Source organism: Pelophylax lessonae, assembly GCF_965119305.1.
Source record: "Pelophylax lessonae genome assembly, chromosome: 1".
Classification (NCBI taxonomy): Eukaryota; Metazoa; Chordata; class Amphibia; order Anura; family Ranidae; genus Pelophylax; species Pelophylax lessonae.
The window spans coordinates 253,270,773-253,342,861 of record NC_138768.1 but is presented as its reverse complement, the minus strand read 5'-3'; the positions used below and the strand labels follow the sequence as shown (position 1 = coordinate 253,342,861).

Below are 72,089 nucleotides of genomic sequence, written 5' to 3'. Positions count from 1 at the left end.
AGTAATCTGCTGGTTACCAGCCACCACCTGCCCCACATTCTGTAATGTAATGTTCACATTCTGACCGGCAACTGGATTACGGCTCATTATGAGTTGCTGTATTTGGTAGCTGGGTGACTGTGGTCCAGCAGAACTGACTGCTGGTGTAAAGGACTGTGCAGGAGATTGGGGTGTGGCCTTGTGAGACCTTTGCTGCTCTCCATCATTCCCTGAGCTGTTTTTAGGTGGTTGAGGTGTAGATTGAGTATCCTGGGGACTGCTACCATGGGGCATTATAACCCCAGCCCCCAAGCACGATTCAATCTATGTAATCCTGAAAAATTAAAAACAACATAATTAGCTTTGATATAAATCATAAGGAACACAAGAGCAAAAACAGAAAAGAATATGGTCGCAATCGTTTTTCACAGTCATACAAAATCCACTTGTGTTCAATAACATCTTTTATATACAAAAGAAAATAAAAACAAAGCAATTTTTTTCCAGGTTCAAAAAAAAAAAAAAAAGGATTACAACATATAAAAAAATTTAGCACAGCAGTGGAAAAATGAACACCATATATGAATCCAAATCTTCAAAATTCTCACAGCGATCTGTTCACAATCAAATGGGATAGGAAAGCTTGTCTTTCTAGAAATACACACAAATATTTTGGATAAAAAAAGGATTTCCATGCAATGTGATTATCGATACCATTTTTAACCACTTAAGCCCCGGAAGATTTTACCCCCATTCCGACCAGGGGGTATTTTGCGATTCGGCACTGCGTGACTTTAACGGACAATTGCGCGGTCGTGCGACGCTGTACCTAAACGAATTTGGCGTCCTTTTTTTCCCACAAACAGAGCTTTCTTTTGGTGGTATTTGATCACCTGTGCGATTTTTTGATCACGCGCTATAAACAAAAAAAGAGCGTCAATTTTGCAAAAATAGCAATATTTTTCACATTTTTTTATATGAAATTCCCCAAAAAAAAATTAAAAAATCAAAATTTTTTTACTTTTTCGGCCAATTTGTTTTATGCTACATATGTTTAGTAAAAAAAAAAAAAAAAAAAAAAAAAAAAAAAAACGCAAAAAGTGTATTTTGATTGGTTTGCGCAAAAGTTATCGCGTTTACTAACAAAGGGAAAGATTTCTGTCATTTTTGTTGTTTTTTTTTTTTAACGTGTAATGGCGGCGATCTGCGATTTTTTTTGCGGTACTGCGACATTGGGGCGGACAGATCGGACCCTTGACTGACATTTTTGACACTTTTGGGGTTACCAGTGACATTTCTACAGTAATCAGTGCTATATATATGCACTGTTACTGTAAAAATACACTGGTAGTGAAGGGGTTAACTTTATTTGGGAGGGAGGGGCTGTGTGTATCCCTAGGGGCATGCTTTCTACTGTGATTGGCTGGGGCTTGAGCTGTATGGACACTGATCAACGGATCTACATACTAGATCCGAGTGATCAGTATCCTAACAGCAAGGAGAATGACAGGTGGCTTGTTTACACAAGCTGCCTGACATTCTCCCTCTCCCCCGCCGATCGCCGAGTGACCGGCGGACATCGGGTCCGCCGGTCACACGCGCGGGGGGGGGGGGTCCGTGACCACGCGGGAGCGCGCCTCCGGGGGCGCGCGCTCGCTCCCTAGACCCTCACAAGCTAGTGACGTAGCCCTACGTCACTTTGCCTGTGAGGGGCTGACTGCCGACGTAGATCGGCGTTAGGCAGTCGGCAAGTGGTTAAAATAACTAAATATTAATAGTGTTCTGTTACTATGATCAATTTCCTTCTTTTTTAAAAGGGATTACAATTTCTAATCTAATTAGAATTTATTTGCAAAAAAAAAAAAAAGTCATATTACACATTACTTCACTTCCAATTCTATGCAGGAACGTAGCTATGTACATGGGAAGTTTCCCTGCAAATCCCTCCAAAGTGAGGGAATCCCTAGTTGTCACCAAAACTAGTGTCCTTATTGGAACACGATCACAGTTCTGAGAACAAGCCAAAATTTGGAATTTTCTTTTAACCACTTCCGGACCGGAAGGTTTTACCCCCGTAATGACCAGGCTATTTTTTGGGATACGGCACTTTAACTGACAAATGTGCAGTTGTGCAATGCTGTACTCAAAGAAAATGTATGTAATTTCTTTCCCACAAATAGAGCTTTCTTTTGGTGGTATTTGATCATCAAAAAAAAGAGTGACAATTCTGAAACTCTGCTATAAAACACAGCCAATAAAAAAAAAAATAATAAAAAAGCTAATTTTTTTTATATAATTTTAGGCCAATATGTATTCTGCTAAATATTATTGGTAAAAAAAAAAAAAATCCCAATAAGTGTATATTGATTGGTTTGGGAAAAAAGTTCTCACATCTAAAAACTAGGGGATAGATTTATGGCATTAGAATTTTTTTTTTTTTATAGTAATGGCGGCGATTAGCGATTTTTAGCAAGACTGTGACATTGCGGCAGACAGATCAAACACCTGACACTTTTGAGGGGACCAGTGACATTACTACAGTAGCCAGTGCTAAAAATATGCACTGATATTGTACTGACAATGGCAGGGAAGGGGTTAACACCAGGGGCGATCAAAGGGTTAAGTGTGTCCCTAGGCGGGTGCTTTCTAACTGTATGAGGGATGGACTCCCTAGATCAGGGGTCTACAAACTATGGCCCTCCAGTTGTTCAGGAACTACAATTCCCATCATGCCTAGCCACGTCTGTGAATGTCAGAGTTTTAAAATACCTAATGGGATGTGTAGTCCTGCAACAGCTGGAGGGCCGTAGTTTTGAGATCCCTGCACTAGATGAACACAGAGACCTGTGTTCCTGAATAGCAGGAACACAGGATCCCTGTGTTCATCTGTGACAGAACAGACACAAAAAAGCAACTCACGGCAAGCAAGAGCCAAGATAACATGTGGTTAATGTGTCAAGATGCGCAGTTAAGCTCCCGTTTACACTAGAACGTGGTGCGGGAAACCTGCAATCCGTGAACGTTTTCTGCACCACATTCAAAAATGCACTGCACCTGTGATCTGCACTGGAGGTCAGTGCAATGTTAACAACACCCAAAAACGCATGTCGCATGTGGATTGCACAGGAAAATTATGCGCATTTCTGTGTGTAGCAATATTTCCAGGCATTGCGCCTGATGTGGGTCTGCCATTGATACCGGTAACACTTCCAACACATTTAGGTTGAAAACCCAAGTGTGAAAACTGAGACAATGACCATTCCGGCATCTTTGGTTTGTTTTGTTTATTTTGTAATGGGGATGGGAGAAGGGAATGAGTGGGATACTCCTCTGGCTCAACTAGGCTCAACTGGGACACTGTACAGAAAAATGCCTATTAGCGCTGTCTTGACGCCAGCTGAATGCCAGCCAACGCTCCCTGGCGCTCGAAGAGCCTGTTCTGCTGAACTGTGCTGAAACTTCGACTTTAAAGAGGTTGTAAACTCGTTTGAAAGTTTTTTTTTTTTTTACAACCTGCAAGAGAAACGCATAATGAGCTAGTATGCATCGCATACTAGCTCATTATGAAATACTTACCTCAGAACGAGCCCCCGTCGTGCCGCTCACTCACCTGTATGACGGGCGACATGTTCAGTCGCCCGTCTTCCGGGATCGCGGCATCCGGCCATCTGATTGGCCGGAGCCGCGGTGACGTCACTCCCGCGCACGGGAGCCAACAGTCACGGCATGGGACTCTGGAGGAACGGCACGAGCGGCCGGTCCTTCAGAGCGCATGCGCCAGTGACGTCACTGGCTGCATGAAAGGTAAATATCTCCTAAACGGTGCATGTTTAGGAGATATTTACAGTACCTATAAATAAGCCTTAATATAGGCTTACCTATAGGTACAACTTTCCGAGGAGGGTTTACTTCCTCTTTAATACTCAGATTAACTCAGAAGATCCTGGACTATATGACACTTGACTCCTAACAATCTGTTTAGGTCAAAAGTCCGGTACAGCTCCCTCCAGCCCTTCACTGACTGAGGTATCTCCTTGTAACTGCTTGTGCTGCTGCAACTCCTAACACTGTACACTGCACTCTGTACACTTAACTCTTCAGGGCCCAACCGCTGGCACCCCCTCTGACACTTCAGGGCCCTCTCACTAGGCACCCCCTTAACACTAGCTGGCTCCTGGATCCCTGGGACCTTCACCAGCGGTGAGTACGAATACCGATACTTTCAGTCAAGTACACACCGATATTGAGTACTAATACTTTGCAGTGCAATTTGCGTCCATATAAAATTAATAGGTGCAAATCACACTACAAAGAATCACATGTGAGTTGAACAGCAATGCAGTGCGATTCCTGTTCCAAACGCATGCATTTTTCGCCACCGCTCAGGTGTGCATGAACCCAGTAAAGTAAATATCTAGTCAAATTCACATCTGCTGTGTCCCTGTCCTGCGGATGATAGCAAACCACGGCCGCTGGAGGTGCTCACAGGGCAGGAGGAGATTTCCACCCCCAAGCTAACATCACTTCTGCCTTATACCCACAGGAGTCCTGGAACTTCTCCAGCCCTGTCAGCATCTCCAGGGTCCATGGTTGGCTAAGTTCTGGAACTTCTGTGGGTATAAGACAAAAGTGATGTCAGCTTGGGGGCGGACCACCGGACATCTTCTCCAGCAGCAGTGGTTTGCAGGTCATCATCGGCAGGACGGGGACACTGCAGATATGGATTTGCCTGGATATTTACTTTGTGAGTTATAACATTTTAATAAACTGCCTATTGCTATTGCTGCACTACATGGCATTTTCCTTTCTTTACTGGGTTTACAAACACAGAAGCAGTGGTGTAAATAGCATGCGATTCGGACAGGAATCACACTGCATTCCTGTTCAAATCGCATGCGATTCCTTGCAGTGCGATTTGCGCCCATACATTTTATATGGACGCAAGTCGCACCGCAAAGTATTGGTATCGTGAGCATTTTCACGAGTACAAGCACTCCAGAAAATACTCGGTATTGGTGCATACCTACTACGGTATTTAGTAATCTTGATTCATAATCTATATACACACTTAGGCCCCTTTCAGACGGCGTGCCTCCGTCAAGCAGATCCGCCTGCTCAGTGGGAATCTGTCTGCTGATCCCCGCTGAGCATGCGGATAACAGGTCTGCATCTGCTCCGCTATCCAGAGCGGACACAGCCCACTGTTCTCTATAAGTGGATCTGATTCGCTAGGTGGATGGGAAACAGATCCCCATCCATCTGTTTTTGGTGGCCCAGGTCGGATTGGATGCCAGCGGGGGTAAGTGGACATGTCCGCCGCTCCATAGAGGACAATAGTTGGCCCGATTGGGTCCAACTGAAAAACGTCAGTGTGAAAGTGCCCTTGTAGAGCACTTAAAAACTCACAGTAGTGGGAATGGTGACTTAGAGTGTACACTGAGCTGTGCATGTACAACTCCATGTGCATTCTCCACACAGCTTGGTGCCAAAATGGATAAACTCTCTCGCACAAGAGTTACGTCATCTTATGCCAACTGAGAAGATGATGTTGGCGCAAAGCATGAGATCGTAAACGTCTTGAGCTGACTTAAAGCGGACTTCCAGCCTTTTCACTCACCTGTCCCACGGTCCAGCGATGCGGCTGCCCGTAGCCTCGATCCTCTTCCCCCTGGTCTCGGCGGCGCCGGCATCACTGGTGTGGGCACCCGGCTGTGACAGTTTGCGGCTTCACAGCCGGGTACGCACTGCGCGTCTTGATTGGCCGGCAATCTTCTGGGACCTCGGACATGTCCCAGAAGATTGCAGGGAGGGAGGGGGAGAGGAGAACTTCCGTTCAGGGCGCCGCGGCGCTGCGAGCGGAAGTGGGAGCAGGTACCTGTCAAAACTAGGTACCCGCTCCCCCCCCCCCCCCCCCCCCCAAAAAAAATGGCATGCCAAATATGGCATGTCAGGGGGTTATTACTACCTAAAACGGAAGTTCCACGTTTGGGTGGAACTCCGCTTTAAGATCTGACTGTTAGCTGCTCGTTTTGCAATTTGTTTTCCTTCATCTGTAAATTGGCGACATTATTTCCTCTCGCTTCCTGTTTTGCTATGGGACAGAAAGTGAAGGTAAATCTTCCATATGGGAAAATAAATCCTGACAGGGGCTATAACCCTCCCTTACTCTATCCAAAAAGTTCTACTTCAAAGTGGAACATTAAAGCAGAACTTTACCCATAACAACTTGATAAAAAAAAATTATGTTTTTTAGCAAGGAACATACATTCCACATTAATAATTATGCTATCTCCAGTATTGTACCTGCTTCTTCTTGCCGGAGGCTGCCATTTTCCTGAAGCCATGAGCAACTGAACCACAGTAAATCAAAAAGCGGAACTAAACCCATTGATTTAACAGTTTGAAAAAAACAGTTACATTCCTGGAATGCCGGCATCGCTAACTGTCACATTTGTGTCCTCAAACTGTCAAACCATCAAATGGCTGGTATCATAAGCGATCACATGTGCAGCACCATGGTAGTTGCAGATCAAACAGAAGCAGCTTACTTGGTTGTAAAGGATAGGAAGGTTTAATTCTACTTCAAGGCTGTCAGTGATCTAGCATGACTTAATTTTCCACTCCTGGTAGATTACTTCAGGCTGGCCCTTTTTGCAGGTATTGCTATTTAACCGCTTGCCGACCGCCGCACGACTATGTACTGCGGCGGTCAGCCCCTCACAGGCAGAGTGACGTATCGGTACGTCACTAGCCTGGGAGGGTCTGGGGAGCGAGCGGGCGCGCTCCCGCGCGGTCACGGACCCCCCCGCGCGTGTGACCGGCGGACCCGATGTCCGCCGGCCACTCTGCGATCGGCGGGGGAGAGGGAGAAAGTCAGGCAGCTTGTGTAAACAAGCTGCCTGTCATTCTCCTCGGTGTAAAGACACTGATCACACGGATCTACTATGTAGATCCGTTGATCAGTGTCCTTACAGCTCAAGCCACGGCCAATCACAGTAGAAAGCACGCCCCTAGGGACACACACAGCCCCTCCCTCCCAAATAAAGTTAACCCCTTCACTACCAGTGTATTCTTACAGTAACAGTGCATATGTATAGCACTGATTACTGTAGAAATGTCACTGGTAACCCCAAAAGTGTCAAAAATGTCAGTCAAGGGTCCGATCTGTCCGCCCCAATGTCGCAGTACCGCAAAAAAAAAAAAAAAAAAAAAAAAAAAAAAAAATCGCAGATCGCCACCATTACGCGTTAAAAAAAAAACAAAAATTACAAAAATCTTTCCCTTTGTTAGTAAACGCGATAACTTTTGCGCAAACCAATCAAAATACGCTTTTTGCGATTTTTTTTACCAAACATAGGTAGCATAAAACAAATTGGCCGAAAATGTTAAAAAAATTTTGATTTTTACATTTTTTTGGGGGGGAATTTCATATAAAAAAATGTGAAAAATATTGCTATTTTTGCAAAATTGACGCTCTTTTTTTGTTTATAGCGCATGATAAAAAAAAAAAAAAAAAAAAAAAAAAAAAAAAAAAATCGCACAGGTGATCAAATACCACCAAAAGAAAGCTCTGTTTGTGGGAAAAAAAGGACGCCAAATTCGTTTAGGTACAGCGTCGCACGACCGCGCAATTGTCCGTTAAAGTCACGCAGTGCCGAATCGCAAAATACCCCCTGGTCGTTTAGCAGCCAAATCCTCCGGGGCTTAAATGGTTAAACATTAAAAAATAAGGGTCTATACAGTTTAAAATGCAGTAATACAATGTCTCACCCTGCTCTGCACATGCTCAGTTGCTTTCCATTTTTAGGTACTACCAAGTTTGTAGAGGCTGATTAGCCGACAGCCTCCAAGCCAAAATAAACCCTTGTATCCTTTACAGCCAAGGCAGCTGCTTCTGTTTGAATTGCAACTGCCATGGTGCTGAACGTGATCAGTTAGGACACAAGACATTTGATGGTCTGGCAGTTTGGTTGAGGACACAAGCAAATGTGACAGTTATGGATTCCGGCATTCCAGGAATGTAATTGTTTTCTGAAACCGTTAAATCAATGTATTTGGTTCCTCTTTATGAGTTACTGCTGTTCAGAGGCTCTTGGCTTCAGCAAAATGGCAGCAAGAAGAAACAATGCCGGAGGCAATTAACAGCACACTAATTTTGGTAGCATAGTTATTAACCACTTCCTGCAAAATCACGTACCTGCATGTCATTATGAGGAAGTGGTTGTACGAGGGCAACGCCTGCAGCTAGAGGCATTGGTCTCCGGCCACTGGCTGGCCAGAGACCAGAGCAAAGCCAAAATCGGCTTTGATCAGGTTTCTGATGTAATAACCCGGCAGCAACGTCACTTACGGCAGCCATTGGCACCGATTTGAAAATAATCTAATATATTTAAAAACACCAATTTTGGTTTTTTGAATACTTTGAAGTGCAGAGGAGGGGTTTGGTGTCTTTTGGAACCCAAGATCCCTCCATTAGGAGTACCTTTCACAAGGAATGTTTACATTCCTTGAAACAGCAATAAAAGTAATTCGATTTTTTTAAAGACAGTGTAAAAAATACATAACAAGAAAAATGTTTTATTAATTTATTTTTTTTTTTTAAGCGCCCCTGTCCGCCAAAGAAAATGCATACGTAAGTCTCACCCGCAAATGAAAACGGTGTTCAAATCACACGTGAGGTATCGCTGCGATTGTTAGAGCGAGAGCAATAATTCTAGCACTAGACCTCCTCTAACTCCAAACTGGAATTTTATTTTTAAAGAAAGCGTCAAAAAAATAATTAAAATAAATAAGAAAAAAAAAATGTAAAGCGTCCCTGCGTGTTTGTGCACCAAAGAAAACGCATACGTAAGTTGCGCCCGCAAATGTAAACCGTGCCCAAATCACACATGTGGTATCGCCACGATCGTTAGAGTGAGAGCAATAATTTGTGCAAGATCTCCTCTGTAACTCTAAACTGGTAACAGTTAAAAATTTTAAAGCAATGCCTATGGAGATTTAAAAGTACCGTAGTTTGTCCCCATTACACAAGTGTGTGCAATTTTAAAGTGTAACATCATCTTTTACAATAGACAAAAAAATTGGGCTAACTTTACGGTTTCGTTTTTTGTTTTTAGATTCAGCAAAGTGTATTTTTTACCCCAAATAATTGCGTTTAAAAGACCGCTGTGCAAATACCATGTGACATAAAATATTGCGAAGACCGCCATTTTATGCTCCGGAGTCTCTGCTAAAAAAATAATAATAATATAATATATATCTCATATCTTTGGGGTTCTGAGTCATTTTCTAGCAAAAAAAAAATACTGATTTCAACTTGTAGGCAATCAAGGTCAGAAACAGGCCTGGTCTTTAATTGGTTAATATGGAATGTACGTACCTTGCTAAAGAACTTAATTTTTTTTAGGTTATGAGTAAAATTCCACATTAGGAACCTGTTTACAAAACAGAAAAGCGTTCTGGATCCTTTTTAGTCCCCGTTCACACTGGAGCGACCTGTGAGGCACGGGGCCTTAGCATGCGCATTTTTGATGCATATTTTTTTTTACCTTAAATGACACGTGCGTTTATGATGCGTTTTTCCGTGTTCAGTACAGTTCCATGCAGGAAAAAAAATGCAGCATTTTCTACTTTTTGTTCTGGAACTGGAATGCACTGGTGTGAACTATGCCATTGAAAACCATATAACCTACTTTCCATGCATTTTTTCCATGCATTTTTGATAAAAAAAAAATGCACTGGACCTTAAAGCGGAGTTCCGGCCACAAAAATCGGCATAATCGATTTTGTGGCCATCCGCTTGCTTTTCCCCACCTGAAAAGGAAATGGATAGTTAGGATTTTTTTTTTTACTTACCTTGTTATTGCAGAAAGATATACTCACCTTCCTTCCACTTCCTCCCTCGGCAGCTGCGGCCCGCGCCGTCACTTCCGGTTTGCAATGATTCCTGGGAGCTGAACGTCAGCGCTCCCAGGAATCAATGCGACGGCACCGGCCCCACTCATCACTTCTGGTGCGACGCCGCATTCCCCGCTAAACAGCTTCTGGGCATGCCCAGAAGCTGTGGAGGAATGCGGCGCCGCACCGGAAGTGACGAGTGGGGCTGGTGAAGGCGCATTCTGGGAGAAAAGGACACGGAAGAGGACACAGAGGATCGCGCTGGCTTCAGCTGCCCACAACAGAGATGGCAACGCTGGAGAAGAAATTTTAAAAGTGAGTATTTCTTCTTGCAGGTAAGTGCGAACCGGGACAAATCAGAGGCTAGCCATTGTGGAATGTACTAGCCCTGACTGTCCCGGGGTATTTTCATTGAAAATATTTTTGTGTGGCTGGAACTCCACTTTAAGCTTTCCATACACTCGACAATCTGATTGTATATTCCCATTAAAGTGGAGTTCCGGCCACAAAAAAATATTTTCAATGAAAATACCCCGGGACAGTCAGGGCTAGTACATTCCACAATGGCTAGCCTCTGATCTGTCCAGGTTCGCACTTACCTGCAAGAAGAAATACTCACTGTTAAAATTCCTTCTCCATCGTTGCCATCTCTGTTGTGGGCAGCTGAAGCCAGTGCGATCCCCTTTTGCGTCCTCTTCCGTGTCCTCTTCTCCCAGAATGCACCTGCACTGGCCCCTCTCGCCACTTCCTATGTGGCGCCGCATTCCTCCACAGCTTCTGGGCATGCCCAGAAGCTGTTTAGCGGGGAATGCGGCGTCGCCCCGGAAGTGACGAGCGGGGCCGGTGCCATCGCATTGATTCCTGGGAGCGATGACGTTCAGCTCCCAGGAATCATTGCAAACCGGAAGTGACGGCACGGGCCGCAGCTGCCGAGGGAGGAAGTGGAAGAAAGGTGAGTATATCTTTCTGCAATAACAAGGTAAGTAAAAAAAAAAAAAATCGTAACTATCCATTTCCTTTTCAGGTAGGGAAAAGCAAGCGGATGGCCACAAAATCGATTATGTCGATTTTGTGGCCGGAACTCCGCTTTAAAGTAAACTTTTTATTGGATAGAGTGGTTTTTAAAGCTATCTGTATCCCCATGTTGGGGCGATTCATCCTCTTTTTTTTTTTGTCCCATTTACCATTATCAAAAGAAAAATCACAATTTTGGGTTGTCCCCAGAATGATAATAGAGGGGAAATATCCCTGGGATTTCTTCACTTTGAAAGTTTTCCAATCACTTCCTGTTTTGGCTATGGAAAAGGAAGTGAAGGGAAATCTCCCTAATTGGACACAGATGGCAAAGGAATCCTGACAGGGGGTAAAATTCTCTCTTATTCTATCCAAAATGACAAGAAATAGGCATTGGTTGTAGTGCAGCTGAGAATGTACAATCAGATTGTATGGTGTATGTACATAGATAGGTGTATAGAGAAGGAAGAGTGAGTAGCTGCAGCTCAGGGTGGTCTGTCTCAGTATATACAATGCTGGTCAGTATATAACAATGCTGGTCAGTATATAACAATGCATAGTTACATAGTTAGTGAGGTTGAAAAAAGACATCAGTCCATCCAGTTCAACCTATGATGTGTGTGTTTTTGCTTTTAACCGTACATTGTATACCCCTGTATGTTGTGGTCTCTAAGGTGCCCATCTAATAGTTTTTTGAAACTATCAATGCTCCCTGCTGATACCACTGCTTGTGGAAGAGAATTCCACATCCTTACTGCTCTTACAGTGAAGAACCCCTTACGCATTTTAAGGTTAAACCGCCTTTCCTCTAGTTTTAGTGAGTGGCCACGTGTCTTATTGTATTCCCTTACTCTGAATAGTTTGTTCCTTATGCCAGGGTCACCAGTACAGTATTTGTACATTGATATCATATCCCCCCTCAATCGTCTCTTCTCCAGAGAGAATAGGTTCAGTGCTTGTAGTCTTTCCTCATAGCTGATGTCCTCCATTCCCCTAATTATTTTTGTTGCCCTTCTCTGGACTCTCTCCAGTTCCAGCACATCCTTCCTGAGGATCGGTGCCCAGAACTGGACAGCATACTCCAGATGTGGCCGGACCAGAGTCTTGTAGAGCGGGAGAATAATCTCTTTATTTCTGGAGTGAATCCCCTTTTTTTATACAACCCAGTATTCTGTTGGCTTTGCTTGCAGCTGCTTGGCATTGCATGTCACTGCCAAGCCTGTTGTCTACCAGTACCCCCAGGTCCTTTTCCATCCTAGACTCACCCAGAGGTTCCCCCCTAGTGAGTAGCTTGCTTTCGTGTTTCTGACACCCAAGTGCATTACTTTACATTTTTCAACATTAAACCTGAAATGCTGGTCAGTATATAACAATGCTGGTCAGTACATAACAATGCTGGTCAGTATATAACAATGCTGGTCAGTACATAACAATGCTGGTCAGTACATAACAATGCTGGTCAGTACATAACAATGCTGGTCAGTAGTAAAGTACATACAATGCTGGTCAGTATATACAATGCTGGTCAGTATATAACAATGCTGGTCAGTCCATAACAATGCTGGTCAGTACATACAATGCTGGTCAGTACATACAATGCTGGTCAGTACATACAATGCTGGTCAGTACATACAATGCTGGTCAGTACATACAATGCTGGTCAGTCAGTACCTCTTACACACTGCCACCAGCCAGACTCTGGAGGTTTATATCCCGCACAGCTCTCCCCCTTCCGGGTCTATGACCCCCCCCCCGCTCCCTCAGGCAGTCTGTTCAGGCCGAGACACACAATGGAGGAGTAGGAAGTTCCCTGTGTGGGCCTCGGTGTAGGCCTGAGCCATGTCTGCCTCTCTCCGGAGCTTCCACACACACTGAGAGAGAACACAGAGAGATAGAACAGGCCTCTCCGGGCCCGCACTGCCCCCCGCTGGGAGGAGGGGAGCACACACACTCACATAAGGAAGAAGAGGCGCCACTACACGTTGTTTGTGTGAGTGCGGAAAGTTCTCCTTATCACCAACCCGCCCGAACCTCCCTCCTCCCCGAGCCCAGCCACACTCCCCCAGCACCGCTCTGCTCCTCATACTCACCCCAAACACGCTCCAGCACCGCTCCTCCGCCCGCCACACTCACAAAAGGCAGTCCGGATCTCCGCCGGAGGATCCCTCACTGCGGTGGCCGGCACAGGACATAACTAAACAAAGACTTCCCTCGTCCGCCGCCAGAGGGCGCCGCTGGGCGTGTTCTCCTACACTGCTGTTCTCCCATCTATTTCTATGTACAGTCCAGAGATCACGAGGGACTATGTAAGAAAAGAGAAAACCAACAGTGTTTTAATAACCACTTGGGTCCATTCTGACACTTCTAACATACATAAAGACAATGAAAACAAGAGAAGGGCGCACCAACCTAGTGCAATTCCATTATAACATTTATTGAATCGATAAAACAAGGCATCACACATAATATAAATGCATGTGGTGAATACCCGTGTCAAATATAACCATATGACAAAAAGCCTTCAGGACTGTTGGACTGCTCCAATGCTGCAGGGAGACCAGATGGTGTCCGTGATGGCTAAGGTTGACGCGTTTCAAGAAGAACCCTCTTCCTCAGAGACAAAAAAACGATTTGTTTACACTTTGTTGAATTTTAGTTCGATTCAGTTTCTTGGCTCTGAGAAAGAGGGTCCCCCCCTTGAAACGCGTCAGCCTTAGCCATCAAGGACACCATCTGGTCTCCCTGCAGAATTGGAGCATTCCAATAGTCCTGAAGGCTTTTTGTCGATATTGTTACGTAACACGTGTATTCACCACATACATTTGTGAGTATTATGTGTGATACATTGTTATATTGATTCAATAAATGTTATGGAATTGCACTAGGTGGGTGCGCCCTTCTCTTGTTTTTGTTGTCTTTTAGTACATTTGGATGCCAATGGTCCTGAGAGGGCAGCAAGACCCCTAGGTCTGTCAACATAGTCTGAGACACACATCTTTTCCCTGAGCACAGCACCTGAGCGCAGGAGACGTTTTTTTACTTCTAACATACATGTAAAAACCTGCATGTTTTTTTTTTTTTTGCTAGAAAATTACTCAGAACCTCCAAATATTGTATATTTTCTGAAAATAAAGTCCCTAGAGCAGCCTTTTTTCAACCAGGGTGCCCTGCGGTTTCTCCAGGGGTGTCCTGGCAAAATGCCTAAGGCTCGATTCACACCTATGCTTGTTGCTTTTGAGCATTTCTGTGGTGCTTTTTGTTGTGCTTTCCACGTTTTTTTACAGCGATTTTACCACGATTTGCATTCGGCATTTTTTATTTTTTTTGGGAGAATTTGTTGTTGGGCAGATTTAAAAATGCAATTTTGCAGTAAAATCGCTGTAAAAATGCAATACTTACGTTTTGGATGCAGGCCCATTGAAGTTTATTACATGCAAAATGCTGCATTTTGCAGGAAAAAAATCCCCGACCCTTTCCAAAAATGCGGAGGCACAAAAATGCATTGATGTGAACATGTTCCATAGGAACCCATGTTAAAAAAAAAAGGAAATGCATTTCTGCAAAAAAGCATGAAAAAATGCATTGGTGTGAATCCACCCTAAAAATTGCCCAAACATTGTATACAATATGTGTTTGGGTGAAGCCTGACTTTTAGTTACACAAAGCCACAGGTTTTCATTGTACACCATTACAATCTTCTAGCTGCCAACCTCCTGAGGACCAATGACATCATCCGTTGGCATGGAGGATATCAGTTGCCTGCATAGCATCCTTGTATCCTCCTCTCCTGCCACAGGGTGATGGAAGGTTCAGATCTTTTATGCAAATCAGTTCATGTCAAACTACTCATTGATTCATGAATCGATTCTTCGGTTCACTTGCTGAGTCTGCCTCAACCTTAAACGGAGTTCCAGCCTTTTCACTCACCTGTCCAACGGTCCAGCGATGCGGCCGCCCGAAGCCTCGATCCTTTTCCCTCTGGTCTCGTCGGCGCCGGCATCACTGCTGTGGGCACCCGGCTGTGACAGTTTGCGGCTTCACAGCCGGGTACCCACTGCGCATGCGCGCTATGCACTGCGCGTCTTGATTGGCCGGCAATCTTCTGGGACCTCTGACATGTCCCAGAAGATTGCAGGGAGGGAGGGGGAGAGGAGAACTTCCGTTCAGGGCGCCGCGGCGCTCCGAGCGGAAGTGGGAGCGGGTACCTGTCAAAACTAGGTACCCGCTCCCCCCCCCAAAAAATGGCATGCCAAATGTGGCATGTCAGGGGGTTAGAACACTTTTGGGTGGAACTCCACTTTAATAAATGATGTGAATCAAAAAAAGAAGACTGTGATTTACAGAAGGTTGGCAGATCCTTGTTAAGTGAAAAAAAAATAAAAAAATGATAAAAAATTAAACCATCCCCACCTTCCCCAATATCTGCATGTGAATAAACGTTTGTAGGGCATACACATGTACATAAAGGATGATTGCTTCACACGTTACGTGTCACCACAAACTCCAGAGTAAGAGCAAAAATTCTAGAAACATAATTCATGGTTAATTCTAAACTGATGTCCTGTACAGGCTTTTAAATCGTCACCTATGGAATATTTAACCCTTTCCTTTTTTGATCAGTATGATCAGAGTTGTAATCAATCGGATGATAGGGTTCTGTGTTATAACTATTACAAAGGGGGGGCGTGACCTGGACAGTATGCGGAGCGGACATGCAGCCTAGAGCTCTCTGATTCCCGGGTTCCCAGCGGCAGATTGCAACCCACCTCCCTCACATTTACCATGCCCTCTCCTCGCCGCACCGCTTCCCAACTTCCCGGTGGTAGTAAAACGTCGTCGGGCAGCCTATGAGCCTTATGCTCTTAGCAATCTGCAGGCCCAGGACACTCTGGCAAAATGGCGCCGGCTCGAGACATACCACAGCGCGGCCCCCAGCTCCCAGCTCCCAGCAGCGGCTCGTCCAGTGCCAGAAGCACACAACAGGTGCAGTACCCTAGCCCTTCGGCCTCCACACACTCCATGGGTCAGTTCTCCCCTCACCCTGACTCTGATATCACTGACATGGATTGGGACATTAGGGAACACATTAAAGCCCTTCCTACTAAGGCTGACATTTAGCAATTGATAGCTGCTGTTGAACTGTCCTTCAAACAAGCTGTGGATGGGCATAGGGAGGACACAGTTGCACTGGGGCACAGGGTTGAAGCATTGAAAACTGGACAGGATGACATTATGCAGGCTGTTTCCTCAATTCAAGACACTACTAAATACCGTGAGGAGGTTTTGAATTCCCTCCTGGATCAACTTGATGATTATGAAAATATTGACAGACGCCAAAACATCTGCATTAGAGGTTTGCCTGAAGCTACTCATGCTCCTGACCTGCTCCCCATCATACAGGGCCTTTTTTGCCAAATTTTGGGGGACTCCGCACCCAACAACATTGCAGTGGACAGAGTTCACCGGGCTCTATTACCTATTCTAGATAATACCTTTAACCTGAGAGATGTTATATGTAAATTACATAAGTACTCTTTGAAGGAGGCCATTATGAGAGCTGTGGGCACACCCACTGTGGACTTTTATGGCGCTCAGCTTTTGCTGTTCCCTGACTTATCACACCGCACACTTATGCCACGTAAAGCTGTACATCCGTTGCTGGAGGCCTTGTGACCAGAGAATGTCAATTATCGTTGGCGTTTTCCCTTCCGCTTGACAGCAACTTGCAATGGTAAAACGGCGGTTCCTAGGACCAAGGATGACTTTGTGGATACACTGGATCTTCCTCCGACTGATTTTCCAGACTGGAGACTGAACAGATCCATACCTTTACCACAGCACCCTGAACACTGGCGCCAAGCTTCATCAGGTTCACGCCGTAGGCATTGTGCCAGCAGACAGAGGCAGAGTCCGAAACAAGCTTCAGCCACTTGAACTGCCATGTGTGGACTTTTCTTGAGGACGATCTTTTCTTTTGATGCTATTTTTTTTTTTTTTTCTGCTGCAAGGTTCAATCATTTTCACATTGCTTTTTCTTTTTTTCCAGTGAGATTGTCCAGGGAGTGTTTGAGGCTCTATGATCTCTCATGCCCTCAGTCTTTCCTCCCCCCCCATCCTACTACATAGGTTGATCCCAAACTAAGAGACTTTGTACTCTGCCTAGTTGCAGATTGGGAGAGGGTCCCGAACACGGACTGTGCTTCCCTGTCCAGTACCATCTCCCCTTTAGTGAACACACTCCTCATTGTGGGGTTCTATACTGTTCTCTCATTGTTTTCCTGGTTTCAGCAGTCTATATGTGTTTTTTCCTTTTAGGTGTATTTGGGGATGTAGTCTCAACTAAAGCTGGGTCTCTTTATAGGACATTTAGGTCTAGTTATGTTAGCGATGCAGTAGTTAGCCCTATTTTATTATACTTTCAACCTAAGTGTTTACTATGGCTCATGATCTGAAAATTGTGTCATAAATTGTGAGAGGTCTTTGTTCTCCACATAAAAGGGGTCGTCTTTGGCAGGAACTGCGTCGCCTGGCTGCAGATGTTGTTTTTTTGCAAGAGACGCACTTCACGGCAAGGTCCACCCCACGTATGCCTCTCTTGCCTTTCAACCAGTGGTTTCATGCTCCGTCTCCTATCCCTAAGGCAAGGGGGTGATGATAGCGATTCGGAAAACATGCCCTTTTTCCCTCCAGTCTCTTTTAGCTGATCCTGAGGGTCGTTTTCTCTTTCTCAAAGGCATGTTGAATGGCCATTAATATACTTTGGCCTTGATTTATGTCCCCCAATTCGAGAACTGTAAACTTTATTTCTAAGACCCTGGGGACACTGGAGAGCTTTAGGGAGGGGCTCCTGGTTTTGGGTGGGAACTTTAACGTTGCCTTGGATCCCTACCTGGACACTTCATTGGGGAAATTATCACTGTCCTTCAGAGCTCTCAACCATGCTAAGCAACGTTTGCGCTCCCTACATCTGGTGGACAGCTGGCATGCTCTCCATGCCAGAGACAAAGACTATAGCTACTACTCCAAAACCCATGATATTTACTCCCGCCTACATTTGTTGATGGTAGATCAATTTTATTTTAGACTTGTTCGCTCATCAACTATTGAATCCATTACTATTTCTGATTACTCCCCTATAACCCTGACCCTTTTGCCCAGTCTCCACCCACCCTTTTGAGCAGACGTGGTGACTGAATGAATCCCTCTTAGATGATAAGTTGGTCTCTGAGGCCCTAACCCACACTTTGACATCATACTTTGAAACTAACTCCCAGGAGGAGGTGCCCATTAAGGCAATCTGGGTCATTAGAGGGGACTTAATCTCTCATGGTTCACGTATCAAAAAGGAAAAACAGAAGGAACTTGACGAGCTATTAGAAAAATCCCTTGAGGTTAAACACAAGGTGAGTTTAGACCTTGTTGATGCCCAACACTTGGAGATGTTACGACTGAGTTTATCTCAGTGTCTGGATCGCAGGGCCAAGAATAAGCATAGATATTTTGCCCATAATTTTTTTGAACATGGGAATAAATGTGGTGGACACTCAATCCATAGCAGTGGAATTCCACCACTTTTATGAATCCTTTTATAATGTTCCTCCCTCCTACCCAAAGGATGACACCATCCACCAGGTTGCTAAGATTCAAACTTATCTTAAGGAGTCTGACTTTCCTGTGTTACTCTCAACAGTTCTTGAGAAGCTGAAAAGCCCCACTTCTGTTGAAGAGTTGGGTAAGGCAGTTGCTTCTCTGCCCTGGGGCAAGAACCCAGGACCCGATGGCTTCATCAATACGTACTACAAAAAGCTTTTCAATACCCTGGCATCACCTATGTTTGACTATTTTAACTCTATTGCCACCTCTAACCCCCTGCCGCCAGAGGCCCTTTTGGCCCATATAACAGTGTTACCGAAACCTGGGAAAGACCCACATTTTTTTGCTATTTACAGACCCATTTCTCTCCTAAATTCTGATACTAAACTTTTAGCCAAGATCTTGGCCCTTCATTTACAAAACCACATAGTGTCCCTAGTGCATCCAGACCAGACGGGCTTAATGATAGGCAGTGAAGCTAGAAATAATACAATACAGACGCTCCACTCGGCAAAGAAGTGCTCACTAACACAGATTTAGACAGATTTGTGAACAATAAAAAAAATTTTAAATCTTGAAAGAAAACTTGACTAAATTTTTCTTTTAACATTATTTAGTTTTCATGTTCCTATCTAAGTTTAACTTATTGTAATGGTGTATATAACCAAAAGTATTAGGCCTCATGTACACTGCTGCTAATAAATGGACGTTTAGGAGCAGTTGGGCCTTTTTGTTCAGCAGCCCCTAAACTCTCCCCTATGTTATCTTTTCTGTCCATGTACACTGAGTGGTTGGTAGTTAGAGGCAGTTGAGTTTAGTGGCATTTTTTTAAAGCAAAAAATGCATTCAGACGGAAGTTTATTGGCATTTGAAATGCCAAATGCTTGTAACAGCGTGCAAACACATCTAAACGTGGTAACACATTTATAAGCATTTTGTTTAGAGATGTTTTCAATAGGGATACATTTATGACCATTTTACAATGTAAAAACACTTCTAAACGCAAACGCTGTTAAACACGCATAAACGTGGCATGTAAACACGGCAAAATGGACGTTTTTAACCATCGGTTACTAGCTGTCAAGTTCCAGCGTTCAGGAGAGGTTTTATAAACATCCCGTGCACATGAAACCTTACAGTGGCCACTTCAAGAGGTCACTTCTATCTGGAGTAATTGTCATAGTTGACATACTCCATTGTTGCACTTTTGTAAACAACGTTTACTTTTAAAAAAAAAGTTATTATTTTAAAAAAAAAAGTTCTTGATGTTAATTTTCAGCCCATGTTTGCATTTAATTTGCACTGCGCTTCATGACTTTTTGATTTAATAAAAAAAAAAAACTTGTGTACTCGTGATGTATAATGCCACAATTGTGTGTGTCCACTTCTGGTGGAAGTGTGTCAACTTTCTGGGTGGGTGGAATGCCCCTTTCTGAGGGTTTGAATAGGCCCCTCTTTCTGGTACTGCACTGGTTACTGCCACCAAAAGGGTGGTGTTAAATATCACGCCTTATTTCAGTTCCTGTTTCATTTGTAGTTTGGACTTAACAGATTACCGCACAATTTTTTGCGATACTTAAAACTATTTTTTTTCATTGTTTATGTTTTTTTTTTTCATTGTTTTAAACTATTGTTTAAATCATTATTTTTTAAATGAATTGAACTTACTGCAGGCAATAATTTATGCAAATGAGTAACATGATACCCTTACCGCAAGCGGTAAAGCTTAGTGAATTGATCCCAGAGGGTCAGGGGTCCTGCAGCCTTATAGGACAGTCGAGCAGAATAAAAAACGAAATTTTTGTAAAATCTTACCTGTAAAATTCCTTTCTCGGAGTCCTCCGACAGTCGCCGCCTCTTCATATTCGTCACATATGGGGTATTAGACTTTGCTCCGAAGGAGTAGCTAGGCAACAGAATATGTTAACATTAAAGCTTTTAACATATCCCACCCTCAAGGGGTGGTCCCCTCAGTCAATACCCTCCTACTTCCTGCAACCATATCTCAGTTTTAGTGGAATAGCAGTAGAGTATACAACCAAACCCCAAAAGAGGGGCGGGGGCGGCGACTGTCGGAGGACTCAGAGAAAGGAATTTTACAGGTAAGATTTTACAAAAATTCCGTTTTCTCTTACGTCCTCCGACAGTCGCCGCCTCTTCATATTCGTCACATATGGGGACGTCCCAAAGCAGTGCAAACATGAGGGGTGGGAAACGCATCCGCGCCGAAAAGGCAACGCAGTCTCCGCATCAAAGAAAAGGAACCTTACCAAAGGAAGGAAACCAGCTGGGCAACAGGAAAAAACAAGTGCTCAACAGGAGCAACAACCCAGGAAAAGACAAATAACCATGGGATAAAAAACTTATCCCAACAGCCAGAGGTCCCCAACAAGGGACCCTAGGGAATTGCCGCACTAAGAACCTTGCGGCCAAAGGAAGCATCCGCCGATGCCTGAACATCTACTTTGTAGAATTTTGTGAAAGTGTGTACGGTCGACCAAGTCGCCGCCTTACACACCTGGGCTACAGAAGCCCCATGACGACAGGCCCAAGACGTACTCAGAGATCTAGTAGGGTGCGCCTTCACAGGCACAGGGGGAACCTTCCCTTGCAAGGCATAGGCCTGTTCAATGGTCTGCCTGATCCATTTGGCGATGGTAGAGGCCGACGCCGCCATGCCCTTCCGAGGACCCTCTGGAAGAACAAACAAGGAATCCGTCTTTCGAAAAGACTCAGTCGATTTAAGGTAAACCCTTATCGCCCGAACAACATCCAGAGAGTGTAATCTCACCTCCTTTGGATGTTTAGGCTTCGCGCACAGCGAAGGCAAGACAATATCCTCATTAAGATGGAATTCCGAAACTCTTTTCGGAAGAAAAGAAGGATTAGGTCGCAAGACCACCTTATCCAAATGAACAACCAGATACGGAGACTTGCAGGACAAAGCTGCCAGCTCCGACACTCTGCGAGCCGAAGTGATCGCCACCAAAAAGGCGACCTTTTTGGACAACATAGACAACGAGATCTCCCTGATCTGTTCAAAAGGAGCACGTTGCAACACAGACAGAACGAGATTCAAGTCCCAAGGGGGCAAAGTGCCAACCAAGGAGTTGGAAGCCACGGGACGTTGAAACAGAACGGCCAGCGCAGACACCTGACCCTTAAACGTAGCCAGCGCCAAACGCTGATCGACACCCGTTTGAAGGAAGGACAGCACTCGGGAAACCGAGTACGTGCGGGGTGAAAACCCCCTGGACTCACACCAGGCAAAATAGGCCTTCCAAGTACGGTAATAAACCTTCCCCGAGGAAGACTTCCTCGCGTTGATCAAAGTATGAACGACCTCTGGGGAGAGACCCTTCTCCTTCAGGACCTCGGTCTCAACAGCCAGGCCGTCAAAGCCAGAGACTGTAAAGCAGGATGGTATATTGGTCCTTGAGACAGGAGATAGTCTCGAAGAGGCAGACGCCACGGGGCGTCGACCGCCAGATTCACGAGGTCTGTGTACCAGGACCGGCGAGGCCAGTCCGGTGCCACAAGAATCACCGTGCTGCGTTCCGAGTGTAACCTGCGAAGGAACCTGGACAGCAACTGAATCGGTGGAAACGCGTACATCAGCCTGTACTGATGCCACGGGGCCACTAACGCGTCCGACGCGTCTGCCCGAGGGTCGCGCGTCCTTGCCACGAACCTTCTCACCTTGTAGTTGAGACGAGACGCGAACAGGTCCACATCTGGAAGACCCCGCTTCGCGCACAACATCTGGAAGACAGTCGGGTGGAGAGACCATTCCCCCTGATCCAGGGTCTGGCGACTCAGATAGTCCGCCTGCCAGTTCTCCACCCCCGGAATGTGAACCGCCGTTATCGCCGGGACATGAGTCTCGGCCCAAGACAGAATGTCGGCCACTTCTCGAGCCGCTCGGGCACTCCTGGTGCCCCCTTGATGGTTGATGTAGGCCACCGCCGTGGCATTGTCCGTCTGCACCCGAACCGGGCAGCCCTGCAGCCGGTCCGTCCAGCGATGAAGACAGAGATTTATCGCACGCAATTCCAGAATGTTGATCGGAAGGGAAGACTCCCTCTCCGACCAAGTTCCCTGGGCGGACAGAACGCCCAGAACACCACCCCAGCCCGACAGGCTGGCATCCGTGGTGATCACCGTCCACGAGATAGGACGAAACGACTTGCCCCCGGACACCTTCGGGGACTGGAGCCACCACAGAAGGTCTCTTCTGGTGCGATGACTCAACGAGATTTGAAGATCCAGAGATTGAGGTCGCCCGTCCCACATGGACAGGATCTCCGCTTGGAGACCCCGCGTGTGAAACTGGGCAAAGGGAATCGCCTCGAAGGCCGAGACCATCAATCCCAGACATCTCATGCACGTCCGCAGAGACGAGTGCGGAACGTCCCCGAGGGACCTGACATCCTCCTGAAGAGTTCTGAGTTTGTCTTCCGGCAGGAAGACCTTCGCCTGCACCGAGTCCAGAATCATTCCCAGGTAGGGAAGACGAACCGACGGACTCAGTGTCGACTTTGGAAAATTTATCGTCCAACCAAACTCCTGCAGAGTTTGCATCGTGACAGACAGGTCCTTCTCCAGACCCTGGCTGGTCGCAGACCGAACCAGAATGTCGTCCAGATACCCCAGGACAGAAATGCCCTGGGCCCTCAATAATGCCAGAACCGGTGCAAGCACCTTGGTGAAGACCCGCGGAGCCGAGGCGAGACCAAAAGGCAACGCCACGAACTGGTAGTGATCCTCTGCAATGGCAAAACGAAGGTACCTCTGGTGACCCTCGAAAATGGGGATGTGAAGATACGCATCCTTCAAAATCGATGGAGGCCATGAATTCCCCCGGAACCAGGGCAGCCACCACCGACCGCAGGGATTCCATGCGGAACTTGCGAACCCGCACAGAGCGGTTCAGAGCCTTCAAGTCCAGAATTGGACGAACCTTGCCCTCCTTTCTGGGCACGGTGAACAGATTGGAATAAAACCCCCGAAATCTGTCCCGATGAGGCACCGGAACTACCACTCCCTGAGCCCTCAGGTCCCGCACCGCCAGGTGCAGGTCCCGTAAACGCTCTGGAGACAGTTGAAGATTTGAGGGAAAAAATCTGCTCTCCGGCCGAGAGAGAAACTCGATCTTGTAACCAGATCAAACGATCTCCTGAACCCATCTGTCCCGCACGCGGGCCAACCAGGGCTGAAGAAAACCGAGCAAGCGTCCCCCCACCCCAAAACTGGGTGAGGGCGCCCCTTCAGGCCGCACTGTTATGGGCTGCGGATCCGGATTGACCGGACTTCTGTTTTCCAGACCAGGGCTTCTTCTGAGAGCCTTGACCTTTGAACGGTTTGCCCTTGTAGTGTGACCGAAAGGCACGAAAGGACCCCTGAGGGGGCCGAAAATTAGCATGCTTCTTCCCAGAAGCCCCCTTAGCCTTGGGGAAATGGGGCAAGAGAGTGCTCTTACCTCCGGTGATCCCCTTAATAAACACATCCAAGGACTCCCCAAAAAGGCGAGACCCATCATAAGGCAGATTGGCTAAGGTCTTACGTGAAGACTGGTCCACCGACCAACATTTCAACCAAACCAGGCGGCGAGACAACACCGCCACGCTGTGTACACGTGCAGCCAACGGGACTAAGTCCAAGTCCGCATCACACAGATACATGACACCCTGGTGGATTTGATCCACCATATCCAGGGTCGCCGGCGAGGCCGAATCGGCCACTAGGACGCGCCGAAGCATCTGCGTCCAACTTGCGACCGCCTGGGCCACCATGAGAGAGGCAAACAGAGCCTTAAGCATAGAACCCGTAACAGAATAAGTATGACGGGCAAGAGACTCCAATCTCCTATCCGTGGCATCACGGAACACCGGGGAATCCTCTGCAGGAATCGCAGTGGATTTGTTTAAAACCGCAATTGCGTGATCCACTGGGGGTGGCACACACCACCTTTCATCAGTGGAAGGTGAGAAAGGATAACGCAGCTTGAACCTACTTGGCACAGCAAAAGGTTTGCGCAGATTGCGCCATTGTTCCTTAACAGCGCGCTGAAAATCATCATTGCAGGGAAAAACCTGCGGCGTCCTGCGTTTTCTCTGCGTCCCATAAGCCGCCAAGGCAGCGGGGGGACACACTTCATCCTGCAAACGCAGCGTTTGTTTTATGGAAGCAATCAATTCATCCGTGATTGCAAGCTCTTCAGGCGAGCCAGGGGGAGAATTATCAACCCCTTCAACTTCAGCCTCCACCTCGGACCCCACTAGATCCAGGGAGGAGCGGGACCCCGATAAGGAGGCCCCCGCCATAACAACCCCATCACCTTCACCCTCAGAATCAGAGGAAAGAGCAACTCTGGGTCTTTTAGTAGATTGAGCAGCCACCAGCATCTGCACCTGAGCAGCAAGGCCAGCCACAATAGTGGCTAAATCCCCCCCTGGGGGGGAAACAGCGGTCCCCTGGCTTTCCACCAAGGCGGTAGGAAATTTGCCCTCCTGAGAATCCATTGCCCCTACAACAAATGCCAGATAATAAAGGGTTAACTGCCCCTTTAACACGCGCGGCGAGCGCAGCCCACCGCACCACAACACAAGCACAATGAGACCCCCACAGGGACAATAAAACTGACACAGGCAATGGATAGGAAGGATAAAACCTGAGGAGACCCTCGCCGCTGCTGCTGCCTCGATCGGTGTTCCTGGAGAAGAGGAAGTGATGCTGCCAGGGCGCTCTATGAAAGCCTATGGGAGGCTACAAGAAAATGGCCGCCATGCATGTAGAACATGCGGCCGGAGCGAGTGTAGGCAAAATGGCGCCGTTTGGCGCCGAAACCGCCGCTCCACAGTACAGTAATGCACACATGTCTCCATATAAAAAAACATGGCAGATCGCCGCAGCGATCGCTGTATAATGCCCAAACATGCCACAAAACATGCCCCACAGCACACAGCTTCTCACACTGACAAGGCTGACACACACAGTGTCACACAGCTCCCCCCCCCCCCCTGCAGCCCACAGCATGCAGCCGAGAGATAGGGAGACAAACAGTGTGAATAGAGGCAGGTTACACAGTCCCAGACTGACACCCCCCCAGACAGACAGGTCCCCACATAAATACACTTACCTCACAGTGGCGTGGGGGACCCGCACAGGCGAACAAGCCGCTGCACGAGGCAGGGAGAGTCGCATACAAGATGCACAGAATGGGGGTTAAGAAACCGCACAGCGTCCAGTGAGGTAGCCACCTCACCAATCATCCCTGCACCGAACAGGGATGGGTCGTTCACTGTGCCAGGAGCGTTACCTGGCTGAATGCTCGATGGCAGGCTGGGAAGCCACTGACCCACGACCTGCGACCAGGGGGATCAGCCCGAGACCCAGCCCGCATGATCCTCTTCATCCGAAGAACTAACTAATGCTGACAAAAAGAACAGCTAAGTAAAGGTAGAGAGAAAACTCAAACAAAAATCAAAAAAGAAGAAAGAGTCTGGGGCACAAAGCCCCAGCACAGAGAGAGCCAGCCACTCCTGACAAGCTAGACATTAAAACTGAGATATGGTTGCAGGAAGTAGGAGGGTATTGACTGAGGGGACCACCCCTTGAGGGTGGGATATGTTAAAAGCTTTAATGTTAACATATTCTGTTGCCTAGCTACTCCTTCGGAGCAAAGTCTAATACCCCATATGTGACGAATATGAAGAGGCGGCGACTGTCGGAGGACGTAAGAGAAACTCCTCCTACAAGCTTTAACTAGACACTGAAGTCACAAGACTGCTATATATTGCTGATGAAAAAAGGTAATTAGCAGTTTATATTACTAAAACTATTGCATTTCCGTGTTTCGTGGGAGACCTGATATAGTGAATGAGGAGTCTTGGGTTTAGTAACACTTTAATTCTCAGGACCTTTCTGAAAATCTGAAGGGAATTAGACAAAGCACTCATTGAAGCACCCTTCTGGCCAAGAAGACCGTGGTTTCCACTCCTAATCCAAATGATGATAGCCCCCCATATCTACCTTGCAGGAGAGACCTGTTGCTCCAGAAGCATTGGCAACATCCCAACCCGCAGAGACTGAGCGTGTTCTTATTGAAAGGAAGAGATAGTTAGCGGACGGTCTTCCTCTGTCGTGCAAACTTTTTTTAAGAGAAAGTTATTTTCCATGGCAAAATCAGAAGGAACTGAGCCTCTGGTTCCTAAACCTGTAGAAATCTTGGCATTCCTGCAAACAGATCTAGATATTGGTCTCAGCTACAATAGGTTGAAAGTTCAGATCTCCCTATATTTAAGTGGTTAAGTGGGAACCCTATGACAGAATTAAAAAAAAAAAAAAAAAAAAAAAAAAAAAATGGGTGGGATCTCACCCAAAATCTATACCAAGCCCTTTGGGTCTGGTATAGATTTTAAGAAGAATTCTACGCCAAAATAATAATAAAAAAAAAAAAACAGCGTGGTGTCTGCCCCAAAATCCATACCAGACCCTTATCTGAGCATGCAGCGTGGCAGGCCAGGAAGGGGGGGGGGGGGGGGACGAGAGAGCTCCCCCCCCCCTCCTCCTGAACCATACCAGGCCGCTTGCCCTTAACATGGGGAGGGTGCCTCTTCCCGACAACCCTGGGCTGTGGGGTGGGAGACCCGGGCGAGCCGCGGAAAGGGGGGGGGAAAATTAGTCCCTTCCTGCTCCTTGTAATGACAGCCGAGCGGCTTCTGCATTTCTGACTTTTACCTTCGAATTACATTTTTTTTTTTTATCATATAATTTATTAAGAATTTTGTAAATTTTACAGAAAATATCCCAAATTACAATTTTTCCTGTTTAAGTGAGACAATGTAATCAAAATCTCACAGATGCTTCCTGGAAAGGCTACCTCGCCAGTGCCTTCCCCCTCAGGTGATGTGTGCGGTCACAATTACCTGTATCTAAAAAGTATCTGTTTGTAGACTGCCAATACTAAACATTTCAAAAGTGCCTTTATTGTAATTTTTAAGAGAAGGGTGAAGTTCCTTTTAAGCCTAGGTTCACACTGCTCCGACATGAAAGTTACGCAACTTCCAAACCAACTTTGCCCTGCAAGTTCAGTCTGACTGTGATTCAACTTAATGTGACTTATGGCATTGAAGTCGTATCAAAGTCAGACCAAAGTAGCGGTGGAACCTTTTCTAAAAAGTCTGAGTGTCGGATCAGTTAAGATGGCTCTCATAGGGAAACATTTAATTTGACATGTCATGTAACTTGTGCAACATAGGGTCCGACTTGTGAGAGCACGCGTGCACCAGTGTGAACCAGGCCTGAAAGAATTACTCTGATATGGAGATATGATCTTTTCAACCGATTTCAAAAGTCCCCAAACTTAGGATCGAATAGGTTTATTTTGACGATTTTATTAGGCTTTTTATTCATTTTACGTTAGTGAACATTGACATTTCTGTATGCTGTCGTCTCTTCATCTGGTTTGGAAGTAATCAAAGTGGAGCATGAAACCACCAAGTTGGAGCTCACATAGCTCTGCTTTGCAGAGAAGACATCTAGTAAGGTGCCTTTTGCATGCGAGGGATTAAACTTGGTTAACTTTTCAATCTCCCTAAAGTGGAACTACACTTTATCTGAGCACCACAAACCAAAAATACTATTTTTAATATTCAACACAAACTCACCCACCCATGTCTCTATGCTTTATTTTGTTAAGAAGTCCCTCTAAAAAATGCCGTGGCCATCTTGCGTAAAGGCAGATGATTCATGTAGCATTTACTTCCTGGAATCTACCTGCCCTTAGCTCAGGCATGCAAGCAGGAGAGGGTGTGCTTTGCTGAGAAAGCCCCTCCTTCCCTACTGAAGACTCCTGGGATGTAGGACACCATTTGAATGGAAACCAGAAAGTAACTAAGGCCCCTTTCACACGGTCCACATTCCGTTGCGGACTGTGCTCTGCTCAGCGGGGATTGATCCGCCGCTGAGCCTGCGGATGACAGCTCTGTCTCCACACTGTGTGCGGAGAGGGAGGTGTCAGAGCCCCGCTGCTCTCTATGGGGAATCGGATGAGAGCAGATCCTCCTAAAAAACTGACAGGCAGATCTGATCGGAACGCCCGTGTGAAAGAGCCCTTAAGAAGTGTAAAAAAATAAATAAAAAAAAAGCAAATATATAAACGCTAGCAGCATAAGGCTGGGTGCAGGAACCACAGCGATTCCTGTGCTGGTTCCCGCATCGCATCTGACTCGCAGGCAGTTCACACTGCTGCAAACCGCTGCGGGTGTCAACAAAAAATAAATGACACCCCCCCAAAATCGACTCGCAGAACACAGTGTTAACTGTGGAATCGGATAACATGGGTCTGAACACCCATGCAATCAGATTCCAGTGCGGACCATAAAAATGGGTCCTGCACCATTTTGATGCAAATGCAATGCGATTTCAGCCAAACTATAAGGCTGAATCCGCATTGCACAGACATCGCATGTGATGTGCACAGCAATGCGGTGCACATCAAATACAATGTCTGGCATCAAAACAAGTGTGAACCCAGCCTAAGGATTAAAATAGTCAATGTTGATTGAGAGAGTGAAGTTCCACTTTGAGAGACCAACAAAGTCAAATACATAATTCAGAAGTCAAGCTTGTCAAAAAATATTTAAACAAAAATGAGTACAGACTTAACTGGAAGAGTTTAATTTCTGTAAAGCTTGTTTTTCCACAGTTCTTCAAAGTGTATGAATTAGCAGCAGAACTAGGCACATACATTTACAATCAAACAGTAAGATGTTTATATGCAATGTCTGATGAGACCGACCTAGGTGATACTGTTTTTGGGTAAAACCTGCTAAACCATCCATACTGCCAGACTGTGACAAATAGTTCACAGGCATTGTTTTTGTGAAATCTTCATTTTAAAAAGGCACAGTAAGAAAAACCATTGACATGTACATGTATTGCTGCATTTATGATGATGCAACATCATACTCTGAAATCACAGTGGATCTCAGACTCCTTAAAAAAAAAAAAAAAAAAAACCCTATAACCATTGGCATCAAATTCTCCCATCAAGACAATATGGCGCATTCCTTCAGCTTATCCACAGGAAGTACTAAAATAAAGGGCTGATTTATCTTTTGGGGTAAGTGGTTAAAAACAAACACGATGAGAGCTTTCTCTTTAAAGCAGTGGAAAGTATAATTCCAGTGCAAAGAGCTGTAACCCATAGTTAAAATTCATCTCTTCATGAACCTGTAAAGCAGTACAATTTAATTGGCCACCATGGGTCACTGCACTTTGCATATTTTCACTGCATTTACATTAATTTATTAAATAAACAGAGTACATATTGACTTGAATCAAAATGTCAGAGATCATGAAATCTCTAATTCTTCTAGCAGCAGAATGGGTTGGACTACACTCAGTCCGAGTCCCCTCCATCATCACTCTGCTCAACTGCAGCGTCCTCCACCTTCAAAATAAAGAAAGCACATTAAAAAACAGTGAACAATGTCCCTTAACCATACTACACATAACCTCACACAAAACCCTACATCTTTTACTACTGCCATAATGGGACAGCAGCTGTTACACAAAGCTTTTAGAGACCAGCGGCAAGTTACAAAAGAAAGTGAAAGACTGCCACCAAATTACATGAGGCTGCCAATCATGTTACAGGGTGAATATATAGACTGCTTTCACACATGTACAAAACTCAGAGGCTGCAAAGAAGCTGTCTTCAGTCACTGTAGTGGAATGATGAGCTCCCATGTTGCTATAAAAATGCTGAAATTACCCAGTTGCATAGAAATGCATTACTCCATATAGGCTCAGAGACCATGACATCTCTGTGTAATTCTTAATTCTATTAAGAAGCCAAAACCCAATCCCAAAGTAATCCCACGTACACAAAAACAGCAACTGGCTTACACTAAATAACAAGTGAACCTTCTGGTTAAAAAAAAAAAAAATAAATAAAAGTGAAAATAATTGAATTAGGTCCCCCCCCTCTGCCTAGCAGGGCGCAGGAAAGGGGGGGGGGGCATAGAGTCCATTGCATGGCCATGTATCAAGGAATGGGGTCCTCCCCATGGCCATGGAACTACTTTATAAATCATAATATGAAACTATAGAGATAAGGGTATTTTATTATGCCAGGGCTTGACAAATTTGATTTGAATCTAGGAGCCAGCTAAAAAAGTTAGGAGCCAGCTTTTTGGTAACAAATTTTACGGCTAGAATATGTAAAAGGTAAACTCCTTTAACCCTTTCGCTGCCAGAGCTGTTTTTGCGGGGTTTTTTGCACACAAAAATCATTTTAGGCATGAAGATTACATAACACCCCCCCCCCCCCCAAACGACATTATATATTTCCTGAAAGCAGACACCCTAGAGAATAAAATAGTGGTAGTTCCAATTATTTTGTTTCACAATATTACTGCAAAAGGTCAAAAAAATAACACACAACACATTAAAAATAAATTTTAGGGAGCACAAAAATGCAATAGATTACCCCTTTTTGGTAAAATATAAAAGCTGAGGTTGCACCAAGTAAATACCAAATATGTCAAACCTTAAACATGTCAGTACCCTATATTTTTCATAGGCGACGCTTAAATGTGTGTGGCAATATGTAACATTTGTATCGCAATCAATGTTTTCAGACGTAGGCGCCAGCCGCGTGTGTTTACTTTTGTACGTACATATATGTGAGAGTGGGGGTCCTAAACCTTTTTTGGCGGGGAGGGAATTTATGTGCTTGTTTGTAACTTAAAAAAAAAAAAAATAGGATCAAGAAAAATAGATTGAAAAAAACAAAAAAAAAACAAATATGAGCTGCTTTGTTAGACGGTGGACAGCTACAAGGATATAATTGCACCAGTTACCTTTTGGTCATTAACATTTAGTTGCTGTGAAGTTGCTTCATAGTCATGTATAGATAAAGTTGCAAGCCAGCTTGCCATTGACTTTTCTTCAATTTCTGTTTGGATGATAGTGGGATAGATGTGCTCCTTTTTAAAGGTCTCAATATTTTCTTCTTTTTCTGTCCAGTCTAAAGACTCATGTAAGCCATCATTGCCAAAACGCCGGTTGTATTTTTCAAAATGAACCCTCTCCAAAACCAGCCCCAGACCAGGAACTTTGGGAATGTCAACTTTTTCTTCTCCCCAGCTGCGCTCCATAATGGAAGGATCTGCATAACCTTTCACCACTGCAATAACCAACCCAATCATCTTCCGTATCTGATGCATCATGAAGCTTTGGCCTTTTACTTTAATTACAGCCAGCTCCAGTCCCCCCTGTTCAAATGGAGGCTCGCAGTGCATCTCCATGATGTACCGCTTGGCACTGGGGTCCGAGTGTCCTTTTTGTGACGTGAAATTATGAAAATTGTGAGTTCCCTTGTACAGGGAAAGCAGTTCATTTACTTTGTTCAATGTTTTCTGACTAAGTCGGAAACTGTCATCCTGTGTTTCATGGTCCTTGTGTGCGAATGCAAAAGTAGGTAGCGTGTAGGAATAAGTTCGAGCATCACAGGAGTTTTTGGAGTTAAAGCGTCCTGTCACCCTCTTTAAACCTTGAATAGAAAAGCAGAATTAGAACAGTAGAATTATTTTTTTTAATTTTTTCTAATAATCTAGCATTTTATTATGGACAATAGAGCAATGGTTTATCCCGTTTGAAGAGAAAAAAAAAAAAAAAAAAAACTACAGAGTTAGGTACCTGGTAACTAAGAAGTCTTCCAGGGCAACATCTGCGAGATGGGCTCCTCACACCTAAAACAGGAAACACAATAGTCCACCATTATAAAAATGTCAGCCATACCTGCATGCCTCAGTATTAGTAAAGCACCAAAGGAACCCTCAAGTAAGCTTATAAATCTGCAAAAAATCCTTTGTACTGTTTTGTGGGAACGAGTGCTGCCCTGGAAGACTTCTTAGAAAGGAGTTTCTAGGTACCTAAATCTGTTTTCTCTAATCATCGTCCAGGGCAGCATCGGAGAGGATGTATCAAGCAAAACTTACTAGGGAAGGGATAAAGTCTGGAGCCTCTTGCGACCAAATGTCTGGTCCTGACTGGACTGCTGGTCGATGCGGCATTGCCTTGCAAAGGTATTGAAGCTTGACCATGTCGCTGCTCTGCAGATCTGCTCTGGTGTTGCCCCGACCTTTTCGGCACTTGAAGATGCCCAAGCTATGACTCCACTCGGTGGGGCAAGGTTTTGTGCTTGGTAGGCTGCCTGTATAGCAAGCTTTATCCATGTGGCTACCGTTCTTTTCGAGGCCTGTTTTCCCTTGTTGACTCCTGCGCAGAGAATGAATAATGTTGTCGTTTTGCGCCAGTCCTTATTTCTCTCAAGGTAAGCTATAAGAATTTTTCTTACATCTAGCTTGTTGTACGTGTCTCTTTTGTTGCTATGCATTGAACTTGAAAGGGAGGGGATAACTACATTTTGTGTTCTGTGGAAAGTTCAAGAGACTTTTGGTAAGAAAGCTGGGTCTGGGGTCAGGATTATCTTATCAGTTTGAATCAGACAGTAGGATACTATCATAGATAGAGCCTGTATTTTACTTACCCTCCTGGCTGTCACAAGGGCCACTAGGAGTACTGTTTTTAGTGGAAGATATTTATCTGAGCATTCCTCCAGTGGTTCAAAGGGTAGAGAGAGGAATCCTTTAAGCACAGTGGAGAGGTCCCATGTCGGAATTCTGCTGGGCTTTGTGGGTCTGGCTCTTTTAAAGAAAGAAGGAATCTTCTTATGAGTGTATTTTCTGCCAACCTGATGTCTACGCAGGATGATAGACCTGCCACTTGGACCTTCAAAGTGCTATGGGAGATGTTTTTGTCCGCTCCTTCCTAGAAGAAATCTAAAAATTGCGGGAATTGTCCCCTTTTTGGGGTCTCCTTTGCTCTCGTACCAGAAAACAACTTTCTCATAGATGGCTCTGGTCCCGGGTTTTATGCTGGCTAAAATGGTATCTATCACCCTGTTCGACAGACCCTTTCTCTGTAACCTCACCCTTTCAGGAACCAGGCCGAGAGCTTCAAGACCTTGTGGTTCGGATGATTGACTGGACCCTGCAATAGGAGGTTCGGTATATCTGGCAGTGTTAGATGTGGTCGAACACTGAGGTTTTTCAAATGACTGAACCATGGCCTCTGGGGCCAATGGGGTGCAATAAGTATGACTATTGCCCTTTCTTCCTTGATCTTTTGTAGTACCTTTGGAATTAGGGAGGTTGGCAGAAATGCATAGCACAGCTGGTATGTCCAGCTTTGGTTGAACACATCTACACCGATGTTGCCATCTCTGGGGTCAAGGGAGAGAGACATTTTGGGAGTTTTGCCTTCATCTTGGACGCAAACAGATCCACCTCGGGCATCCCCCAGGTTTGGGTGATCCACGAGAAGGTAGCTTAATTTAAGGAACATTCCCGTCTGCTTTTGGATTCTTCAACTCAAGTCTGCAGCGTGTTGTCGGTTCCCTTCAGATGGATGGCGGAGATGGATCTGATGTTTCTTTTGGCCCATGACAGCGATGTTTGTTTCAGGCCGATTAAACAAGCAGATTTTGTCCACCCTTGTCTGTTCAGGTAGGCCACAGTCATGATGTTATCTGACTGAATCAGGACATCTCTGCCCTGAATGGCCAGTTGGAATGCTTTTAGCGCTTCCTCTACGGCTTTTAATTCCGTCATGTCTGAGGAGGCTTGGGACCAAAGGGGGTTCCATACTCCTTGTGTGCAGCGATCCGCCATATGCGCTTCCCATCCTAGAGTGCTGTGTCCGTAGTGATCCGCATCTAGTCGGTCTCTTTTGGTTTGGGGAAGCCCTTTATTTTTGGCTGCGGTTCTGTCCAAAAACCATTTCCAAGTCTGGCCCGAACAGTAAATCGCTTTTGAAGGGGATTCCGCATAATCTATTTTTGGAAGCAATGTCCCCTCTCCATGACTCCAGCCACAGGGCCCTCCTGGCTGAATTGATTAGGGCAGTGGTCCTCACTGCTTCAGCCGAAGAATCTGCGAGGAAGGTTGCCGCTCTGGTTAGCGTGGGAATGGTCCTTACAGATTCTTATTTTGGGGTGTCTCCTAGCAGCTCTTGTAGCTGAGACAGCCAGACTAATAAGGTCCTAGCCGTGCAGGTGGAAGTTATGGCCAGATTCAGATTTGCTGCCCCTGCTTCCCAAGCTCCCTTGAGCAGCGCCTCCATCTTCTTATCCATGGGATCACTAAGTGTCCCAGAGTCGTCAAAGGCTAAGTCAGACTTGATTGCGACTCTGGTGAGGGAGGCATCAACTTTGGGGCACTTTGCAATTTTTTGTAAAAATTTTGTATCCTCCTCTGCGAAGGGGTATCTGCGCTTAATCACGGCTGGCATAAAAAGCTTCTTTTCCGGTTCTTCCCATTCCCTCTTGACTGCTTTTCAGAGTCTAATGTACCGGGAATGTTCTCCTTTTTATTTTGGTTGCAAGCCTTTGTTCATCTTGTTGTGTAAGGAAAGCTTGCCTTTTTTCAGCTCTTTGATGCCCAGCATGCCTGCTATGGCTTTCAGCAGACTATCCTTGTCTTCCAAAAAGGAAAAAAAAGAGTGCCTTCTAAAGCTGGGTCTTCATCATCTGAATCTGAGCATAGGCCATCTTCAGATTCTGAGTCTGAATCATCCAACTCAGTTTCCTGCCCTGCTTGGTCCACCTCTTCCCCACTACACGAGGGGATGGATGGCGTGCTGGTCGACGGGGTACTGGTCTGGCTGAACTTCAAATTTTTCCTATACCCGAATGTAGTGGCCAAATCTTGCTTTTTATTTCCTTTTTGAAGGAGTTGAGCATGTTTCTAAGGAAACCCTGTGATTCCTTGGCCACCAATTTGTTGATGCATTTCTGGCATAATGGCTTTTTCCATTCTGGGGGAAACTGGTGACCGCAAGAGGCGCATGTCTTGCTGTTAATCTTTGCCCTTTTCTCATTTGGGGTCTTTGAAAGTAAGCACAAAGGCGGTTGCCATGCACAAATAGAACCGTTTGTAGTGAGGTAGAGATGGAGGGGACTCCAGAGTGCTCTGGCTTACCTTGGAGCTGTCCTGACATGCAGGATATACAGGGCAGGGTGGGGAAATGTCCGACATGGCCAGCCCCTGAGAGCCTCTGCTTAGAGGCTTTTTAACTGCTTCCTGCTCCAGCCCCGCCCCCAGCTGACCCTGTGCAGGTTGGTGGACATACCTGTACTGCCATTATTCTCCTGGTCTTGCTCCATTTGTTGTTTGATTGAGGCGGAAGCTCATCTACCTGTTTCCTTCCCCTTCTCTTTTTTTTTTGAAAATCGCGGCGCCACCGGCGGAAATGATGTCACCGGAAGTGCCCAGTGATATTGTCTGGCTCCGGGCCTCCAGCCCAACCAAAGATGGCTGCCGACCAGAAATACTTCACGAGTTGCCGGAAATGATGCATCCGCCGCCATCTTGCTCCTCCAGGCAGTGTGGGCTCCGGTTTCCTAGGATGATACGGCTTTCGGCGGGAGGCTGCTTCGTGGAGTCCAGGCGCACAGCCGGAGCCAGGGGCAGATGGTGGCGATTCTGTGGGGGAATGCCATTGGCATCCAATACAGCTGGGGGAATGGTTGCATGCCCCCCAGGTAAGGGCAAAACCTCAGGCAGAGGCCATAGGCCCAACTTGCTGCCCCTGGTCTGCAACACCTAAAGCCCGCTGGGCAGGATGGGAAGCTGACCAGGGAGTCCCCTGCAGTTAGCACAGAGACTAAAAAAAAAAAAAAAACTGCTGCAGCTCCTGTGGGTCCGGAAGAAACACAATCAAAGCTGGGGCATGTAGGTATGGCTGACATTTTTATAATATTGGACTACTGTGTTTCCTGTTTTAGTTGGGAGGAGCCTCTCAGATGCTGCCCTGGAAGAAGATTAGAGAAAAAAAAAAGGAAACGTGTATATTCCATCAATGTAGTGATAAGTTGCCATGGTTTAGCTTTTTGTGTTTTCACTACTTACGTACATATGCAATGAGGCTGTTCATCAGAGAGGTTTATGGACAAATTGGAACATTCTGGCTATTCTACTCTGTAAGTATAACACAGAGTCACAGAGTACAACAGCAACAGTTATATCAGGACTTCATGCAATAGATTTTACAACTGACTACATTACCCCATATGTGATCAGAATACATTTAATTTGGTAAGCAAACATTGACAGGCACTTTATTATGTGTACATGCACAAAAGCCTGTCTGCCAATTGTCCAACACAGACAAGGCTGCCCAGAGGAGGATTCAATTTCCTTCTCTTGTTGTGTTGAGACTTTCAGTTCCTACCTGATGGTTGATGTATGCAGTTGCAGTGGTGCTGACTGATTCCAGCTAGAATGTCCCTCCAACAGGAGAAACTGGACTGCCTTAAAAAGGAGGCTACCATCAGATCCATACCTCTCATGCAAAAAGCAGAGATTTGCAGGACAACATTTACTGAAGAGTCTGAAAGTGGCAGTAAACCACTTTTTAAAAAATAATTAAAAAAATTGCAAGACAATGGCATAATCTGCTAGTATGCATCACATACTAGCAGATTATAAAATACTTACCTTGAAACGAAGCCCTGTAGCAGCAAACTGTCAAATCTGACAGGGCTTCCATCTTCATCCAGTTTCCCTTGCGAGTTTGAGTGCTCCGGCCGTCTGATTGGCCGAGCCGCGATGATGTCACTCCCACACATGCGTGCAGTAGTCACAGACGCCCAAGCCGACATGCCGTCTCTTCATAGCACATGCGTCGGTGACATCACTGGCTGCACACAATGTGTATACTGTATCTCCTAAACAGTGCAAGTTTAGGAGATGTTCACTCTACTTACAGGTAAGCCTTTTTTATAGGCTTACTTGTAGGTATAAGTTAAAAAAAAAAAAAAAAGGGAAGAGGACTTTACTACTACTTGAGTTTTGTCCTGTAAAAGAAAAGCTCTGGCTTGCACCATGTCTATGACTAGTCCCAGATACTCCAACTATGAGTTTGTTCAAGCGATTATTACCTGAGGGTTCAGGATCCACCTAAACCCAATGTAATGTCTGGACAGTCAAAACCACATTCTCCAAAAGAGCTTTTGCTATTCCCTCAACAGGAGATTTTCTAAGAATCCCAAGATGGGGGAAGCCATGAGAGAACCGCAGGGCTCATACTGTGGCTAACACCTTGCTAAACACCAGATGTACAGACGAGAGGCCAAAGGGCAGAGCCATAAACTAGTAGTATAGGGGCCCCACAGCAAAGTGTAGGAAACACTGATGCACTGGAACGATGGGGCAGGTAGACATATGGCCTTGATAACCACCGAAGTGTCGCTGGTGGTAGACGATGACAGACCTGGTGTATTTCTAAACTTGAATGAGGACATTCAGTGCTTTGAGACTAAAAATGGTACGGATGCCTCTAAGTTTGGCAAAAGGGAGTAAAACCCTTGAAACACTTCTGCTATGGGAACTTGACAACAACGCCTTAATTCAGAAGACCCAAGAGGACCTTATCCAGTAATCTATGTGGTGACACAGGAAGGTGAAAAAATCAAGGTGGGGATAGGGAGAAAAACTGCAGCTTGCAGCCTGGGATACTACCTCCGGCTCCCAGACATCCGAGATGCACGCAGTCAAAGTGTACGCAAAACGAGGATTTTTTGTCTGAGTATTTGGCAGACTGAGTCCCAAACCCTGTGGATGGATTAGAGCAAAGCATGGAGGGTGGTTTGGATGTGGATGGTGGGAAAAATGCTGATTATTTTATTGATAAAACAAAAGAAGCTTTACAATCAATCATTTTAACCCCTTCCCGATGGCTGCTGGCAACCCCTTAAGCAGGCTTTAATACCGGAAGAGATAATTGGAAAGTGTAAAGGCTGTGATTGCCTTTCACAATGGTCACATTATCAGAAGGGCATCCCGCTGGCTCACAATCAGACGCAGTGACCAAGAGCTGGCAGAAACATCTCGGTCAGTGTACTAAGAGTGTGTGCAAGAAGCTTGTAACCAAGGAATCAATTACAGCAGTAATACAGTATCTTTGAAAAGGGACTCTGACCGGTCAGCTAAGGTTTGGTAAAGTAAAAAATACACTCACAAAAGGGAGTTTCCAGAGAAAGGCAAACGCTGAGGTAATGCCAGCAGCTCTCTGACCCTTGAAAGCACTCCTTGGTGAACTTGCTATCCCTCGAGCACTCCAAAAAACAGGCTAAAGGAAGAATAGCTGCAATTTGAGAGACCAGCTCTCAAAGAGAAGAGTTAATTTAAGAAAAAAGAAGTTACTCTTTTACATAGAAAAGCTGCAAATATATGTCCATCCTTCTGGGACACTAGCATGGTAGGTAGGGTAAATCTGAGCTGGCCTACCATTTTTTCATTTACCAGTGTCCAGTCCTCCTGTAGGCCACATTATAATCCAAAAAGTGAAAGACTTGCTTTGTCCCTCAATGGACCAGAAAGAAAAAAGTAGCATACTTTTAAAGAGGTTGTAAACCCTTTTTTTTTTTTCTTTTTCTTTTTTCCTTTTTATCCTGAAAGACAAACACATAATGAGCTAGTATGCATCGCATACTAGCTCATTATGAAATACTTACCGTACCTTAGAACGAGCCCCCGCCGTGCCGCCCGCTTACCTGTATGACGGGCAACATGTCCAGTCGCCCATCTTCCGGGATCGCGGCATCCGGCCATCTGATTGGCCGGAGCCGTGGTGACGTCACTCCCGCGCACGCGAGCCGACGGTCACGGCACAGGGCTCTGAAGGAACGGCACCAGAGGCCGTTCCTTCAGAGCGCATGCGCCAGTGACGTCACTGGATGCATCGAAGGTAAATATCTCCTAAACGGTACATGTTTAGGAGATATTTACAGTACCTATTAGGTAAGCCTTATCATAGTCTTACCTATAGGTACAACTTGCCGAGGAGGGTTTACTTCCTCTTTAAGGCAATCCACCTTTCTCATAGCAAATAATCACACATGGTACAACCTTTACCAATAACTTTATCTGACTAACCCTCACAAGTGTGGGAAAAATGTCTTGATAAAAGGCGAATTATGTAGGAAAACTTGTCCATATCACAATGAAGCTGAAGTTAGCTTTAAATACAGTATGCAGAAACCACCTTAAAAATTCTAGATTATTGGAGAACAGCAATACATTTCTCATTTCCAGCACCCATCTGCTTTTTTTTCTAAAGGTTTACCCATTTAGAGTTGGGCTAGATGGAAAACTGAATTTTTTTTAAAATCTTACCGTAAAATTCCTTTCTCTGAGTCCTCTGACAATCACCGCCCACTCATACAGTCTTCACCAATGCGGGTATTGACTTCCTCTCCTTAGGAGTAGCTAGGCAAAAGACTTGTTGTTAAAACAAAAGCATTTACATAGACACACCCATGGGGGCTATCCCACTGGTCCAATACCCCCAATCCCAATTCAGTTTGGTAGCAAGCAGTTAAGTGTATAAGAACCCCAAAAGAGGGGCAGGGGGCGGCGACTGTCGGAGGACTCAGAGAAAGGAATTTTACAGTAAGATTTTACAAAAATTCAGTTTTCTCTTACGCCACCAGAATCACCAGTGTTTGTTCCGAGGTCAACCTGCGAAGGAACCCGGACAACAACTGAATCGGAGGAAAGGCATAGAACAGGCGATACTGACGCCAAGGCACCACCAGCGCATCCGAGGCGTCTGCCAGAGGATTGCGCGTTCTTGCCACGAACCTTTCCACCTTGTTGTTTAGCCATGACGCGAACAGATCCACATCCGGGGATCCCCACTTCGTACACAGCATTTGAAATACCTCCGGGTGCAGGGACCATTCCCCCTGGTCCAGGGTCTGGCGGCTCAGATAATCAACCAGTGGAGTAGGCACAGCCTGATCGCTCTCAATTCCAATATGTTTATCGGAAGGGAGGATTCCTCCTCCGACCAGGTGCCCTGGGCAGATAGGTTGCCCAGGATGCCACCCCAGCCCGACAGGCTGGCATCCGTGGTAATCACCGTCCATAGTAACGGCCGGAAGGATTTCCCTTCCGAAACAGCCGGGGACTGAAGTCACCACAAGAGTTCCATTCTGGTTTTGCGACTCAGAGACACTATCAGGTCCAAGGACTGAGGTAGTCTGTCCCACCTGGCCAGGATCTCCGCTTGGAGAGACCGCGTGTGAAACTGTGCAAATGGTATCGCCTCAAAGGCCGATACCATCAACCCCAGGGATCGCATACAGGTCCTGAGTGACGAGGACTCGTTGTCCCCGAGGGACCTGACCTCAGACCGCAGGGTCCGGAGCTTGTCCTCTGGTAAGAACACCTTTGCTTGAGCAGAGTCCAGAACCATTCCCAAATACGGGAGACGAACCGAAGGAGACAAGGTCGACTTTTAAACGTTGATGGTCCAACCTAACTCGTCTGGACAGATCGCGCATCAGGCTCTGACTGGCACTCGATCTTAACAGGAGATCGTCCAGATATCCCAAGACCGCAATGCCCTGTGCCCGCAACAGGCCCAGAACAGGCGCCAACACTTTGGTAAAGACCCTTGGTGCCGAAGCAAGACCAAAAGGTAACGCCACGAACTGATAATGATCCTCCGCGATAGCAAACCGGAGGTACCTCTGACGACCATCGAAAATGGGGAAGTGTAGATACGCATCCTTCAGGTCGATAGAGGCCAGGAATTCTCCCGGACTCAGGGAGGCCCCCACCGAGCGGGGCGATTCCATGCGGAACTTTCGAACGCGCACAAAGGTTCAGAGCTTTCAAGTCCAGAATCGAACGCACTTTGCCCTCCTTTCTGGGCACAGTGAACAGATTTGAGTAAAACCCCCGAAACCTGTCCCGATGAGGCACCGGGACAATTACCCCCTGAGCGAGGAGATCCTGTACCGCTTGATGCAGGTCCTGTAACCGTCCTGGGGTCAAATGAAGATTTGAGGGAAAGAATCTGTCTGCCGGCCGTGAAAGAAATTCGATCTTGTACCCTGATCGAATGATTTCCTGAACCCACCTGTCCAGAACTCGGAGAAGCCAAGGTTGGAGGAAACCACGCAAACATCCCCCCACCCCTGAAATGGGTGAGGGCGCCCCTTCAGGCAGAGGCGGACTGAGCCGCCGCACCCGCATGGCCGGGTTTAGGTTTTCCGGCCCAGGGTTTTGTCTGGAAAACCTGGCCTTTGAAGGGTTTCCCCTTGTAGTGTGCCTTGAAGGCACAAAAGAACCCCTGATTTGGTTTAAAGGTGGGACCCCGCTTGCCGTGGAAAAACTTGCCCTTAGGATTCTGGGGCAGCAGAGTGCTCTTGCCCCCAGTGACTCGCTTAACCAATTCATCCAGGGATTCACCAAAAAGGCCAGACCTCGCATAGGGAATATCAGCCACCGCCTTTCTGGATTTCTGGTAAGCCGACCAGCTCTTCAACCATATCAGTCGAAGGCCAAGCACCGCGACACTGGACAGGCGTGCAGCCAATGGGGCCTCATTTAAGGCCGCATCGCACAAATACATGACCCCCTGATAAATCTGGTCCACCATCTCAACGGTAGTAGGGGGGCAGAATCAGCCACGAGAGTGCATCTAAAGCAACTTGGCCCAATCCGCCACAGCCTGAGCCGCCATGACAGAGGCGAAAATAGGCTTTAGCATGGAACCCGCCACCACATAGGTGTGGCGGGTAAGAGACTCCAGCCTCCTATCCGTAGGATCCTAAATACCGGAGAATCTTCGGTGGGAACCAGAGTAGCCTTCAATCTGGCCACAGTGTGATCCACTTGAGGAGCCAGCACCAGCGTGCAGCCGTAGTAGACGCAAAAGGGTAGAGAAGTTGAAACCTTTTAGGCACCGTGAAGGTGTGTTTCAAATTGCGCCATTGCTCATTCACAGTGTGATGAAACTCAGCGGGGCAAGGAAAAACCTGCGCCGTCTTGCGGGTCCTGTGTGTACCAAAAGATGACACAATGCCAAGAGGATTGGGCTCATCCTCTAAATGTAGCGTTTCTTTGATGGCAGAAATCAGCGCATCCATAGCTGCGCGTTCCTCGGGCGTCCCAGGGGGGGATTCGTCCATCCCTGTAACCTCCGCCTCCCCCTCAGACTCTTGCGGGTCCTGAGAAGAGCGAGACCCTGAAAGGGGTACGCTACCTACAGCAACCATGTCACATTCAGAATCAGAAGAAAAAGAAATCCTAGGCCTTTTTCTAGCAGCACGTTCAGTCATCAGCACATCCATTTTGGACACCAAAGTCGCCACTACAGCAGCCAAATTAGTCAGGGTAGAGGATTCAGAGGAACTTGAATCCCCTACCAAGGCTGGAGGGAATTTGCTGTCCTGGGATTCCATTTAAAAAACTTTTTTTGGTAAAGGTACTGGCCCTTTAAGCGCGCCGCGGACCCCACAGCACACCGCTACAAAGACTGTGGAACACAGACCCCCCCCCGCAGGGACAAACTGAAGCCAGGAATATTGCACAAGGGAGGAAAAGAAAGGACAGCAAAACAGAACCCCACACAAGTGTGTTACCACCGCAGTCGGTCGCTCCTGAGTGAAGGAAGGAAGTGATGTCACTGCCAGAGACTGAACTGAGGCTGCAGGCTAAGGAAACATGGTAAAGTAATGGAAGTCTTCGGCAAAATGGCCGCCGACATGTGCTCGGAACGATCGTTTGCCACACACAAGATGGCGCCGCAAGGCGCCAAAATACACTACATAAAATGCTGTATAAGCGCCCACAGTGAAGCCAGACATGCTGCCCACACCTAAAATGGCGGACCGGCGGTTTTTAACCCCGCAGCAGTGGCCGCACGTGTCTGTACCTCCAAGCACCCAAAGTGACACAGGAGAGGGATCCCCCAAAACCCCACACAGCGCTGGCTGTGAGAGAAAAACCCCCCGCAGGGGCCGGGATCAGGGAGCCCAAAACGCACAGACATAGGGGACACCACAGACACAGAGGACTGCCGACCCCAGACAGAGGCCCCACACAGAGTGTACTTACCTGTACACGATGGCGTGGGGTGCCTCATATCAAACGGAAAACCGCCCACCCTCAGATGGCAGGGGAGTGCCGCCAGCCAAAAACGCAGGACACCAGTAATGCACGGACGAACCGTGGCTGTGTCCGGTGAGGTAGCCACCTCACAGGCTGCATCCCTGAGGACAGGGATGGGTCGTTTGCGAGGCCAGGGCGAACACATAGCCTGCTAAACGCTCAATGGCGGGCTGGGATTCCATCTGACCCTCTGTCCTGGAGAACCAGGGCGGCCAGTCCGATTCCCAGCTCCGCAAACGCCGTCTTCATCCGAAGATCCGACTAACTAACGCTGACAAAATAAACAGCTAGTAAAAGCAAAGAAAAAATTATTTTCAGAAAATAAAATCATAAAATAGAAGAAGAAGGCTGAGACTGTAGCCCCAGCACAGGGAAGCCTATCTACTCCTGAACTAGGCAGAAGACAAACTGAATTGGGATGGCTATTGCAGGGGGGGTATTGGACCAGTGGGACAGCCCCCATGGGTGTATCTATGTAAATGCTTTTGTTTTAACAAGTCTTTTGCCTAGCTAATCCTAAGGAGAGGAAGTCAATACCCCCATTGGTGAAGACTATGAGTGGGCGGCGACTGTCGGAGGACGTAAGAGAAATAGGTTTTTACTAACTTGCCATGGAAGTGCCAAATAGCTGCTTGATTTTGAAGACTGCTGCAGAACAAACTGCCAGTCCATCCTTTGCCTCAAACACAATAAACTGTGTAAATCGGCTTTGACATATTTTCATAGTTTGAGGGAAAAAAATGCAGTCATCAAAAAGTTTCTAAAGGAAAAGGTTGCTTACCCAGCACTCTGATGTGTGAAGGGAGATGACTATTTATTTCCTCTACTGTGTTATCGACCAGCCTAATCTTCAAGGATACAACTTGTCCTGCAGCAGAAACACCCTACAAAAGGAAAAGAGAAGACATTTCTGAAAGCTGTAAACCACCTTATAATGCAAATCCCCCTTATCTTGTTTAAAGCTTTTAGTGAAGTTTAAGCCAACTATTTATTGTCACGAAGAGATGCAGGGGCTGGGAGTGCTGTATAAGCTGTTTATAGCCTCAGCTACATACAGTATACAGCGCTGCGTTCCGGCAGAAGGATGGGAACTTGCTGTCCCAATCCCGGAACAAAAAACGACTCACATGAAGGTTTGTTTTCTATGAATGAATACAAAGTTTCCTAAGATTAGCTGAGGTGGAGAAGCAGGCAGTGATGTTGCAATCTTAGCCAGTCTAAGAAAGCCTTGTATTCATTCAAAGAATACAAAGCTTCATGTGTATGGCTGAGCAGCACTCAGCCTGATGTCATTTTGTTCTCGGAGTGGAGCTGGAAGTTCCCCTTCACTTATGCAGTTTTACTAAGAAAATAATTTTTTCTTAATTTGTTGAGTTTCTTACCTAGACATTCTCCCAATAACAGCATTTCCTGTCTTGTCGCCTCTTAAATAAAAGCAATGTTATCAGCCTGCTTCCTATGGGGGCACTCGTGCAGGCTTGCTGCCATGCCTCACTGTCTGCGTCTATTAGGGATGCACCGAATGTTCGGCGGCCGAACATTATTCGGCCGAAAATAGAAAAAATAGCACTTTCGGTGTTAGGCCAAATAAGTAAAAAGGCCGAATAAATTTGTGCCGAACAATGTCAGCGGCGGTCACTAAATGGCGGACCGCGCGATGCTTCCGCCCGGAATGCGAGCCCGCTACCTAGGAGTCCTTCAGTCCCCTTCCTCATTGCGGCTCCCGGCTCCCACGCCGCCGGTGCCCTGTCCGGCCGCGAGTAGGGGGTGCGACGTCACGCGCGCGTCCCGCCCCCTGCTCCTGACTGCGGCTCCTTCACACTAGGTCCAGCGAGCGTGACGCTATGTGCACGCCCCGCCCCCGTTCGCGGCTTTTGGCTCCGACCTGGCTGCAGTTCAGGTATGTGGAGCACATTTGGGGGAGAATACGGTAGCTGCACAAGCATTAGTGTGCAGACTGGCATATTTTGCCATATGTTGCCACTTGCCATGCTCATTAGAGTGCCCTATAAAGTGCCCCTTAAAAAAAAAAAAAAAGAAAAAAAATGTGCCCAACAGAGTGCTCCCTTATTTTATGCTATGGGACATGCTGATGAGCATATTTTATGTTAAGGGGCACTCTGATGGGCATATTTTATGTTAAGAGCAACGCTGATTTAAATGTTTTGTTTTGCCCATCAGAGTGCCCCCTAACATAAAATGTGCCCATCAGCGTGCCCCCTAAAAATTTGCAAAATAAATGGAAAAAATGCGAAACACCGCGTTCGGTATTCGGCCAAGCATTTCATTATTATTCGGCTTCGGCCAAGAATTTAATTTCGGTGCATCCCTAGCTCAGGTAAGGAAACATGGGGCCAGCGACTACTAGATGAAAGAAGGAATGAAAATGTATAAAAATAAAAAAAACATATTCCTACTACTTAGAATGGGAAAAACAGTCAACTCTATTGGCTGTAATGCCTTAGTAGAACATATTACCAACATTAAATGTTAAGAAAATAAAAAAATAAAAAGCCTTTTTCTTATTTTTTTTTTCATTTTTTAGCAGCTTAGAAAAAGCCCCCTACTTATTCATATGTGGTAGTGCAGTGTTAATTTTGATGTAAAATTTCGATTTCGTTTTACTCTTTTGACTGAAATGCCATTTTAGTTTTTGTCACAATTTTGTGAAAGAAATTATTTTTGGTTATGAAATTAACACTGGACATATGTAGAGATCAAAGATAAGGAGTCAACCTGCCACCAAATCATACACTCAATATCAATTATCTGGGGAGACACTGAATCCTAGGCAACCCATACATTAGTCTTTTTTTCCCCCAATCACCCAATTCCTCATTCACACATTCAAGGTTGATGGGGGAAATCACTCTGTGCCTTTTTTAATCGGACAGCAGGAAAATTTCACCACCATCAAAATACACCGATCAGCACTGCTGGCTACATGTGGAAATCAGTAGATCAACTTCTGCTCAACCAGCCTGCCTATGTATGGATATATGAAATTCAGGCCGATGCCTGCTGAAGTGGCTAAATTTCAATCAATTTATAGCCAGCTTTAATCATTTCAGCTCTCATACCTTAATTCCCCTTATTGACTAGAGCAAGTTTTATATTTCATTATTGGCCTTTTATTCAGTGATAACTTTAAATCAGAGAACAAAAGTTCACATACAATTTTTCCCTTTTTTCTGGGACATACTAAGACTTTCTTTAAGAAATACGGTCTTGAGAAGTCTTTGGCCCCACCTTTCCGTCATTGGATTAGCATCCTGTACAGTCAGCCACAGGCCCAGATCAAACTAGGTGGCAAATTGTCCTCGGCCTTTCATATAAAATGCGGCACTCGGCAGGGGTGCCCACTGTGGCCGGCGCTGTTCTCGATGGCAGTGGAGCCCTTGGCTGTGGCTGTCCATGGTTCCGGGGGGGTATGGGTTGGGCCCCTGGAGGAGAAGATGGCATTGTACGCCGATGATATTGTCCTTTTCCTCCAGGATCCCGGCCCGTCTCTCCGGTCGGCCCTGGAATTGCTTTAGGTGTTTACCGAGTTGTCCGGCCTTAAGGTCAACTGGGACAAGTCGCTCATCCTCCCCATTGACAAGGGCGCCAGGCTTCAGGCGGACCCCTCCTTGCCTTTATATTGGACGGACAAAATTAAGTACCTGTGTATATCCATCTCCCCTAGAGTGCGGGACTTTTGTGACCTGAACCTGTTTCCCCTTTTGCAAGTGTTTACGGTACGGTTGTGAGCCTGGGCAAATCTCCCCCTGACTTTGATCGGTAGGATCAACCTTATTAAGATGAAATTATTGCCCCCCTCTCCTCTATGTATTATGCCATTCCCCAGTCTGGATACCAAAGAAAGTGTTCAAGCAATTCAACTCTCAGGTCATCAACTTCCTATGGGGCTCCCGCCTCCTAACCCACACCCACAATTGGTTAACATCTGACACCTCTAACACTGCAGTTGCTCTTGAAGCGGCCCTGGTTGGGTCCTACGAGGCGCTGCGTAACACACTGTTTTGTGGAGCGAAAGGCCCCATATCCTCTCACTGTTTCCATGAAGACGGTGATCAGGGCCTGGGCTCTGATGTCCCCGTACATCAGGACGGGCCCCGGCCATCACTCCCCACTATGGATGAATCCGGATCTTCCTGAATTCTTTTCCATTCCGGATCCCTCTGTGTGGGCCACCAGGGATGTCCTTTACTTGTCCCACATATGTCAGGGAGAGACATTACTGACCTTTGACCAGTTAAAATCCAAGTTTTCTCTACCCAACTTGTACTTTTTCCGGTAACTCCAGCTCCGTCACGCCTTCCACACACAATTCGGTAGCTCCCCCACAGACTTTACCCAGGCAAATCTGGAGACTCTCCTCCGTGACGAGACTTTGAAGAAACCACTCTCCTCTATATATAGTACCCTACTTCCCAGTGTACACACTGGCCTGGAGGGTCTGCGGGCCTTCTGGGTGGCGGAGGTGCCAGAGCTGGATTCAGAGGACTGGGAGGATGTCTGGGGTTACCCTTCCAGGCACCTCATAGCTTCCAGAGACCGCTTGGCACAATTCAAAATATTGCATAAGTTCCACCTGACACCGGCTAGACTACATAGAGTGTTCCCAGATACCCCGGGGACCTGCTGGCGTTGCCATACGGATGCCCCCTCGTGTACGCATATGATCTGGCATTGTTCATCCCTACACTCTTACTGGCCTGAGATCCTGGAATTTAAAGCTAGAGTGACTACCATTCGAGTGCCACCCCAAATTGAATTCTGCATCCTGGGACTTGTGAATGCGCTGGCCCATTCTGTAGCAGCTCGCACCCTGCTGGGTCTACTACTCTTCTATGCGAGGAAATTAGTAGTGCTCAGATGGCGGAGGCCTGGTGCTCCCACCCTCCCCTTGTAGAAGGCCCTGGTAAATTTGGTAATACCTCTTTACAAAGCTGCTTATACCAACAGAGGTTGTCCCCAAAAATTCACAAAGGTATGGAATATATGGTTGGAGGCGGAGGATACTACTAATGATCACGAGGATCCTGTTACGGATGTTCAGTAACCCATGTCTATTTTTGTTACCTTTTGAACTGGGGGGGGGGGGGGGGTTCTTGGACTGTAGCCACCTTACTAGACACTTCTTGTTTTTCCATAGTAGACAGACTTTTCCTGCCATCTCCTGGTGAGGCACGCTCCCAATATTTTTATAGCAGCAGCCATGGTTGGGGTTTTGTTATGTTATTGTACCCTTTTGTATGTTTTGCTTTTGTGTTTATTGAGCCAGGGTATGCCCAAGGCTCCGTTTTTGTATCTTTTTTTTCTTCTCTTTAAAATAATAAAAATAATTTTCAAAAAAAAAAAAAAGAAGAAATACGGTGTCGGAAAAAAGGATTTTTTCCCAACTTGCATATATTATGTTACACTGAAAAAAACAAATAAAGAATATATAAATAGCAAAACAAAGGATGATTGCTACCGACAGATTTTTTTTTTTCCTGGGAAATTATGTTTTTTGAGCAATTATTGAAAACACTTGAACTGGTTGTTTGTCTATTGCTACAGAGCCAGCATAAAGAAAACAAACGTGATGTGGCTTATTGCCTCTAAGCTGCAAACAAGATAGATACTCACCACCACCTGTCCTTTGGGACAGGAAAACATTGAGCAGGTTTGGTTCTGTAAGCCTTTTAAACTCTTTACTTTGTGTCCCTAATAGGGATCAGCTATCAAGATTAGGGGTTTCATCACTGATAATGAACTGGCAAATCTTGAACAAGTCACAAAAGAAAGGAAAGGAAAGAAAAGGAAAAAGAAAAAAGCATTCCCATTCATGTCCAATGCTCACCTTGTCTGTGCGTGCACAGCGCTGAAAGGACATTTTCTTCATGTGTTCTGCATGATTCTCAGGAATACAGTCAGATAGGACGAGTGCTTGCACAAGTACATCTTCAATTGTTTTGTACTGTGAAGAACCCACGTTTCGCTGTAATAACACACAATGGGACAAAAACATGAAGTTATACAATAATTTAAAAAAAAAGTGAAATTAAGGCTAAATATAAGCTTGCTTTAAAACACTGCTCTTCCCTTATCCTACCTATACTGTGTACAATTTGCAAAAGACAAAACGTGTGAATACATTTTCTTGAATCTGATTCCATCTGGTCACATAATGCAGAAGCAGCAGCTTCCCTCTCTCTCGGAGCACAGTAGGGCTAAATTGTCAGAGCCATGATGTCACCCGCCAGCTTCCATCACCTCTCTGTTGTGGGTGCTCCCTCCTCTCCCCTGCAGCAGCTGCTCAATGACACAGAGGAGCTGCTGCTTCTGCATTACGCGACTCAACTGAAGAAGGTTCTTTTTTTATTTTACGGGCACTATACAGCATAGATAGGAGAAGGGGGGAGGTTATGTTTTTAAGCAGAAATATATGAATAAAACTTCTGCTTTATTACAAAGTTATGATTCATATACCTTGTCCCACTATATTTCCAGGCAGGTGACATCTCTCCCTTATGTTCTCATTAGTAATATACTGCAGGGCCATCTTACCGCATGGGCACGCTGGGCAGTTGCCCGGGAGGCCCTACCTGCCCAGCAACCCAGCCCCAGCCAAGCATTAGTCCCAACTCCCCTGTGCATCCCCCCGCCTAACTTAGCAGGTGGCAAGCGCCTGTCGGCCCTGCGCTGCGGTCAGGCCACTTGGGCCATGGAGGGGGAGCCCGCAGCTGCAGGAATGCCTTTCCGCCTCCACAGGAACAGGCACACACAGGACAGTTGAGTCTGACTCCCGTCTGTGTGTGTGTTCACTGGACCCAGCCGCCGAACTTGGAAGCCGTCATTAGCCTTGCACTGCTGTACCAATAAATATCGCCTTATCGATAATTTGCATTTTTATTCTCGTGGGTGACTGTGTAGGCAGGGTCCCAGTGCACTGCACTGCCCAGGGCCCTTTAATGCTCTTATGATGGCACTGATATACTGTATCACTAAAGCTACCTACACCTATCCAGCTACGCAGAATAAGTTCATACAGGAACAGACGTTTGTAATAGTGTATTTGCGTGCGCATATATAATTAAAGTGCAAAGATAGCATTTGCTGTATGGACAGGAAATAAAAATCTGCTAAAAGCTGATTAGGTTTATCAGGAATAAACATTCAGAAGTAGTAGATTGTCTGGATAAAAATCATGCTGGTAGAAGTGTATAGGCGACTGCATTCACGCCCTTACAAATAGGGTCTTCTAGACTCCAGAGGGGGATCCGAAAAATAGATTTTGGAAGGAAAGACTTACCGGACATTTTATATTAATAAAAACGTATGTGTAAAGCAGAAGATAGTAATATTGTTTGTATGGGCATCGCTGTGTTTACCTGCATGCCATGGTATCCTTTCCCAGAATATGCCATAAGCAGGACCACTTTTTTCTTGGGATACTTCTTTGCCTGCTCTTCATGATCAGGCTTAAACCTCTTGGCATCATGTCCATTTTCCTCCACGGTCTCAGAATCCTCTTGCAGACTTGAAGCCTTCCTGGTTTCCCCCACACTACTAGCCTGTAATAGATTATCCTCCTTCAGGGAAGCCATGAGAAGATCTTACACCGATAACTGCAACAAAGGTTTACAGTAAACCTGTGAACAAGCTAGTGAAATAAAAGCATTGCTGAGTTCTGCCTAAATGCCCCTATAATTATCTGTATACCCAGGGCAGAATGGCTATAATGCAAGCAGTCTGCATTCCAGTCATTCATCCATGGGTGCATGCTGCCCTAAACAAAAGTAACGCCTGATGCACCATCCAGCTGCATCAACTGTCAACCTCTCACAAGAGTGTTTGACAAGCTGCCGCAGTGGGGCTGTATGGTGTGCCTTCCGACCCAACTTAAATGCCAAAGCCTCATAAACCAGGGCTAAATACTCCGCTTTATATAGCCCTCATATTCATTTTATAATTGAATTTTGCCATTTATCGGAAGTTCAGCTTTAGCCACATTACTATTTTTTAGCTGGCAAGTCATTTGCAACTTCTGGGCTAATTTACTAAAGGAGTGTTAAAACTGCAGAGTACAGTAAAAAGTCTGAATATTCACTTCAATCATCCAAAAATACGCAGATTAAATAAGCAATAATACTACTACACATAATTGGAAACTTCAAGTGAATGTTCAGAAAGTTTAATAAATCAGCCCTTTGTTACAATACTATGTCATCTGGCAAAGTTCACTCTGTACACATTGCTGGGTGTCCAGTGCGTCCCTGTACCTTTAGGAGGGCTGGGCTCCATCCAGGCATACTGCCCTTAATCTATCTATTATATATTTGCACCAACTTTGGAGAGTCTGAAATTATAGAGTTAGGACAGAAGTGCACTGGCCTGTGCAGCTTACACATATATTTGCAAATTTGTGCAAACTAAACCCCTTGTTTCTAACATGAACTGTTAGGCCCCTTTCACACGGCGCCTCCATTTTTCGAACTCAGTTTGCGCAGCAGGGAATTGCTTTACTATTCTCCGCTGAGCAGGCGGATGACAAGTCCGTCTCCACTAACTGTGCAGAGGGAAGATGGAAACAGTCTCACTCTTCTCTTTGGGGAAATTAGGTGAAAACGGACCGACAGTCCGTTTTCATTCAATCCGATCGACAGATGGAAAATAGGACCATCATCCATCTGGATTTTGTGGGTAGGATCGGTTTGGATAGCGGCGGATGTCAGCGGACACGTATCTGCTGACATCCGCTGCTCCACAGGGGAGAGTGCAAGGTCTGATCAGGTGAATCTGAGCAGACAGCCTGTGTGAAAGGGGCCTTTGACAGTGTCAATTTGGTTTGTTGCAAGCTCACAAGTGAGCTGCGATTTTTTTTTTTTTTTACATACATTGCCCTTCCATGTGCTCCTTGTTGTATATGCCAGTTAGAGGTTAGTGTGGTTGCCATTTATTAGCAAAATTTACTCTGTAAACACCTAATACACACATGGACTAAGAGCCAGTTCACACCACATGCAGTCCAGTGAGGATTTTTTCTGCATCAAAAATGCTTGGATAGTAGATTATATGGTTTACAATGGTCAGTTCCAGTGCATTCCAGCTGCAGAAAAAAAAAAGTAGAACATGCATTTTTTCTGCACTGGAACACAGTAAAAACGCATCACAAACGCACCTAAACACAAAAAAAAGAAAAACTGGACTGCATCAAAAACGCACTGGAACGTATCAAAAATGTGCATGCAGAAAAGCTTCTGGACTGCGTTTCTATGACGTGAACTGGCCCTTAAAGCTGAAAAAGTGTTAACATACAGAACTTATGGGGGAAGGTTTACAAAAACTGGTACACATACAAATTGGTGCAGCTGTACATAGTAACAAGCCAGCGTCTAGGTTCTATTGCCAAAGATTAACTGTGGAAGCTGATTGGTTATTATCTACAGATGCACCAGATTCAGTAAATCTCCTCCCGGATGTTAGATAACCAACACAAACACACATGGAGGGGGAATTTACTAAAACTCAAGCAGCCAGAATCTAGAGCAGCTGTGCATGGAAACCAATCTGATTTGGACTAAACTCCCAAAGATACTCACCTCCACCTTCAAGCATCATTGACATCCCTATCCGGCTGCTGTAATCTTCCCCTCGGATCCCGGGTTTTCAGCCTCTTCATGGGCTTTGGGGGCTGACGTGCCAGGAATGCGCAGCTGAGCTTGGTAGAAAACTGCTAGCGGGCAGATAAGTTTGCATTGTTGGAGAAGAGACGTAGCAAACAGGGGCTTCTTTGCAGTTCTTGTTAGGTGTAGAGATAGGCGTTGCAAGAAAGAGTGTGATTTTGGGCACGTTCCCACAATGCACGAATGTGAATCTAGCCTTCAAAGGGAACTACACCTAACTAGTGATGAGTTCTGGCACGTTTAGGATCCTAGTCCCAAATCTCCTGCCTGATCCCGCCAGGAAGCCAACACTGCACACCGCTCATCGCTGGCATGGAGACATTTTCCAGTCTGCAGCTGCACAGACCAGGAAATGTCTCATTAGCGGTGTGCAGAGTTTGCTTTCTGATGGGATCAGGCAGGTGGGTTGGGACTAGAATCCTAAACACGACTGAGCCCATCTCTAATTAGGTGTAGATCCCTTTGAAGGCTAGGTTCACATCCATGCATTGTGGGAAATGCACAAAGTAGCACTCTTTTCTCCAACGCGCAGACACAGCGGCGCGTATCATGTAAAAGTACCAAACATTTTGGTATGGCACGATTTTTCAAAAGGGTTGCACGCATCTTTGCGGTGTTCTTTTGTGTCAATTTCAATGGGTTGCCCTAAATGCAACATGCAGAAACACGCTCGCTCTCTGTCTTACCTGCATAGGGGTGAATGGAAACTGAGCAAGCTGAAGCTAGAAGATGATTGGTTACTTAGCACAGCGGCTTCCAGATTTTCTCTGTTCCAGTATTGGTACTTTCCCACCATAGAATTCTCACTGCTAATGAGATGCTTGTGCAGATTTGGTTTCTATATTAGTGTGATATCCTGGGGGTTACACAAAGCATGCAATCTGACACCACAGTAAGACTGATAAGAAGCTCTAAAAGCATTAAATACAATGAAACATGCACAAGTCCAAGGCAATCTGTCCCCAGAATCAAGGAAGTGTGAGCAGCAGAGACAGACATCACTAATAGGGCAATGCCAGCACATACACACAGCCAAGTCTATGGCAGAGGAAATACCTGCACGTGGATTACTACACAAGATGCCAAATCCTTCTATGCTGGAGGACCTGCGATGACATCACGATCATGTGACCAGACTCCTCAGCCTCACACAGAGAGCTCACATGGAGTGAAGGACCTTCGGTGATGCTTCTGTCACGTGACTTGGCTGGAGAGTAGGCGGGGCATGGAGTGCAGATTGGAACGAGCAGTGTTAGAACTTAGAAGCAGGGTTTCTCAGCCAGGGTTCCTCCATAGGTTTCTAGGGGTTCCTTGAGCAATGGACAGTTTCTGCCTCTCATATAAGTTCCCAATGACACCATTGTTCCTTTTATCTATCTGTAAGGGGGTAATTCTTCCCCATGACAAGAGTAAGGAGAATTCTTCCCACCGACTGTCACACTAAGGTGTCATGAGTTGTACATTTCACATTTTTAGCAGGGGTTCCCCAAGACCAGAAATTTATTTCACGGGTTCCTCTGTGTTGAAAAGGTTGAGAAAGGCTGGTTAAAGGAAAATACACACTATAAGATTTTCTGAAGACTTTTTCCTTCAGATTTATCTTTTCTATGTAGTGCAAGGGCCTGCCAGATTGCATACAAATTGAAAGTGTTTAGGTCTGACCTCATATTATATGGTTTTGATAAGTCTAAAGGAAAAAATCTTCAGAAAATCTTATAGTGTGTATGGCCCATTAGTCATAGAAGTCCTAGTTCACAGAAAGGAGAAGCTCAGCCTGAGTACTTATCCTTCTTAACCACTTAAAGCGGAGTTCCAGCCTTTTCACTCACCTGTCCAACGGTCCAGCGATGCGGCCGCCCGAAGCCTTGATCCTCTTCCCTCTGGTCTCGGCGGCGCCGGCATCACTGCTGTGGGCACCCGGCTGTGACAGTTTGCGGCTTCACAGCCGGGTACCCACTGCGCGAGTCGCGCTGCGCGTCTTGATTGGCCGGCAATCTTCTGGGACCTCTGACATGTCCCAGAAGATTGCAGGGAGGGAAGGGGAGAGGAGAACTTCCGTTCAGGGCGCCGTGGCGCTCCGAGCGGAAGTGGGAGCGGGTACCTGTCAAAACTAGGTACCCGCTCCCCCCCAAAAAAAATGACATGTCAAACGTGGCATGTCAGGGGGTTAGAATACCTAAAGCGGAAGTTCCACTTTTGGGTGGAACTCCGCTTTAAGCCTCAGAGGATTTGCCTGCCCAAAGACCAGGCCCTATTTTGCGATTCGGCACTGCGTGACTTTAACGGACAATTGCGCGGTCGTGCAATGCTGTACCCAAATGAAATTGACATCCTTTTTTTCCCACAAACAGAGATTTCTTTTGGTGGTATTTGATCACCTGTGCGATTTTTACTTTTTTTACATGAAATTCACAAAAAAAAAAAAAAGTAAAAATCAAAATTTTAGGCTAATTTGTTTTCTGCTACATATGTTTGGTAAAAAAAAATCGCAATAAGCGTATTTTGATTGGTTTGCGCAAAAGTTATTGCGTTTACTAAGGAAACTAAGGAAAAGATTTTTGTCATTTTTATTGCTTTTTTTTTGTGTGTAATGGCGGTGATCTGCAAATTTTTTTGCAGGACTGCGACATTGCGGCGGACAGATCGGACCCTTGACTGACATTTTTGACACTTTTGGGGGTACCAGTGACATTACTACAGTAATCAGTGCTATACATATGCACTGTTACTGTAAAAATGACACTGGCAGGGAAGGGGTTAACTTTATTGGTGATCAAGGGGTTAAGTGTGTCCCCAGGGGTGTACTTCTAACTGTAAAGGGGTGTGGCTAGTGATGTAACCACAGAGACATACGATCCTACATAGCAGGATCATATGATCTCTGCAGTTACATCAGGGAGAATGACAGGCGGCTTTGTTTACATTAGCCACCTAACTTTCTCCCTCTGCATCGGGAGATCGCGAGTGACACACGCGCGGACATGTTAGGGAACGAGCGGGGGTGGCAGCAGCGCGCCTCCAGCGGCGCGCATTCGCCCCCTAGAGGCTCTCAGGCTAGCGATGTAGTACTATATCACTTTGCCTGTACGGGGCTGACTGCCGCAGTAAATAAACTGTGGGCGGTCGGCAAGTGGTTAAAGGGTGGCCACAAAGTACGGGTCATCCTAGCCCTGTTCCCAAGTATATATTAAAGCCTTCACATAAGAAGTACAACACCCACTGGAGCTCTTTGATGTCTAGCTGTTTTTTTTTTTTAGAACTTATACTGGCCATACACGTACAGATTGTTGGACAAGAATGTTCGATGAACGGACAAACGTCGTTCGAAAAATGTCTTTTGCTTTTAACATTCAGTTTTAAAAGGAATAACCACATACACTGGTTGAACGAGAAAAGTTTTTCTTCCTGCCCCTTCAAATTTTCTAGTCGCTGTAAATGAAACCGGACATCGATTTGACCCCAATAACGTTTGGAAAATCATACGAATTTTCTTCAAATGAAAATTTACGAACGAAAATCTATACATGTATGGACAGCTTTAGTTTTGAGCCACTTCCAAGATTGTCAGAGGTTCTCAGGCTGTTGAAAAAAAAGGTATTCTGCACAGAGGTCAGAACTAAAGGAAGGTTAGATGGTCGACAATTTTAACCACTTGCCTACTAAGCCTATTTTTGACATTTGGTGTTTATAAGCTAAAATCAGTTGTTTTTGCTAGAAAACTACTTAGAACCCCCAAACATTATATATTTTTTTTTAGCAGAGACCCTAGAGAATAAAATGGAGATTATTGTAAAAATTTTTATCACACCGTATTTGCGCAGCGGTCTTCCAAACGCAATTTTTTTGGAAAAAAATCACTTTTTTGAATAAAAAAAATAAGAATCCAGTAAAGTTAGCCCAATTTTTTTCCATAATGTGAAAGATAATGTTACGCCGAGTAAATAGATACCCAACATGTCATGCTTCAAAATTGCGCACGCTCACGGAATGGCGACGAACTTTGGTACTTAAAAATCCCCATAGGCGACACTTTAAAAATTTCTACAGGTTGCCATCTTAGAGTTACAGAGGAGGTCTAGGGCTCAAATTATTGCTCTCGCTCTAACGATCGCGGCGATACCTCACGTGTGGTTTGAACACCGTTTACATATATGGGCGGGGTTTCCGTGTGCGTTCGCTTCTGCGCGCGAGCTTACGGGGACAGGACGCTTTATTTTTTTTTTTTTTTTTACTATTTATTTTATTTATTATTTTTACACCGTTTTAAAAAAAAAAAAAAAAATTGATCATTTTTATTCCTATTACAAGGAATGTAAACATTCCTTGTAATAGAAATAGGCACGACAGGACCTCTTTTTTGTGAGATCTGGGGTCAAAAAGTCCTCAGATCTCACAAGTACACTAATAAAGTTGGAAAGGAAAAAAAAAAAAAAAATGACAAAAAAAAAAGGGACCTTTAAGTCGGTTGCTTGGTAACGACGTTTGCCGTCGCTCCGGTCCTCCAAGACAATAGAGTCGAGTGAGGGCAAGCTTGCCCTCACTCGACATCCTGTCTGTGAGGATCCGGGACCCGATCGTTTTCCCCGCTGCCGGCGGGTCCGGTAAGCGGGGAAAAGGACCGGGACGCGGCGGGAGGGGGGGGGGGCACCTATTCCGCCATCCCGGAGGGGGATCTCGCGGCGAATCTGCCGCTGGGACCACCCTTATCGGAAAGCCCATCGCCTGCAGTTTAAAAAAAATACCAGGGTTATGGCAGCTATCTGCTGCCATAACACCGGTATTTAGCTTTAAACTCAGGACGTATATATACTATTGCCGGTAGGGAGGTGGTTAAATAGGGACACAGTGTTAAAGAGGAAGTAAACCCTCCTCTGACACTTGTACCTATAGGTATGCCTATGATAAGGCTTACCTATAGGTACTGTAAATATCTCCTAAACATGTACCGTTTAGAAAATATTTACCTTACATGCAGCCAGTGACGTCACTGGTGCCGTTCCTCCAGAGACCAGTGCCGTGACCATCGGCTCCCGCGCGCGTGCGCGGGAGTGACGTCACCGCGGCTCCGGCCAATCAGATGGCCGGATACCGCGATCCCGGAAGACGGGCGACTGGACATGTCACCCGTCATAGAGGTAAGCGAGCAGCACGGCGGGGGCTCGTTCTAAGGTAAGTATTTGATAATGAGCTAGTATGCGATGTATACTAGCTCATTATGTATTTATTTATCTTTCAGGATGAAAAGAAAAAAAATTTCGGTTTACAACCTCTTTAAGTGTAAATCATAGCAGTTTATTAATAAAATATGGTGTGTATATACACTACCATGCAGGTACAAAAATTGGGTACATCAGTGTAAACAGAACCAGTATGTACAAGAAACAAGACAAACAACATAAAATAAATAACAAGGTACCGGCCGGTGCACTATATGGTAATAAACATCAGGGGGCGAAAACAATGTCTATGGTACGATGGGGAATACCCCACGTGAGTGGCTTTCCCGTGATGTGTTCCTGTGGAGGTTTGGGCTCTTCCTAGAAGACTGTTGGGATTGATAATCCAGTGGTTCAGGAAATATTCCTGTTTTCCTTTTTGTATTTATGATGTGTACAGTCACGTGGAAGTGGTGGTTGTGTTGGAGGACCCGGGTGGGTTATCTCCTTAATGTATATGGTTTGCCTGAGAGGGGGTGCTGTATAACAGGCTTGCAGGGATGGCTGCTTGGGAGGCGTGGAGCTGATCACGTTTAAGATCTGGGAATGTATGGGGACTTAGGCAGAGTCAGGAGTATAACCTGTGACTCTGACGGCTGCAGTGCCGTTTCTTCACCCTCCTTTTCCTATGTCGTTATGCAGTGTCCGTTGCCTCCTTGTTTGGGAGAGGGGGGGGGAGCGTAGTGGCGTTGCAGCGGTCTGTCAGGATGTTCGGTATAGCGAGTGAAGCATCAGCGGTATGCGGGGACTATGCCGAGTATGGCTTCTTGTGCTGGGATAAGTAGTGTAAGAGCTGTTCGCCAAACAGGGGAATGCTTCGGCGCTGTGTCCTATAGTAGGATCCCTTTAAGTCTCAATCAAGTCAAGTCACAATCTGCCTGAAACTCTGTCAGCCAATTGGCTGATTCTTCACCCCTGAGTGAGATAATGGCTGATGCTCCACTTACCTGACCTTCGCTGTCCGTCCTGTGGGTGGATGGGTTCAGCTCCTACCATCCGTTGGTGTAAGCGTCGCTCCGGATCTCCTCTCTTCGGTTTCTTCCGCCCGCCATCCACGCTGGAACGTTGTGTGTGCACCATCGGCGTTGATGACGTCAACGCGTTTCGCTTAGCGTAGCTTCGTCTGTTGCCTGACCCCCCATCAGTTTGACATTACCTGGGCATCGGAAGCCCCTTGGGAGGTGGAGGCTTCCATCTACCTTCTTCCCACTGACCCCATAATTCTTTTGGGGTTCGTTTCCTCATGCCAAACATGTTATACTTACCTCCTCTGTGCAATAGTTTTACTCAGAGCAACCAAGATTCTTCTCTCCTTGCCCCTCCCTCCTGTTTAGTGCCCCTACAGGGAGCAGCTTGCTGTGAGGGCAATCAAGCCGAGTCACAGCTCCCTGTGTCCATTCAGACACGGAGCTGCGACTTGGCCCCACCCCCCTCTCTCTTGATTGGCTGAATGATTTTGATTGACAGCAGTAGGAGCCAATCGCACGGCGCTGCTGTTTCAGCCAATGAGGAGGAGGAGTCCCAGGCAGCTTAGACACTCCTGCAACATTGCTAGATAGAGATGGGCTCAGGTAAGTATGAGGGGGGCTGCTACACACAGAAGGTTTTTTTTTATCTTAATGCATAGAAGTCAATCAGATAAAAAAAAAACCTTCTGCCTTTACAATCCCTTTAACCTCTTAACACCGTCTGCATGCAAATAGGTGGCCTCTCAGCGGGTGGGCCTTGGCATAGAGCGGCTGCATTTTTGCATGGCATCAGTGCAAATACAGCTGTGGTAACGGAAAGTTCTTAATCGCTGGTTGCCATCGGAAACTTCACAATCATATGACAACCAATAACGGTGGTCACATGACCATAAACCCGCGCCTCCCAGCATCCTAAAGGGTCAGGAGGCACTGGCTCCAAGGGGGTTATGGGGGAGCTGCTGGGGATAGTAAAACCACAGCTCTTCGTGCTTTTACCCCCCAACCACAAGTGTAAACCAGCCCTTATGCTGTAACAATTTACATTATTTCTTTTAAAGACCAACTCCGAAAAATCTGAAAATGCTCCCTCACATCGGGGCTATGCCTGCACTGAACGATTGAACTGCTAGTTTTAATCTTAGCTCCTGTTCAACAGGTCAAATCGCATGCCGGCAATAGGAGCGTCCCAATCGGTGCATCACCAACCTTGCGACACCACACCGATTTCCAAAAGTAGTTCCTGAACTACTTTTGGCAACTTGGGGGGTGATTTTTATAGACCTCTCTGCATGAACCTGCACAGGATGTCTTTCAAGTCGCCCCCCAAATTGGACTGAAATGCTGATTTGAAATTGTGCGAGTTCAGATGATCAGTGTGAACGAGGGCTAAAGGAGAGGTAAAGCGCTGTTACCTGATCCTCTGCTCCCCCGGCAGGTGACACTCCACCAGGGGACTTTCTCTTAGCATCATCACATCTATTGCTCCTGTGTCAATCTTTATGATACTAGGATCTTAGACTAGTGAAGCATGGGGGAGAAGATGGCGGGGAGGGGGTGGCAGTCTAGCTGAGCAGAAGATCAGTAAATCTTTTCCATGCCCCCTAGACCTAAATGAGCAGTAAACCCTTGCAGTTCAGGCAGAGCCCCACTTTCCTCTAGACTAAACTTGCAGTTCAGGAAGAGTCCCACTCTCCCCTAGACTAAGCTTTCTGTTCAGGCAGAGCCCCACTCTCCCCTAGACTACAGTAAACTTGCAGTTCAGGCAGAGCCCCACTCTCCCCTAGACTAAACTTGCAGTTCAAGCAGAGCCCCACTCCTCTAGACTAAACCTGCAGTTTAGGAAAAGCCCCACTCCTCTAGACTAAACTTGAAGTTCAGAAAGAGCCCCACTCTCCCCTAGACTAAGCTTTCTGTTCAGGCAGAGCCCCACTCTCCCCTAGACTACAGTAAACTTGCAGTTCAGGCAGAGCCCCACTCTCCCCTAGATTAAACTTGCAGTTCAGGCAGAGCCCCACTCTCCCCTAGATTAAACTTGCAGTTCAGGCAGAGCTTCACTCTCCCCTAGACTAAACTTGCTGTTCAGGCAGAGCCCCACTATCCCCTAGACTAAACTTGCAGTTCAGGCAGAGCACCCCTCTCCCCTCGACTACAGTAACTTGTAGTTTAGGCTGAACCCCACTCTCCCCTAGACTAAACTTGCATTTCAGGCAGAGCCCCACATTCTCCTGGATTACAGTAAACTTGCTGTTCAGGCAGAGCCCCACTCTCCCCTAGACTATACTTGCTGTTCAGGCAGTACCCCACTCTCCCCTAGACTAAACTTGCTGTTCAGGCAAAGCCCCACTTTCCCCAAGACTACAGTAAACTTGCTGTTCAAGCAGACCCACACTCTCCCCTAGACTAAACTTGCAGTTCAGGCAGAGCTCGACTCCTCTCTAGACTACAGTAAACTTGCAGTTCAGGCAGAGCGCCACTATCCCCTAGACTACAGTAAACTTGCTGTTCAGGCAGTACCCCACTCTCCCCTAGACTAAACTTGCTGTTCAGGCAGAGCCCCACTTTCCCCAAGACTACAGTAAACTTGCTGTTCAAGCAGACCCACACTCTCCCCTAGACTAAACTTGTAGTTCTGACAGAGCCCCACTCTCCCCTAGACTATAGTAAACATGCAGTTCAAGCAGAGCCCCACTCTCCCCTAGACTACAGTAAACTTGTAGTTCAGGCAGAGCCCCACTCTCCCCTGGACTACAGTAAACTTGCAGTTCAGGCAGAGCCCCACTCTCCCCTAGACTACAGTAACTTGCATTTTAGGCAGAGCCCCACTCTCCTCTAGATTAAACTTGCAGTTCAGGCAGAGCTCCACTCTCCCCTGGACTACAGTAAACCTACAGTTCAGGCAGAGCCCCACTCTTCACTAGATGACTGAACTTGCCGTTCAGGCAGAGCTCCACTTTCTCCTAGACTACAGTAAACTTGCCGTTCAGGCAGTCCCCCACTCTCCCCTAGACTAAAATTGTAGTTCAGGCAGAGCTCCACTCTCCCCTAGACTAAGCCATTCAGGCAGACCCCCACTTTCCCCTAGACTACAGAAAGCTTTCTGTTCAGGCAGAGCTCCACTCTCCCATAGACTAAACTTGCAGTTCAGGCAGAGCTCTGCTCTCCACTGGACTACAGTAAACTTGAAGTACAGGAAGAGCCCCACTCTCCCATAGACTAAACTTGCTGTTGAGGCAGAGCCCCACTTTCCCCTAGACTACAGGAAACTTGCTGTTGAGGCAGAGCTCCACTTTCCCCTAGACTACAGTAAACTTGCAGTTCAGGCAGAGCCCCGCTCTCCCCTAGACTAAACTTGCTGTTCAGGCAGAGCCCCACTCTCCCCAAGACTACACTAAACCTACAATTCAGGCAGAGCCCCACTCTCCACTAGACTAAACTTGCTGTTCAGGCAGAGTCCCACTCTCCCATAGACTAAACTTTCAGTTCAGGCAGAGCTCCACTCTCCCCTGGACTACAGTAAAGTTGCAGTACAGGAAGAGCCCCACTCTCCCATAGACTAAACTTGCTGTTGAGGCAGAGCCCCACTTTCCCCTAGACTACAGGAAACTTGCTGTTGAGGCAGAGCTCCACTTTCCCCTAGACTACAGTAAACTTGCAGTTCAGGCAGAGCCCCACTCTCCCCTAGACTAAACTTGCTGTTCAGGCAGAGCCCCACTTTCCCCAAGACTACAGTAAACCTACTGTTCAGGCAGAGCCCCACTCTCCACTAGACTAAGCATGTAGTTCAGGCAGATCCCCACTCTCCCCAAGACTACAGTAAACTTGCTGTGCAGGCAGAAGCCCACTCTCTCCTAGACTTAACTTACAGTTCAGGCAGAGCCCAACTCTCCCCTAGACGACTAAACTTGCCACTCAGGCAGAGCCCCACTCTCTCATAGACTAAACTTACAGTTCAGGCAGAGCTCCACTCTCCCCTAGACTACAGTAAACCTTCAGTACAGGCAGATCCCCACTCTCTCCTAGACTAAACTTGCTGTTGGGGCAGAGCCCCACTTTCCCCTAGACTACAGGAAACTTGCTGTTGAGGCAGAGCCCCACTTTCCCCTAGACTACAGGAAACTTGCTGTTGAGGCAGAGCTCCACTCTCGCCTAGACAGTAAACTTGCAGTTCAGGCAGAGCACCTCTCTCCCCTAGACTAAACTTGCTGTTCAGGCAGAGCCCCAATTTCCCCAATACTACAGTAAACCTGCTGTTGAGGCAGAGCCCCACTCTTCCCTAGAATAAACTTGTAGTTCAGTCAGAGCCTCACTTTCCCCTAGACTACAGGAAACTTGCTGTTGAGACAGAGCTCCACTCTCGCCTAGACTACAGAAAACTTGCAGTTCAGGCAGAGCCCCACTCTCTCCTAGACTAAACTTGCAGTTCAGGCAGAGCTCCACTCTCCGCTACCTAGACTACAGTAAACTTGCAGTTTAGGCTTAGTTAATTAGTTAGGAGCCCCAATCTCCCCTAGACGACTAAACTTGCCATTGAGGCAGAGCCCCACTTTCCCCTAGACTACAGTAAACGTGCTGTTCAGGCAGAGCCCCACTCTCCGCTAGACTGAACCTGCTGTTCAGGCAGAGCCCCACTCTCCCCTAGACTAAACTTGCAGTTCAGGCAGAGCCCTACTCTTCCCTTGACTACAGTATACTTGCAGTTCAGGCAGAGCCTCACTCTTCCCTAGACCACTAAACTTGCCGTTCAAAGCCCCACTTTCCCCTAGACTACAGTAAACTTGCCGCTCAGGCAGAGCCCCACTTCCCCCTAGACTATACTTGCCGCTCAGGCAGAGCCCCACTTCCCCCTAGACTAAACTTGCCGTTTAGGCAGAGCCCTACTCTGCCCTAGACTAAACTTGCTTTTCAGGCAGAGCCCCACTGCAAGAGAAAATTTTCAAATTTCCTGGAGTTGTGCTTTAAATATAATAGTTTACAGATTTGACCTTCACCCAACAAAATAATATCTTCTCCCGATTCCCCCTAAGCCCCCCCACATTACATAAGGACACCTGCTGCCTCTCCTAGCTCTGTTTGTTGGACTGATAAATAAATAGATGTGGGAAGATTTATTCGGTGAGTGGGTTCCATTCTTTTTTGAAGCTGTTGCAGAATCCCTTTTTAGTGGCCTACAACAAACCTTCTCCTTAAATCATGATAGTGAAAAAAATTAGATCCTGGAGAGGAACATATGTTTTTCTTCAGCTCCTGGTTCCAAAGCTGCAAACACACAGCATGTATTTGATAGGACCTTCTGGTGCCTCTGCTATGCCCACAGCAGCTGCTGGTTCCAGTGCTGCGAAAGTGCAGGGGGAATTTGGTGGAACCTTCTGGTACCTCTAATGGCCAAGCCTCCTAGGGAAGATGGTGTGAATACCAGAAGACAATTTTGGGAGCTTTCCTCAGCTGCACCCTCTGCTATGATCAACTCAGGGACAGACAGCATCTCTGGCATTGACAAGTAAGTACCTGTTGCACCTGGGGCCTGACAGACTTACACGGAGTTCCTTGGTGGTGGGCTTAGGGTGTCCTGTATGTCAGTGGTGTATAAGGGGTCACTGTGAGGGTCAGATTTCATGTGCAGCCTGAGTGTTTGCTCTGCTGAAGTCAGGTTTGGGCTCTTGAAAAGTCTTAGGCCCCCTGGTAATTCTAAATAGTAAATGTGTGGTGATGGCAAGGTGCTCTTGTGCTAACTTTAAAAAAAATAATTCATAAAGGTGGATCTGCATGAACTTCTTTTACAATGTTAAAAAAGAACTGTCATCTACTAGATCTATTTTGGCTAACCTAAAGTCCTCAGGCCAACCTTAATCTGGGCCACTATTCCCCTCAGCCTCCCAGCCAGTTTGTGCCAGTAAGGCTTGCCATTATCTATACAATTTACTTGTATAACTTTTCTTTAGATTTACCAAAACCATATAATATGAGGTCAAACCTAAACACTTTCAATTTATATGCAATCAGGCCTGCCCTTTACACTACATACAGTAGTTGAAGGTAAATCTAAAGGAAATTAAATAAGAAAAGTGTATTATGTATGGCCAGCTTTCATCTCTATGGAGGATCTTTGCAGGTGACTTGTATTAACCTAGATACCTCCCAGACTAACTTTGTTAATGTAGAAGCTAGGTAGCTTGTGTAAACCACTACAGCTATGATAACGGTTGTGTTTGACTTGCGGAAAAAGCATGTCCAGAGCTATCTGTACCTAGTCCACTATTAGTTGTTAAGGCAGAGGTAGTTTGTCAGATACAGATTGTGAGCAAAGCAAACAATTGAAAATGAAAATGTCCGCACATTTATTTGAGTCATCACTATAGTGAGAATTTTTAGAAGAATATCTTCAAATTGTTTTCTACATTAAACCATCGTTTTTCTGTTCATCAATTTCTGAATGGGCCTGTGATATATAAATCTTACATGACCTATAAGATTTGAATATTCTTCAGGGGGCAATAGCTCTTCAGGAGAGTGAAGATTTAAGAAAAGGAACAGTGAGAACAACCATTGTTACATTGCAGGAAACTTGTTTTTATTTTAATTTTTTTTAGGGCTGCAAAGTCTAGTCTATGAGCACATCACTGTTCCAAAGAGATTAATAGCAATACTGTATATATGCAGGGCCGCTGATAGGGGGGGGGGGGGGGACCACCAGCCCTCTTGTAGGGGGCCCGAGCACACAGGAGGGCCCACACAGGGAGGGGGATTAGTGATAGACAACAAATACAGAAATCTTCCTCCAGCACCTGAATCTGAACTGTCCCTCTCCCTGCTATCAGCTTTTATCTGCTGAGAAAGAGACAGTCATCTCTCACTAATCCCCCTCCCTGTGTGGGCCCCCCTCCCAGCACTGGCTCTAATGTTATGTCTGCTCAGGAGTTTATTTGTAACTTTGTTTTTCTTCCTCTGTCTCTCTAATCACTGAGCTCCAACTGCCCAGCCTGTATATTTTTCTCATCTCATTTTCATTTAACATTTTTTTTTCTAGATTTAGCAGGAGTTATGCGAGTTATGTTATATTTGTGTCTGCTAATAGTGATTTTGTTGTAATTTTAGCTAAATATATCTTTAACATTTTTTTGGGGGGGCCTGCCAGGTAGTCTGTACGGGGCCTCGCGATTTCTAACAGCAGCCCTGTATATATGGATCTTATGTTAAAATTAGAGATGCCAGCGTTTTCAGGCTATTTGGGAAAATGGGAAAGAGATTTAAGCATTACCTTGACCAATATTCAAAAATTTAGGATGCTAAATTTAGTTCACTATAACCATAAAATATGAGGAACTGAATTTCAAATTGGCTGCATGCTGGTACCTTTCTCCATCACATATATATTCTGGAAGCCCAAGTTTCTTTGATAGTGGCTTTCAACTCATCTGGATTGCTGGGTTTGGTCAGGTGTCTCTCATCTTCCTCTTGACAATACCCCCCAGGTTCTCTATGGGGTTTAGGTCAGGCTGGCCAATCAAGCACAGTGATACTTTTTTGGCAGTGGGGGCGGATGTAAAGTCCTGCGGGAAAATTAAATCAGCATCTCCAAAAGACTGGTCAGCAGAGGGAAGCATGAAGTGTTTTAGAATTTTCTGGTAGAGGGCTGCGCTGACCTTGGACTTGATAAAACACAGTGGACCAACATCAGCAGATGACATGGACCCCCTAAATCATCACAGATTGTGGAAAATGTTGCATTTAATTTGGAAATTTGGAAGGTCTCAGCATCTGGAGGAAGGGTGGAGAGGCACAGAATCCAAGTTGTAAGTCCAGTGTGAAGTTTCCACAGTCAGTGATGATTTGGGGAGCCCTGTCATCTGCTGGTGTTGGTCCACTGCGTTTTATCAAGTCCAAAGTCAGCTTGAAATATATCACTGTTTTTGTAACGCATCTATATAAAATATGATTTTCACTTTTTAATAGTAGTTTTCTTAACGTCAAGAGTCCCACTTGCACGTGCTGATAAATAATTAAAAAAAAAAAAATACCCACTCCCAAAAGAAAAATATCAAAACTCAACATGTTTCGCCTTAAAAGGCTTTGTCGGGTGAAAAAGAGTAACAGTGCAAAAATAGAGTGTATGCCCCATATAGGTTACATGTGCAAAATGACAGCCTTCATATTTTGGACCTATTTTGGTGCCTTTTTTGATGTCATGAAATCATCACACACACACCTTTGTGTGTGTCAGTATCATTTGCGTGATGACATCATCATGCACGCATAATTACGCCATTGTGCATATGTGTTTGATATTCAAAAACATTATTAAGCAACATTCTTACAAGAAAGTTCCTGCACATTCCAACCAGCAGGTGGAGAAAGTCCTATAGCTCAAAATGGTATTACAAATGGTCTCTTTTATCTGCAAAAGCAGTTTTATTCAATACAATTTCTGCCATTATGCTTTTTCTTCCTTATTTTTAGATACAAATATTGTATATGCGCATTCCCTGCATTAAGGTAAAAAAAATGTTCCAGTATTTGTATTAAACCCCCTCCGCTCACCTTATACTTACCTAAATTGTCTCTCGATCCAGCACTGTGCCCATCTGCAATGGTACTGGTCTCGCTCTCTCCTCACAGGACACAGAGGCAGCAGTGGGAGCCATTGGCTTCTGTTGCGGTCAATCAAATCACATGAAGAGAGAGCAGGGCACAGAGCTGAGCCACACTGTGCGTTTCTATGGACGCACACAGCCTGGCTCAGGAGCGAGTCTATGTTGGCTTGCTATGGTGGCACATGCAGAAGAGACTGCCAGCAGGGGGCCCCAGAAGAGGATGATTAGGGCTGCCCGTACTTACAACCTTTAAGGTGCTACTCCAGGGAATGTATAACAAAAAATTATTCTCCATTAGAATTAACAAATGTCTGATTTTCCCCCAAATACTCCATTAGCATTCACAAATGTCTGAATTTCCCCAAATACTCCTGGCTACAGGCTTCTCTTTTTTCAAAAAGAGGTCATTAACATGTTCTAGAGCTCTATGTCTTAATTGCCTAAAAGTCTGCCCACATATAACAGTGGGCAAGAACAGCTTGCTGCCTATACTAGTCCGCTGAAACTACAGTTAAAGAATGATCTTTATTTCTATTTTTGGGATTGACAAACTCTGACCATGGGAACATGTAGGAAAGGTTTGCCACAATAAAAGGCTTTTCTTAATGTACTGATGGATTCTCTGGCAGGATCTTTTATAAGATCTTTGTCCTCTAAGAGGCCTGCCAATATTTTCTCAAGATCGCTCCAGATTGCCAAAAACAAAAGTGCAAATGAGATGCTCAATGTCTTCATCACTTCCTCTGGTTTCGATCCTTCTCAGTCTCTTACTTTCTGAAAGGATTAATGCATGGTACACATTATCAGTTTTTTTTCTGTTCAACCCAACGTACTGAACGAAAAAAAAAAAACTGAGGAGCTCGGGAGGAACTCTCTGCACTAACTATCCGATATTGGTACAGCGACCCCCTCCCTAAGCTATTACATTCTCCCTGACAGAAAACACTGGTCAGTGCTTCCAGCGCTGATCGGATGCTGTTTTTCCAGCATGCTAGTTCAGCTGGCTTCTGTCGGACAGGCTGGTGTGCACACAGGTCGAATGTTGGCCGTTTTCTGTTTAACCGGCTGATATGCAGCCAGTGTGTATGGGATAGGGATCGACTGCTATAGTTTTTTCAGGGCCGATAGCCGATACTCTGTACAATTAAAGCTGTTTTTTTTTTTTGTTTTTTTTTTTTGTTTTTTTTTTTTGTTTTTTTTTTTTACACTGTCCTTCTTTGATCATTTTTATTGCTGTCACAAGGAATGTAAACATTCCTTGTGACAGTAATAGGCAATGACAGGTACTCTTTATTGAGGAACCCGGGGTCTATAAGACCCCAAACCCCTCCTCTTCACTTAAAAGCATTCAAAATGGCAAGTTTGGCGTTTTGAATACTGTCTTTTTTTTTTTTTTTTAAATCTGGCACCTTTAAGGCTCCAATAACCGGAAGTGATGTCATGACATCGCTTCTGGGTTACTACATCGGAGACCTGATCAGAGCCAATTCTGGCTTTGTTCAGTTCTTCGGCCAGTCAGCAAATGTGCTGGCTGGTCGCTCAGGCCTCCCGGTGGGACGGAAGACCCAGGTGGAGCGGCGGAAGGTGGCAGGAGGGGGACGTCCTCTCCCGCTGCTTGTAATAATAGCCGAGCAGCTGATTAGCTGTATCGGTTGTTATTACAAGAAAGCTGACCGTCGGCTCTAAAAAACACAGTACCGGGGTGATGGCTGTAGCTGCAGGCATCCCTCCGGTACAACCACTTTAAGTAATATCAGCAAGTTTGTGACCCATATTTAAAAAAAAAAAAAAAAAAAGTGAATATCGGCCCCACCGATAATCGGTCGATCCCTAGTACGGGGCTTTACAAAGTTCTTTTTTAGGGTATGCTTATTCTACAAATATTTTAAATAGGACCTAACTCTAAAGTCACTGGCACTTTTTGTTTAGCCCTCATAAATTGTCTGATCGACTTACCTTTTTACTGATTTTGGGAGGTAATTAGTCCAATGTACTAAAAATGCTTGTTGATGTTGGCTTTCCAAAGGGGTAGTGTGTATCTTTCCATCATTACTCCTACTTGTTTTTAGATCCAGAAAGTTTGACTCCATCTGGATATTGCTGGTTAAGAGCATGCCAGTGTTATTGGCATTCAATTCTTCCACAAATTGATGAAACATTTATAACGCTGTCCTTCCATAAGATGAATACATCATCAATGAACCTTGCCAGGAGCAAGATCCTTGATGTGTTTGTCAGCATAACGTCACAAAAAAATAAATAAAAAAATAAAGTAATTTCCCCCCCAACCGAAAAGTAAGTTGGCATACATAGGGCCACAAGTCTTACCCATAGCTGTGCCCACAGTCTGCTTATACACAGTGGCAATATAAATCGAAAATAGTTGTGTTCCAACACAAACTAAAGCAGCTGTAAAACAAACTTGGTGTGGTCTCAAAAATCACTTCCGCAAGCTCTCAAAAAGTATGCACAAGCCTGGATGCCTAGGTTATGCTTGATTTTACTATACAATGCCTTTACATCTAGGCTGGCAAGATATGTATCTGGTGTGGTAGTCAAATTGACTATTTTATTCACACGATTATTGGTCTCTTCAGTATTAGAAGGTAGTATGGAACACATAAGGGGTCCAGGGACACAGAAATCTGCTCATTCTCTTAGTCAAGGTTTGGTTTCCTGAAAGAATGGGATGCTCTGGTGGATCTTGTTGTTTTTTAATGATCTTAGCGTAGAAAGTCGCAATCGTTGGATTGACATTCAACATACAATTATATTCTGTTCTTTGATATTACCTCTTTTCCAAGGTCTGTTAAAAGATTTATTGTAATTGCTGTAAATAATCACAAGTAGGATCACGAGTCAGTATCTAATAATTGTTTTCATTGCTCAGGATCTGAAGACACATCTTAAGATATTGGCTTTTATCCATTAGGACAAGATCTGCAGGTTTTATAATTAGTTCTTTCTCATTTTGAACATTTCAAGAGCTTTTCTCTCCTTGAATGTCAGATTGTATTTTTTCTGCCCTTGCACTTTCTTTACCCTAAAAACCAGACATAAATCATTTTCCACCCATCTCACAAAGAGTTGTATACTGCCCCTATACCCATACCTCATCAAAGTGTTATAAAGGATGTAATACAGAAGAAACCACTGCACATATGTGGTGGTTCTTCCTAGTTATTCAAACATGATGGTGTAAAGAAGCAAATGTAATATTTAAAATGTAATTTTGCCAACTGCAGACAAAAAGTTTTCTCTGATGTTCATTGACAGACACAGCTTCATATCTTCTTTGACCCTTTGGGTTATGTTGCTCTCCATAGGAGTAGGACACTAGGCAGAAACAAGTTTGACTATGTCTATAGGATAGTCCTAGGGGGTATACTCCCACTTCCTGCTATAGGACTTCCGTTTGGTAACATGCAGTGTCAGAAGAATACATAACCCAACTCAACAGAGGGGTGGGTGCTGTGTCCGTCAATGAACATCAGAGAAAAGGATTTTACAGTAAGACAAAAATCCCATTTTCTCTTTCGTTCATTGACGGACACAGCTCCGTATCTTCGTCCCAAAGCAGTGTCAACATGAGGGGAGGGAAACACAGCAGTACACATAATTCCCAAAAGGGCTAAACATAGCAACCAGGTAAACCAGGAGCTCAATCAGGAACAACTGGAGCTCACCAACCAGAACAAATACACCCTCAAGAGGCAGGAGCCTCTTCAACAGTAGCCTGCAAAACGTTGCAGCCGAACGCAGCATCCACAGATGCGAGTACATCCATCTTGTAAAACTTTGTGTATGTAAAAAAGGAGGAACCTAACCCCTGATGGAATAGGCCTGCACCACTGTCTGCCTGATCCATCTGGAAACGGTCACAGATGCAGCCCGCCCCTTACAAGATCCATTTGTAAGGACAAACAAGGAATCCGATTTCCGAATCGACTCGTTCGCCACCAGGTACACCCTTTGCTCAAACCAAATCCAGGGAATGTAAAGCAATTTCTTTAGGATGTTTCGGCTTGGGGCACAAGGAAGGCAACACAATGTCTTCATTCAAGTGAAACCCGAGATGACCTTAGGAAGAAACGACTGACAGGGACGTAGCACCACTTTGTCC

General features: G+C 45.7%; 2 protein-coding genes across 2 annotated transcripts in view; both read right to left on the bottom strand.

Moving 5' to 3' along the window:
- LOC309562146 (E1A-binding protein p400-like) overlaps window positions 1-13,078 on the bottom strand; it is a 305,609-nt gene extending 292,531 nt beyond the window's left edge. The window contains exons 1-2 of the mRNA XM_082266271.1: window positions 12,981-13,078; window positions 1-313 (exon numbers count right to left, since the gene is read on the bottom strand). The exon at window positions 1-313 is cut by the window's left edge and continues 1,062 nt beyond it. Of these exons, the coding sequence (XP_082122397.1) occupies window positions 1-273 (273 nt within the window). The 5' untranslated portion in view covers window positions 274-313; window positions 12,981-13,078. The remainder of the gene's footprint in view (window positions 314-12,980) is intronic.
- Window positions 13,079-29,466: 16,388 nt separating this feature from the next.
- PUS1 (pseudouridine synthase 1) lies at window positions 29,467-54,369 on the bottom strand. The gene is made up of 6 exons (XM_082243250.1): window positions 54,251-54,369; window positions 50,900-51,136; window positions 49,369-49,506; window positions 44,302-44,404; window positions 31,353-32,044; window positions 29,467-29,938 (listed from the first exon to the last, which is right to left on the bottom strand). Exons 2-6 carry the CDS (start codon window positions 51,113-51,115, stop codon window positions 29,888-29,890), a joined length of 1,200 nt encoding a protein of 399 aa, XP_082099376.1. The 5' UTR covers window positions 51,116-51,136; window positions 54,251-54,369; the 3' UTR covers window positions 29,467-29,887.
- Between the last annotated feature and the right edge of the window lie 17,720 nt (window positions 54,370-72,089).

Excerpts from the sequence above, each read along its gene's own strand:
- PUS1 (XM_082243250.1), bottom strand. The coding sequence starts at position 51,115 with ATGGCTTCCCTGAAGGAGGATAATCTATTACAGGCTAGTAGTGTGGGG. Across the intron at positions 32,045-44,301 it reads TTCACACATCAGAGTGCTGG|GTTTAAAGAGGGTGACAGGA; the intron begins GTAAGCAACCTT and ends TTTCTATTCAAG. Across the intron at positions 29,939-31,352 it reads TAAATGTTAATGACCAAAAG|GTGGAGGACGCTGCAGTTGA; the intron begins GTAACTGGTGCA and ends TTTATTTTGAAG.